The sequence below is a fragment of the Centroberyx gerrardi genome, chromosome 3 (assembly GCF_048128805.1).
Source record: "Centroberyx gerrardi isolate f3 chromosome 3, fCenGer3.hap1.cur.20231027, whole genome shotgun sequence".
Lineage (NCBI taxonomy): Eukaryota > Metazoa > Chordata > Actinopteri > Beryciformes > Berycidae > Centroberyx > Centroberyx gerrardi.
In genome coordinates, this window is record NC_135999.1 from 12,556,212 (window position 1) to 12,627,664 (window position 71,453).

General features: G+C 41.9%; 4 protein-coding genes across 5 annotated transcripts in view; 1 reads left to right on the forward strand and 3 right to left on the reverse strand.

Annotated features, from left to right (window-relative positions):
• Positions 1-7,538, reverse strand: part of dnajb14 (DnaJ heat shock protein family (Hsp40) member B14) — an 11,563-nt gene extending 4,025 nt beyond the window's left edge. Inside the window, exons 1-3 of the mRNA XM_071911907.2 lie at positions 7,308-7,538; positions 2,742-2,913; positions 284-429 (exon numbers count right to left, since the gene is read on the reverse strand). Coding sequence (XP_071768008.1) covers positions 284-429; positions 2,742-2,913; positions 7,308-7,440 — 451 coding nt within the window. The 5' untranslated portion in view covers positions 7,441-7,538. The remainder of the gene's footprint in view (positions 1-283; positions 430-2,741; positions 2,914-7,307) is intronic.
• Positions 7,539-9,565: 2,027 nt separating this feature from the next.
• On the reverse strand, positions 9,566-16,855 carry LOC139921793 (tetratricopeptide repeat protein 39B). The gene is made up of 16 exons (XM_071912142.2): positions 16,755-16,855; positions 16,502-16,633; positions 15,730-15,806; positions 15,087-15,216; positions 14,870-14,975; positions 14,560-14,625; positions 14,306-14,414; positions 14,095-14,162; positions 12,293-12,352; positions 12,022-12,183; positions 11,829-11,920; positions 11,625-11,745; positions 11,387-11,498; positions 10,356-10,473; positions 9,821-9,937; positions 9,566-9,680 (listed from the first exon to the last, which is right to left on the reverse strand). Exons 1-16 carry the CDS (start codon positions 16,847-16,849, stop codon positions 9,566-9,568), a joined length of 1,680 nt encoding a protein of 559 aa, XP_071768243.2. The 5' UTR covers positions 16,850-16,855.
• A 3,208-nt stretch (positions 16,856-20,063) lies between these two features.
• Positions 20,064-26,822, forward strand: snapc3 (small nuclear RNA activating complex, polypeptide 3). Its single transcript, XM_071912450.1, has 9 exons — positions 20,064-20,297; positions 20,969-21,052; positions 21,155-21,236; positions 21,459-21,563; positions 21,681-21,830; positions 22,021-22,103; positions 23,703-23,861; positions 26,264-26,371; positions 26,469-26,822. Exons 1-9 carry the CDS (start codon positions 20,065-20,067, stop codon positions 26,614-26,616), a joined length of 1,152 nt encoding a protein of 383 aa, XP_071768551.1. The 5' UTR covers position 20,064; the 3' UTR covers positions 26,617-26,822.
• Positions 26,823-27,365: 543 nt separating this feature from the next.
• psip1a (PC4 and SFRS1 interacting protein 1a) lies at positions 27,366-43,131 on the reverse strand. 2 transcript variants are annotated; one of them, XM_071912162.2, is made up of 17 exons: positions 42,837-43,131; positions 42,264-42,353; positions 42,105-42,181; positions 41,189-41,327; positions 40,357-40,446; positions 39,856-39,966; positions 38,340-38,399; positions 37,926-37,986; positions 37,336-37,429; positions 36,897-37,080; positions 35,723-35,805; positions 35,262-35,317; positions 33,695-33,765; positions 33,227-33,328; positions 31,650-31,851; positions 29,567-29,666; positions 27,366-28,559 (listed from the first exon to the last, which is right to left on the reverse strand). In XM_071912162.2, exons 2-17 carry the CDS (start codon positions 42,333-42,335, stop codon positions 28,529-28,531), a joined length of 1,533 nt encoding a protein of 510 aa, XP_071768263.2. In that variant the 5' UTR covers positions 42,336-42,353; positions 42,837-43,131; the 3' UTR covers positions 27,366-28,528. The 2 variants fall into 2 exon arrangements, with proteins under 2 accessions (XP_071768263.2, XP_071768271.2); XM_071912170.2 differs by lacking the exon at positions 39,856-39,966.
• Between the last annotated feature and the right edge of the window lie 28,322 nt (positions 43,132-71,453).

Consider the following 71,453-nt stretch of genomic DNA (forward strand, 5'->3'; position numbering starts at 1 on the left):
TAGAGTGTTTTGGATCCAGTCTTTTGTGACAGTATTCAAGAAAAAAAAATTTACTTCACAAATACAAGACTTTTCCAGGAGTGTGGGAGCCCTGATTAACGTTCACAATAGCAGGCACATCAACAATGTAGGCTTCTTTTTATGGCATCAACATCTGTGAGTCAGGGGTTAGATCTACATGTCAAGTCACACAAAGTCAATGAGTCGACATATTTTACATCAATATCACATTTAGCATTGCTTCGCAACAGGTCAATTACATATTGTAAATGAGCATATTTACTTTTAAAGGCCTCTGTTGCTCCAGGCGCATGGTTTTTGTCCGGATGGAACTTGAGCGCTAGTTTCCTGTAGGCTTTCTTCAGTTCATCCTCATTGGCTTCTTTACTGATACCCAGCACTTCATAGTAGTCCTTACACCGCTTTATTCTGAAAAAAATATTGTGATAAATATTGTGCTCATGTGTAATAGGTCTATTTTGTAACTATCCACAAGTTAGCAGTTCTCTTTCATGGGCTCTCCCACTCTGGCCAGGGAGCAGCAGAAAGGCAGGTCACAAACTCTCTATATCAAAACTGCGGCCTTCTTCCTGGAATTTGCCCATTGTGCTGCATGCCCTTTGGCTGCCACCTTTTGAACCCCCAGAACAGGTGGATTTAAATACGGTCATTGAAAATGACAATGTTGGCAGTTCTGGCCTTTGCAAAACAGCTTTGAGTGAAATTTAAGCTGTCTGCATGGTTCATGCAAAATTGACTAAATGAAACAATTTTCCAGCCTAATACCCAGCCTTTCATCCCGCAGTGGCTAGCTCCTGGTCACCACTTATGCTGATGGCTTTCCATCCCTTGTTGTTTACCCGCCCGAAGCAACAGCTGTTACACTTTTTTGTGCGCGCCAATTTTCCCTTCACAAGACATAAGACAAAAACAATAGTGGTGTACAGAAAAAAAAACAGCAGCAAAAGACACACACAGAGAGAAAAAACAAACAGTTGTTACACATGATGTTAGATGCAAGTTTATATATTCACATGGATGAAACTAAGTATTAGGAAAAGTAATTAGCCATGTCGGGGGCATAACCTCATACAGGTAAGCCTGTGATATAACTAGTCAAAAACTTGCATTGCAAGTTTTGCACACTTGTCTCCTGTCTGGCAGTACAGGAGTCAGTATATTCTAATATAAAATGAGTAGCATGAAAGATAAACAAAAGGTAACTAGGAAAGTTGCATTGAATTGATGCAGATTAAATGTTTATGTGTGGCTGTATTGAATTAAATGTTACTATGTGTGGGACTAGGTGTGTTTCTATAGCCCCAATTCCAAGTGTTTCACGAGACCACCACTGCTTGTGCAACGTCAGGGAGAAGTGGGCTTAATTTGAATGACTTGTAATGTTATGTAAGCCTGTCAGGGAATTATGGCGGGCATAAGAGTTTCTGATGAGGTCACATGGGATGCTTTTTCAGTGTGAGACTTGTTACTAAGAGAACACAGTATACAAGTAATCTTGATCTTTATTAAGACATGTTGCTATATATTTTTAACCCACTGGAGCTTCCCCAAAGGATTTGGTATCTAAACCACCAGGGGGCAAACTAACTCCCTTAGTTCAACTGCAATACACTGTGTGGGTTGCATGAAGTGCAGCAGCAGTCTTTTCTTAAGGATGAACTCTATTCCCCACCTGCGGTTTTCTACCTTTTCTACGATAAAGAAACTTCTGATTGAGGGTATAGGCTAGGTAACAAGCACCATCTGACTGACTTTCTATCTTTAGGCATATGTTGTAGTCTAAAATTGGAGGTTGTATTATTTATCTCTCCTTTCCAATTCACACACCCCATGTCTGTCTCTCTCTCCCTCCCCTCATGAGCAAGAAGCCTAGCCTGAGAGGTTCCCATAGCGATAGCAGTGTGTGCAGAACACTGCAGAGACTGCAGTGTCCTCATTGAGCCACAGATGAAAGGCTTAAACATGAACGACAGAAACAGTTCTGCTATCACAGGAAATTCAGTTGTTTCAAGTGGCTACTAAAGTCTGACTGAGTTGCTTGTATGAGTTTGTCAGTGACTCTGATAGGGCGCCAGAGAGAGTCTGAAAACCTGAAATCCCCATATCCCAGGCCATGTTGGCCACCCGGACATAGGTCTTTGTTCCATAGTAATCCATCGGAAAAATTGAGGGGAGCAGTGAAGACAAGGCTATCAGTACAAAGGCAGAAATGGGATCTTTAGGTCAAAGACTGAAGCAGATTTAGGGATAACAAGTGAAGTTAGAATCATGGAATCAAAAAGTGAGTGACTGTTTTGACTGAAAAACAGTAGGCTCATTGTGTATTTATGGTTGTGACACCAGACAAAAACCTAGATGGTAATATCCTACATGATTTCAAGAAGGTTTAATGGCGAAACTCATCATGTAATTAATTTGCACAGGTACAACAGGAAAAGCTTTCATGTAATTTGGCAAAATATGTGTCCACCACCCACATGCAATTTCTTTGAAATGCACTGAGGTAGCATGAAACTCACCAGCTAAACTGGGGGTTGAAACTGGCCCTAATCTCCATTGTAGGAGAGCACCAGAATGACCAGCTGAAGTGGGACAGAGGACAGTACCAACTGCCAGACGGGGAAGGGGGAGGCCAATAGAGTGAAAGACCTTCTAAAGTACAAATATCAGACAGAAGTGAAGAAAAACAAGAGCATGGAAGGAGGGACTGCAATTCTCACCTCTGCACACCTTCAACCTGCTCTTTGTTGAAGCCCTTAGACTCCCCTCCTCCAGAGTCTTGACTTTCCCTTTCTGGCTGGGCACCGGTCCTTTCTGAGCCGTCTGTCGGTCTCCTGCAATACGCACCATTCCCTGCTGAGCTCCCATTCTTTGTCAACGCATCCAACAAGACTGGAAGAGGGAGGAAAAGAGAATCAATGTGGCATGATGAGGAATGTTCAAGACTAGGCTGATGTGTATAAGTTTTTAATGTGCTTTGTAATAAGACAAATGGGAGACGCAATGACAAATCATTACTTTTGTGTCTTGCAAGTGTCCAGGCTGTAATGGACCTCCAAAGTGAACGTAGGAATGGCTGCAGTGTGAGCCGTATAGATAAACAAGAGCTTATCCATAAACACTCCATTGTTAACATGAGTGCAATATGTAAGCCGACTAATAACCTGCCACTGGGTACTCAACTTAGCCTAATACTACCTTGAACTACACACAGAATATACATTGGTGTCTTGACCAGGGTGGGAAGATAACACCTGTCTCCTGCCAAATATAGGCACAAATTTACAGTGGCAAGTGCCCTTTGATGCTACCAGCCACTTTGGTGGGGGATCTTTTTATAGAGACCAATTTCTTTCAAGCCTTTATTTATGCAAAGAAGGCTGACTCAGCATACATGCTCTTTTCCAGCAAAGCCCTGCTTCATATTCATAAAGTTACATATATTAACACCTAGGAGCTGCCCAGAACAAACACAGTTTTAAGCAGCTCTACTGGAACAGTTGGGTGTTAAGGGCATTTTGTCCAGGGCTCAGCGATTCAACCCAGTCCCCTTCCTGTCACAAACCTGCATCTCTAACCACTAGACTACGATGTGAACTTTCCCATGCCTTTAAGATTAAAGCTGCACTAGGCAACTTTGAATATTGGTGGTTCCAGATAGCAGCGAGAGGTAACCGTTTGAAAAATTTGAACTTCAATACCAGAAATCATGTGATGCGGTGTCAGTAAACGACACACAGCATGCTCATGTTTACCAACCTGGCTGGTTGGTAAACATGGCAGGATACCAAAGGATACCAGAGGGACAAGAGAGGCAAAAGATTGAACATTGGTGACTCTTGGTGACTTTGGACTGCTCACTCACTGCTGTTTAAGAGCGAGTTTAATATTTTGCGTGTAAGTGTAAATTCCTCACTTCCTATGGGCAGAGAGGTGTCCATACCTGACAATCGAATTTCATTTGGACAAACAGGCCAAATCTTTTACAAGAAAATCTTACCTAGTGTAACTTCACGTGCATTGACCAATTTTGCATTACTGTATAGATTTTTTCCTCCCTTTGAACAATATTGATGGCAATTGTTTCCTTCTTGTAATCCACATTAGTTGCCCATTTCTGCAGGCTCTTGCGACTCAGTGTGGCCAATCAACAATGCACCGAGTACTGATGTAGACCACAGTAGCAAAGGTCTCCCGCTTTTTGAGATTATTTTTTGCTGTGTTATTGGCTAGTCAACAGAAACAGGAAAGATGGATAGAGAGGGGAAGATGACATTCAAAAAACAGTCCTAGGCTGGATTCTAACCCAGGATGTTGTGGTTACATGCCACCAGGACGCCCCAAAGGTCTCAATTTTTTCCCCATATTTTCTTGTTATTTACTCAGCTGTCAGTTGTATGTCTGCCACCATTTTCCAACTTAACTTTGCAATGGGTTGCATGTTTGAAAGTAGTGGTAGGCTTATACAATATCAAGAGGGGAAAATGTTAAGAGCAAGTAATGCTCTGCAAATGATCTACCTGATTCTTAGACATAACACCCAGCTGCTGCGGAAATTCAGTTATTTTCAAAAAGTGAGAGAGCTGTGTTTCTGTGTAGGCCAAGTCTACAGTAGTGGTTCATTTTAGGCTTCATCCAATGACACTGGAGCCAGGAATTCTTAAAAAGGATACCAGTAACAAATTCACCTGAATGACTGTGCAAGTAAAAATACACTGCTGTTTTTATTTTTTCCCCCAGTATAGAATCGAATCTGCCAATCCTGAAATTGGTACTTGTAACCCCTGTTGTTTTACAGAGGAACAGTTTTGTACTGCTTTCAGGTCTTCTATGGGCTACCCAATTATATAGCCAACCTCTAAGCAAGACCTGGGAGTAACATTTTGTTAAAAAAAAAATAATAATAAAATTAAAGTCACTGGACTGAGGATAAAAAAGATCTCTAAAAATGTGGGAGAGTGATTCAAAATGTACTTTGCAGTTCTAGGTTACATTTCCATTTTTGAGAACAGTGACAAGATGGATCTTGAGTTCGTTTTGATCCAAGTTTTGTAAGTTATGGTGGAATCTTATATGCGTGATTGTTTTGCATCTGCAAATCCCACAGTGGATTTAACTGGCCGTAAAAACACATTCTGGGTACCTGGATATAGTCGTGATCAAGTTCCCCACCTCTGGAATCACATGTGCCCTCACTGGCCTAGAAATGAACCCAGCAAGTGCTTTCTCCCCCTTGTCTACCTTACTCTGTCTCCTTAACTTCTTTGTCATTGTCTACTAAAGTACAAAACTACTAAAAAGTGAATGGACTGCCCACTGACCTGCTTTTGGTTATGTCTAGCACTGTTCCATGTCATGTAGACACAAAAGCATACAATGAAATATCACATAGTTTTACTATACCTGCAGAGCATTGACAGATAAGGACAATGACCTTTTCAATACAATAATAGAGATTATTTATCTAAACCTCAGGTTCTGGTCTACCAAAGCAGTATACTGTGTGATAGGATTTTTTTTCTACTGTTGGAATGTGCTTGTTGATACATGCAACTAAAAGCACAGTGCACAACATTAAGACAGTATGTCCTTTGCACACCTGAGTATTGCTGATGTCAAGTGCATACTGCAGGAGAAGACCGGGTAGTCTACAATATGTGGGAAAACAATATCTACTTACTTGCAATTAAACATTTAATAAGGAGATATACTGTACAATGTTACAGTCTTTTGACCTTCCACAGGTATGACACTCTAAACAATGGGAGACCATCTCATTTTCTCAAGCTGCTCACAGGTCATCAGACACACTGACAGTTAGTCCATTAGGTTATATACAATGAGGTATAAACAGGAATACACAAGAGGGTCAACAATGAACAAACTCACATCAACCATCAATCAATCAATTGTCAGTCTACCACCTAAGGGTGGTGGTTGTGAGGTTGTGGATTTACACCCTACAAGTGTTACCTCCTAAGGGTCTGAAAGGGGAACTTCTATTAAACGTTATATGCTTTTATTAATACTGATGTGTCTAACATATTTCTGTTACAGCAATTTGTCTTTTCCTCTCTTGTCACTAGCTAACCCCATGTTTACTTGTCAAGCTCCAACCATGCTTTGATAACCTACTGGAATCACTGTCAATATGTCTGATAGCATAAGTGATCTATTAGTGATCTATCCAAAGACCTGGCTGAACTTTTCAGTACATTCTGTTTCAAGTCATTTCCATTCCAGAGGAGGTAAGGAGTTACAAATTTACAACCGAGTAGCTACAACCGGTCATCTGTACAGTGCACACGTTTGTCTTTACCACTAATCCATTACTAGAAAAAATATTATTGCAAAGCCCTTTATGCACTACAATTCAAAACATTACAAACCATATGAAAGTAACAGTCCCAGTCAATCCTATCCTCACTACACCCGTCTACGCTCTTCTCTCAAACAGTAGTGGGCCCTGGATTAGCCTACACTAATGCTATACTTCAACCTGTAGGCTCTAGGTCAATCATTCAATTAAGGGATTGTCGGTGGGCTGTGGCCTGGCAAGCCTGTTTACCTCGCCGTACATCCCTTCCCATGCTCCACTTACCTCCTCTGCCCTAGCTGAAATCCCTACTCACCCGTTCCCCACAAATCCCCTTATGCAGCCAAACTACACAATAGGCGAAATGAACGCCTACGTTATATTTCCTCAAGAGTGAATGTATAACTTAGTTAAATACTCGTTAGGACCTGGGCCTTCGGCTAACATTAGGTTTGACGTTACAGAGAGTGAGATACTGACTGATGGCTTGATGGTGGCCTAGTGAGAGTGGGCTGGATATAAAACGATATAGTTAGTTGCATAGATAACGTTAGCTGGCTCCCCTTGATGACATGAGCGCTACAGAGCTTCCCAGATAGCTAGCAGTTAGCATTACAGGCTAACATTGATTCGCACAGGTCCTCTGCGCCAGAGCCCGTAGCTAACACTGGCTAGCTAACGTAGGCCTATTATTTGAACGTGATTGTGTTGTTATAAACGCTACTATTTACTTTATGTTATGGTTAATTATATACTAACGTACCAGCATGTGTTACTGTTACTTGTTACTGTTATGTATGCAAGGTATATACAGTTGACAGCTAGGTTGCGTTAAACCGCGACAACCGTTAACTATTTAACATTAGCTACTTGCTAGCAACTGGTAATTTACAGTACGGGGCTATTCTTCGCCAGTCTCAAGTTAGCCCTGACTGGTCGGACAGCCAAGTCAACTAAAAAATATCGTTACCTTTGGCTCTGTCAGTTGGATAGAGCTTCTCGGCTTTATTGAGAAACTTCACCGCCTTCTCTTTATCTCCAGCTTCGAGGGCTTTGGATGCTATATTTATACATTTTTCTGCTTCGTCTCTGTTCCCTTCCATCTTTCTTCCTCTTCCTCCCCCGGCTCAGTCAGCTGACCATTCGTAACACACCACGTGGTCAGGAGTGCTTTCAGAGATGCATTTTAGAGGAATAAAGATGTTTAGCCTCGCGACAGCAGGGGCTCTATGGATGGTATTGTCGGTCGGTCCGTCGGTCTGTTGGGCTGTTCACCACTTTATGGGTCACATGGCCCGCAGGTAGTTAGACTGCAGACTCTCAAGCGGGAGACGAGAGTTCGATTCCCGGCAGAGACGCTTCCACAAAATCCAACGTCGCGTTGTCTTAAGTAGTTATACTGTAGGCTACTATGCAACTGACACGACTGAGGAAGCTCGAGAGTACTTGTTTTTAGAATTAATATTGTAAGCATTAGTATTAACAATTGTCAGTCATCTGGACGGTAAAATAATTTAGTGGTTTTAATTGGATAAAAACATGGTAAGTGCTTCATGAGTTTGATTTCTATAATCAACTTCAATAAATTCCATCATTCCATACAAATTCAGAAAAGAGAATTTAGTCATTTACACAAACACAGAGCTCTTTTGTTAAGACTTTAGAAACCTTTTCAAGTCATCAAAGTATGAGTCAAAATCAAGTCCCAAGTCACCAGAATCCAAGTCAAGTCTCAAGTATTCTCTTCATGCATCAAGTCGTCTCAAGCAATAAATTGTGACTTGAGTCTGACGCCAGTCCAAGTCATGTGATTCGAGTTCCCATCTCTGCCCACGGAAATCATCACTTCAGATTTCAGGTGTGCAATCATGTCGATTGGGCCGGTTCTATTATTTACAGACAGAACGTTATTCATTTGGAACAAAGTCTGTCCACTTAATAAAACACTGTGTGATAGATGGGTTAAAAAAAAAAATGTAACAATTATTTTAAATGACTATTGACTAACAGAATTTCTAAGAAAGTATGGAATTAATTTGACTGGTAAAGAACATGCATCATCTTGGATGAAATACCTCCAGGCCTTTTGAGATGGTGTTTGACCCAGGTTTAACCCAAGTAATGAGTTCAATTTTAATGGCATGGATGGAATGTGCCTCAAAAACAAAAATGTAGCCTACTTTCACGACCTTAGCAAATGCCGTTCTGTGTCACCAATAACCTATGAATAAATAATGGAATGACAGGTTGTAATTTCATTCATTTTATTTATTCAGTATGCCTTTGGATTTGAAACAGACATTGATGCACCATGTGTTTTGTGAAAAACAAAACAAAAAAAAGTAACGGCTATTTACAAAAAGGTTTTAGTCAGCTTTGGAACATGACTTATGTCTGACTGGTTCAATTCTACTTGGACAAAGACAAACTTCTATTTTACAAGATTTATTCATAAAACAGGTGTTGAATCGTATGTTTTGTGAGTCCTTGAATGTAAACAAAGTAAAAAAAACAAACAACCGTTAACTATTTCTTTTTGACCCATTTGCACTTCGGTTTTGTATAAAAACATTTCAACATTAATAGACTTTGTATAAAGACAACATTAATAAACATTTAATTCACAAGATTCTCTCCTGTGGTTTACATCGCCCTGGTTCTGACCAAAGCAGTACTGTATAGAAATGAATAACCTAGTAATCTTTGGGCTGTTCAGGCTAGGTTGCTCTAGGTCTTGCCCTAGAGTCAATTTTGGATTTAAACACCAATTTAGTTGGTTGTCAAACAATTGTTTTCATAAAGAAAATCAAATTAGTAATAACTACTACAAAATTGCTTATAGGGATACTATTAAAAAGAGACATGCTCTAATATGGCAAGTGTGCTCCCCATCACCTACAGGCTCATACTGATAACCTGCTCATACTGATAACCTGTTTAAAACACCTGTTGTTGTGCTGCCTATCACCACGTGAGCAGAACCTATACTACACCCTTGTGGTCAGAGTGAGCTATATACAAACACATATAATACTCAAAATTCAAATGGCTCCTACAGCAAGAAACGTCAGACATGAGTCTGGATGCATCTTGTTGTCAAGGAGCTGTAGAGACACCAAGAAGCTCATTTCCAGTTTGCATGTATATATGAAGGCAGTGCACAGGGATAAGCGGGGATTTGTATCCATTTCTTCCACATTTCAGTTGAGGCTCCTGGCACGTGGTCTTTTAAGCTGGTGTACGTGAAGGGTGCATTTTGGCAGAATAAGTGCCCATTGTGTTGAGTGCTGCATGTATGCGGAAGTGTAGCCTTGACTCCATGTTGTAATCTTTGTAGTTCAACCTATAAAATAAGTCAGAAGTTAGCCCCTCCTATAGTATGGCAGCATACTTGCAAATAGAACACAAAGGTAGCCGTTGTTTTGTATGTTCAAGACTCTCTGAATGGGCTGTGAAACATGGAAGGCCAGAAAGAACACTTACTTGGCATTTTCAATCAGGGTGATGGCCTTGTTGATGTCACCTTTCTGCTTGTGAAGCAGGCCCAGCTCATATGTGGTAAATGGCGCCAGATAGTTGTCATACTTGATGTCGTTTTCACTGCAAAAAGATAACATTGAGTCACTGCCATAGGTCTCTTGCACTCTCTACAGTTCGTAGACCCTGGAATAGCCTGCCCGAATACATAAGGCTGGCACACTGATCAAACGCACATGTTTTATATGTTTTTGTTTTATAGTGTAAAGGAATCAATAGTAAACTTTGTTTTATTTGAAATGGACTTCTTGACTTGTGATAGTTGTAGTAGCAGAAGTAATAATGATTATCGTCATCACAAATTGTAATAAAAGCTATGTACTGATGACAGAATAATATCTCATTATTGTTTTAAGTAACATTTTCTGATGCCAGTTGAGTGCTTTGATCCGATCAGTGCAGTAGACTCCCACTCTAGTAATGTGCTAAGTGTTGCAATGAAAACTGAGCAGTGCCATGACATTGGTCTTTGTATTCTTACCTGGAAATGACATGAGTGAAGCAGAGCTCAGCCTGGACAAGACGCCCCAGCTGTCTCAGACACAGACCCTTCAGCAGCTGGACAAGACACTGGTCATCCACGTGATACTCCGATGGGTCTGCACGAGAAACACAATGCCATTACCTTCATTTTAACGATTAGAAGTACTCAAACTCAGTATTTACATGAAGAGCGGAACATCGTCTCTGCCACGGAACTTAAGGTCCAGTGCAATGAGAAACGCATTTCTCAAATTTCATGGTATAATTGGTATGGTATAATAAAAGGGCCTGTTAATATAACCCAAATTATTATAACTGTCAGTACTGTGAAAGTTTGACTAATGCCCTTTGAAAAACTCTCCCTCTGGTCTCTTGCTTTCAACAGAATCAAATAGATTTTGTATTCCAATCTACTTCCTGGTATAAATGATGTGTAAATGATGTCACCTACACCCAGGTTTTAATGAATGCTCTGATTGGTCCTGCTAATGTTGTTTTATATTTTCTTATTCAATCAATGTTTTTATCTCTTAAATTGTATAGAGATATTGTACAATGTACTTTTTAACCCTTATGTAAATGCAAAGTTTTTCAGATGGTTTACTCCTTCTGCAATTTGTGCATAACAATAAACAAACAACAAAGTATGCATAGTTAACCCTTGTATTATGTTGAAAAAAAAAAAAATGAGATCCATAATGTTACAGGTCAAATTGACCCGCACAGTTTAATCAGGTGTTCCATACTCTGTCAGACAATAGCCAGCCAGCTACTCAGCAAAAATCTCAGCACCTCCGTTGTTGCTGGGTGCCTAAGTTCCAATACTAGATATTTGTTCCCCACAGATAAAAATATTGTCATGCAGTGGATGGCACAATCATAGGGAAGGTCAGGCTCTCACTTACTCCTACAAGCTTTGTACCATCTACCCATCAAAAACTGTAACAAATGATGTTCATTGTGTTAGAAACCAACATCAAACTTTTGAGTGTTGAAATCATTGCACTCGATCTGTAACAGTTAACTCACTCGGATCATCTCTGAGCTGCTCTTCTGCTTTCTCTAAGGTGCTCAAGATGTTCTGCGTCAGCTCTGGTCTTTTGCCAACGACTGTGAAGCCATTCCACACATACATCATTTCCTGTGAGAGAGGAAGAATGTTCTCATGTAAAATAGAATAGGGAGAATCTTGAGAGCATCAACTGGCTTGATACCCATTGTGTTGTAAATTCATTGTAAAAAGGTGGGTGTGCGCATGTGTCCTCACCAAAGCAGGGACGACTAGTTTCACAGGGTTATGGGAAGAGTATCGCTGCGCCTTCTTTGCTGCAAACTTCTCCGTTGGAATAGACTTCCCGGCAATCCTCAGTCGGAGGCCATCCACCTGCCTACAAACCACACAATTCACACTTATCGTACAATAGTTATACAAGAGAAATGTACCCACATAATAGTGCTCCACCTAGCGTACCTGAACAACTCTTCCACATTTTCGCCCATTTTATTCACTTCTTCCTCAGGGAGCATGCTCAAAATGGCAGCTTTCTGGAATACGTAGATGGCCTATGAGAAGAGGGGAAACATCTTGTCATAAGAGATAAACAGGTAGCTAACTTAAAGCACTCTTACTACATGGTAAAAGGAGAGGAGTTTATATTAGTTACCTGGGACCACTTGCTCTCTTTGCAGAGCAGGTCAGCATAACGGTATGCCTCCCCCCACTCTTGCTCAAAGGAGTAGGCCCACATCAGCTCCCAGTAGCACAGGTGGTGAATCTGACGCCACTCTTGCTGTGCCGCGATGCATGCCAGGAACTTCTCCTGGGCCTGGGGAGAAATACTGATTTTTACAATACTGACAGAAATATATGTTCTGACATTGTATTTTAAACAAAGTTGAGCTGACGAAGACGCTGTTCACCAACATATTACTCACAAATGTGAAGTTTCCTTTGAGCAAAGCAATTCTTGCAGTGTAGAAAACAATGAGGGCTCCCTGTGGATCAAATGCAAAAGCAAACAAATTAGGAGTGTCGTGCGGGCGGTAGATTACCCAATATGCAAATTAGATCAAATCACCAAACTGGAGAAAGTTAGTACCCACTACTAGTTGCTCTCTGGTTCCAATGGCATAATTATTTTTGAAAGCAACATTCAATATGTATGGCCGTTAACATGTACCTAACCTGTCAAACCCAGCCTAACACTAACATTATACTGAGCCATTACAAGTATAATTCACACTGTCACAGCTGTCTAGACCGACCCTTAATCTAGACACTGCGGGTAAGGTTTTGAACTGTGGCCAACAATTCAGGGAGGAATTGAATTATTACTAGTTTGAGTTTAGGTCTAGTCAAGGCAGAAGCAAACAAACAAACGCCTAGCCCAAGAACAATCTTATTCGTGCACCCAATTAATGACAAATTCATGGCAAGGAGTATTCAAGAAAAAAACCAATATAATGCACTCTGACCGATCTCTCCCCCCTTTTTCTTGTGTACCTAACTCCATCAGTTTTACAACTTTTAATGACCCTTTTGTTCATCCATCCATTCTCTATACCCGCTTATTGCTATTCAGGGTCATGGGGGGGCTGGAACCAATCCCAGCATGCATTGGGCGTAAGTCAGGGAAACATGCTGGACAGGTCGCCTGTCCATCACAGGAGGTCCACCCTTTTGACACCATGTCTAAACAACAAATGACTACAAAGCACTCTGACTGAGCTCACCTTCTCACCACCTTCTTTTTTACATACCTAACTCCATCAGGTTTTTCAACTCTAAAATTACCCTTCCATCCATCTTCCCATCCACTTTCTATTGCCGCTTACTCCTATCGGAGTCATGGGGGGCTGGAGCCTATCCCAGCATGCATTGGGCAGAAAAAAGGGAAACACCCGGGACAGGTCGCCAGTCCATCACAGGGGGTTCACCCTTTTGAAACCATGTCTAAACAACAAAGAAAATACCTAAAGGCAACACCAGTTGTCAGAGTACATCTGCTGTTTACATTCTGAGCAAGCTACAAGCTGGGTTTATGATGATCCCAATCACCATGACCCCAGGGCTGTGATTACTTAAGAACTTCTGAGGGATTTGACACACCAGTCCTGGGTCACACCCCACCCAAATGTTGATGGGGCAATTTAGTGTTCATTTTAAAAAGGAATGCGCTCAGAGTCTTATCCCCGTCTTTAACATGCTCCTCTGCTCCACCCGTATTCCTCCAGGACAGGTCGCGATCCATAATGTCATCTCAACGTTATCTCACTTTCCCCCTCCCATGGTGGGGTGAGGTCACTTAAGGGTCAAATCTAGGTTCTGAGGGCTTTCTAATTCCATCTGACATTGCAGGAGTCACGACAAGAGGAAAAACACTATACTATTCCACTAAGGGACACTAGGGAAAGTGTGAGGTCTGCCTCCGTCAAAAGCTGCAAAACACCAACACCCCAAAGTCACACTTACATAATCTATGTGCACTAAGGATTTCAGCTCATTTTTGAATGTTGCTTAATTTGCTTGCAGCAGTCCTGTAGCTATGGAGGTCTGCTGTACCTCAAACAATATACATCACTGCTGGACATATTGTTTTATTATATGAAGCCTACCACACATCTTCAGACAGGTCAAGTGTTAAATAAACTCCATAACTGCATTTCAATTGTGTAAGTGGTAGAGAAAGGCTTCCCCAACTGCCCAACCATCTTATTGTGTAAAATGCATAGCTTACATTAGGGAACTTTTCCATGTAGGGCTCCAGCAGAGCTTCAGCCTCAGTAAGGTTTCCTTCACCAGTACCTTAAGGAAGGAAAAGAATGACGGATAGAAAGAAACAATTTTCTAATCATTAAAAATCCTAAAATCACAAGAGAGACAAAGTTGCTTTAAACTACAAAGAAGTGAATGAAGGCTTTGAACCCCCTCCCTCATGTTGTTCTCACCCAGGATCACAGTGATGTAGAGGTGGAACATCAGCAGAGTCAGGGTGCTGAGGATGGAGCGCAGGCCGTTGCTGGCTGCCCCGGCTCTCAGCTCCGACAGACCCATCTCCTGTAAGATCATTAGCAGATGGATCTTTGTGAGCAGCGAGTAGCAGCTCAGCGTTTCTTATGTCAAATCAAACACTATCAGTACTTTTGTTGTATACAAAGGCAGCGCTCATTTCTTTATTGTCTTATAGACTGGTAGCACCTACCCTGTCTCCAGAGAAGCCCAAAAACTCCATCAGTCTGAGGACTCTGGATGGGAGCAGAGACAGCATCTGACAAAATAACAAAAAAAAAGGTAGGTACCCAGGTGGTTAGGTTAGCTATATTATGAGACAACCTCAGCAACAGTATTTTGTCCTTTAATACCCCTCAATAGTGTTAATCGTTCACTATCTATAGTCACTGATCTGTGAATCAACAGTGCTTAACCAGATTACATTATACTGCAGGACCACATTATGCCTGTTAGAGCTCTCAAACATCATATGACAGAAAAATGCGAGGTGTAGCTCTCACCAGATTGAATGATCCAATGCCCATGTTGACACCGCCCTTGAAATGAATGTGTGTGCTCTTATGGTTGTCCATGTTGTTTGTGATGCTTGCCATGGCTTGGCAATCCCTAGTTGAAGAGGAAATACATTTTATAATAAACTTAAGTATTGTCATAATTTTGCTCACTGTCTGCTTAATACATCATTTCCCCAGCAGAAGTGGCTTCCAAGCGTCTTACTTGTAAATCTGATAGCTGTTTCTGATTTTCATCCCTCCTTTGATGAAACCGATTATACTCTCATCCAGGAAAGTGAGAGCTGCCTTCTGCAGCAGAACCTCAGCATAGCACAGCTCTGCATGCATCTCTTCTGTTAACAAGGATTGAAATGGATGAAGTTATAAAAATAAAAATTGATTAAATTGATATTTAATGAGGCCACACCAATTTGCATTGTGCTTTTTTGTAGCATTTGCACCCTTGAACCTCTTGTACAAGCCCATTAATAAAAAAAAAAAAAAAAACTTGTATAGTGCGTTGCTTTTGTTGCCTATATTTCAGCAGGTTCACAGTTCCAATTTATGGTCTGTGTTCATTTGCAAGCCCCATCTTTTCAATCTAGCGCGTATGCAGGACTAGTTGCACTCACTTGTGTTAACACTGCACCCATGTCATAGATCCAGACCTCAGTCTACTATTTTGCTGTTGGCAAAGAGATTTCTGGCTAAATGAGTGCAAGGAGGCCATTGTCCAATTCACTGTCCAATACCTCTGGGGCTCACTGTGTGTCAACATGGCGATCAAGCAGAATGTACAATCTGTAAGGTGACGGCAGATAAAGATAGACTGTATAGTCAGTGGATAGTGTAAGGTTTTCACTCACCTTCTGTCAGGTTGTCTGCTGGTTGCTGATACCACAAGTTGGATATGGTCTCCATAATTCCAGTCTTTTTCCGAAAACTATGTTAAGGAACAGTATATTGTCACCATTTTTAACAACAATTTCAGCAGTAGCAGGATTGTGTCTCCAACTCTCTTAGAAGGGGTGATTTTTTAAATTCAGCTATGTATATGATTGTAATTTTGATACAGGACATTTGTAACTCGGGAATGTACCATATACAGTTGTACTGAAGAAATCACCAATCTTTTTGTTTGACTTCCTTCACTCCTCACTTCACTCTCGTTTGCACCCTATTTAGTGCACTTAGTATTTCCTTAGCACTCCTTAGAAGCACCTTGGTCTCCGCCACCTATCGTTAACCTGATTGTGCTCACCTGTTCAGCACCATTTAAGCTGCTGCAGCCCTGCGCTCTCCCTCTCATTCCTTTTGTCATGGGGCGGCAGTCAATTCACCTTTTCTGTGCATGAGTACTGATAACTACCACTCCAAATCATCTGTGTTCATCAGCCCATGTGTGTCTGTTTGTTTTTTTCCTACATCTGTGTGTTAAATAAATCACCATTCACTAGACTTCATTGAGCCTCCTCATACATACTGGCACTCTAACCGATGCCGCATGATGATAGTCACCAGCCAATCCTAACTCTTATTTAATAACAGTAGTACTCATTATATTGTGGATTTAAGGAAGACATCCTAACTTGAGACTTTGTAATGAAATTGTTGCTGAAACAGAATCTTAAGTCGTACCTCTGGCATGTCTGTAGAGATTCTCTCAATGATTCCATGGCAACATCCATGTCTCTTGGGTCAAAAGTCATGCCTGCCTGCATCACCAAGATGCTGCTGTAGCCCACTGCATGGTACATACTCTGGTCCTTCCTGAAGGTAAAAGCAATAAACTCTTTGTTAACAAAGCAGTACATCTGTCCAGTGTTTAAAAAAAAAGTTCCACGTCATTCAAAGTCAAAGAGAGATCCTGTTGTCAATGTGAGTGACATACCAGGGTTTTAAGAGAGCCAATGCGTCAGAGAACCTGTTGTTGAGAAACAGACCGAGGGCAGAGGAGCACTCCTTCAACGCAGTCTCCAAATCCATTTTAGGTGACCTGCATGACAGAGTGGCAAAGTAAAGTTAGGGTTCTAGGGATCTCCATGGGGTGATTGGCTCGGTGCAGTGGCAATGATTCAGCAGGTTAAAGGAGGTACAATATAAGCACATAACTAGAATAGAAAAAGAAGAATACATTAGTAGAAAATAATCAAACAATAAAAGCAAGAGACTATAATAATTGTGGGGTTATGTAAACATATGCTGCTGACAATTAACACATTAAATAGACTGTACAAGTAAGAAATGGATTACATTTAATACAAAACATTACAAAACGCTGTAACAGTGAAAAGTAACAGTGTTGCTGCTGCCAAGGCTAGAGAGGATTACTGGAGGTAAATTGCAGATAATGCGAATGCATAAATAAAACTGCTTATCACTGCCCCGTCATTAAGGCACAGTGCTCATACTTTTTATACAGTATTGTTCCGCCACACCGAGGCTGTGAAAAGATTTTCTATTCACAAAGTCGGCCTCATGTTCCTCATGGCTGCGGTGATGGGGGATAAAGATAAATTAATGCAATATACTGCATCAGTCTCGGGAATCATAGGGGGGGAAAAAAATAATTGCACAACATGCAACAGTAAATCACAGGTTATTTATTTCCCCTTTTTTAACCTGGAGTAGCTGCCAGGTAATTTGAACGTTTTGCTGCGATACATGCACATATCCCTCTAAAAAGGGTTAAACATTACATTTCCAGCGCGCTTTTGTGTCCTGAATATGCTATATGAATTGCCAAGGTCCACCTGGAAAAATAAATCAATACATTCGAGTGTTCATTTTGAAACTGAAGACGATTTCTTCGTTAATCTTTAAATCTTTAAATTTACAACCGAGTCGGTTTGGTCAATTTGCCAAACTTGCCCAAATGCTTTTTGTGCTTGATGTCTTTAGTTAGGCCTACAGAATATATTAAATTATAGGCTATAGAAATGTAATGTAATCATGAAAATAAAAAATTTAAAAACAGTAGCCGAGGCCTATCAAATAAACATCTGCAATCTTGTCAAAATGGTGATATGCTACCAACTTTTATTTTTCACAACTTGCCTAATTTTTTCTTACAGTTTTAAAGACAGAAAACATTAGACAACCAACTTGTAAGAAAATGTATCTTATTCTACGGTTGCACTCAACAAACCGCTCCGGACCTACCTGTTTGAGTGAATTATCTTCACCTCCGTTTGATACTGGAATCGGTGTTGGATAACAAAATGTAAATTGAAAATACGCTGCCGAATAAAATATGTCTTTCCTCAGTAGCCTACTGCTCAAGTGCTAGTTAAAAAAGATATTAGAACAAACTTTGTCTAGGCTGTAGAATGAAGCAAGCCCTGCTCGCACGCAGACAAAACGGTAAAACTTGCCTCCTGTGATATTTATGGAGCAAAGAGTCCGGGAGTGGCCAGAAAACAATGTGGTGATTAACTCGTGCGCATGGCATAGCGTGTACACGCCGCTTGCAAAACGCACGCACGTAAGGAGTTAATAGGCTACACTGAGCAGCTCGACCACACACCCCCTTTTCTGAGAGGTGGTGTTGCAGCGCTCCAAGCACTGACTGATTAATCCAAATTCCTGCAACTGATCGAACAAGTCTGTAACATCCCTCGTCTACATACTGATAGGTAGCCCATTAGCTCTCAATATCCTTGTCAATTGACAGCTGTTACTCAATAAAATATCAGGCTAATTAAACAAATTCTGCAATCAGATAAATTCACCTAAAGTACATTTTTATTTTATTGCCAAACTTTCTGAATAAGCTAAATAGCACACAACTACGCGCATGGCATTGTGGGCATGTGTTAATTAATTTGTTTACAAGAATAATGAAATTGTCAAACAAAATAATGAAAATTAATATAAGAATGAACCAAACGAGGGAACGATATGTATCTTTTATAGGCTAATTACCCAAGACTGGGCCGAGGTCTATCTACATTATCTAATCTAGATGACTGTGGAAAATAGGTTTATCGCATGCGCACTCGGAAGCATCTCGTGCAAAGGGTTTAAAACTTGCTCCCCCAAACCATAGAAAGATGAGCGCACCTGCACCGTGTCCTTAGATAAGGCTGCTGAAGAAATGCACACAGTTGGTATAATTAAGTCTTTGACAGTAACTTGTTAAGTAAAGTAAATGTGTTATATTGATACCACATGTAGCCTAATATATTAAGCCTATCAAAACCTGAACATGAATAGCTGCAACCTAACCTGTCTGAAGGCCAAGCATAATGTTTACAGTTTCACCTGGATCGTATTCATGACCCAAACACCTGTCATCAGTCTCAGGCATCTGATGTCAGTGTTCTCTTCTCTATAATGTAAAACAGGTAAACAGAGAACATTATGTGACATGAAGCCCCTGGGGCCAAAGGCAGGTATTTGGTGAAAAAGAGAATTAATATGAATCACTGAGAGTTGTTTCATTACTGATTGTGGTCAGTAACTCAGCCTGATTAACTTGTTCAGGAAGACAGGCTAATTACATCAGGAAATAGCCAACTAGGCTACCTGTTACTACCAAAATAGTTATGCCATAGGGGCTTTCTGGAAGACAAAGGTGATTGAGATTAATAGGCTGCTAGTTATGGAGCTGGAGTTTCAACTAATGTTGCCTTCAAGTGCAAGACCAGAAGTCACAAATATGACATATAAATAGAAAAATAACAAAATGGACCCCATATCAAAAGTATTTTTTTGGTGGCTCATGTTTTAGGCTACTTGAGGAATCAATTGGCACAGTGCTACTTTGTACTGCTGTGGCAGAATGAAGAGGAGAAAATCCATATCAGGCTCTATTAAAAACAGAAATGCATGACAACAAGTTAAGCAAAGAGTGAAAGCAGAAACATACAACAATACTAGCTATGCATGGGATGCCAAACAATAGCCTATTTTATATCATTGTTACCATTGTTACCATCAGTTATTGACATAGGAGCTCTCCGTCCCTTATCACATCTTGGCAACTCGGGTCTTATTGAAAATTCTGACTTCATACAACTATATTTCTGTGTATTTCCCTGCCGCCATCTCCATAATAACGTTAACATGTTATCGTGTTTTTTTTTTGTAGTCCACACCTACCCTGTTCATCATGACCCCCATCACACAAGCGCCACCACGCTTAAAAAAATACATTTCCCATAACGCTCAATCTACGTCACGTGGTTCTGAAGGGAAAAATGGCGGCGTCCAGCTCGTCCACAGATCGCAACCCAAACATCCCAGATTATGAATATATTGATGTTAACACCAAACCATTTCATATCGGGTCGTTCAGAAACGCATGGCTGGAGAAACTGAAGCCTTCCACCTACTCGTATGAGGAAGAGGACGAGGATACATTTGATAGCAACTTTGCAAAGGAAATGGGGATCACTGCGGAGACCATGAGTGAAGTGAAAGCCATCTGCAGGTAGTTAACGTTAACGTCTCTAGATCCTGATACCTCAGCTAGTTAGCTCGTTCATGGCTTTGCAGACGTTTTAACAATCGGGGTCCCTGGCCCCCATTCGGAAACCATTTTTGTTGTAAGAATATCTAGGGCAGAACTGCTTGTTTGTGTACTGCAAGGATGTAGTGGTAAAGAAAAAGATGGGTGAACTGACCTCCAGTCAGTCACCATCATAAGGCAAACCACCAATAGAAATTATATTTTCAGAAAAAAACATTACTTTCTGCTTTTTCCTTGGAAGACAATATCTTCATGTAACATAATAAACATAATAAAAAAGTGGGTAAATTCAGTTTAGGTGGTTTACCCTCTACTACATCCCTGGTCTACAGGCCTACAGTCTGGTGTGGAGATAACAGTAGAGAGAATCTATGATCAGATCTCTGTCATTATGATGATACTGAAACATTACTGATATTAAACCAGCCTGCGTTTTGCTGGGGACCCGTTTGGATTCCCTCAAGATCCCGTGGTGGTCCTCACACCTCACTGTGGGAACCACAGGTTACCACTGCTTACCAAGAAATTCTGTCTATTTTGTCTATTACTCTATTAAATCTTTATTTTTTAGATGTTTTCTCTGTTTCAAAATACTCAACTAACCACTTTTGTTTTTGTTTCTTTCTTTCAAGTCTGGATTCACTTCGCTGTCATCCTGTGGATCAGCCCCCTGACACAGAAGTTGTGCCTCCGGACTCCACTCTGAGAACGCTGGTGTACGACAGTTTCTCAATTTGTACCAGTAACACCATGTCTCAAATGAAGCTACGGCATGAAAACTAATCACATTACAATGCACTGTGATTCTCTTTCAACAGACAAAGGAAAAGGAGGCAAGATTACAAAGAAAATCTGAAAATCAATAAGCGCGGTAGACACGAGCTCTACGCTGATGAGATGGTGAGTCCGCCTGAGGGACTGCAGGTGGAAATGCTGCCAGTCTGCATTCTGTATGGTTACTGTTATCCCTTTCTGCAAGGCATTTATCTTTTTTCCCTTACACATGCAGCCCATTTCCGACAACTGCTCATAAGTAAATACTGTTGTTCCCTTTGACAGACAAAGCAACATGAGCTTTAATGCATCTTTAACGTCAGCCTTGGTTCTTTGTTTGGTTTCCAGGAGCGATTAACCGTTGGAAGAAAAGCAGAAGACGAAGGCCACATGGTCCCTGAAGGGGAGCTCATTCTAACCATCAACATCTACTATCCCTCCATATTTAAGAGAGTGAGTGGGCGTTTTGGTGTTTACCTTTCTATTTCAAAACCCTCCAAATCGGACCATCTTATACAGTTCAATATGGTGGTTCAGTACGGTGACAATACGGTGTCCTTTTTCCCTCAGTTTAAGTATGTCAGACCCCACATGACTCTGATGATGACGGGCTCCCACAGCTTGGCAGACCTGAGGGACGGCATTTGCTGCGTCAGCGACTTGCAAGTGTGTGGCGAGTTCAGCAACACGCCTGACATGGCTCCAGACTTCATCAGCAAAGTGAGCGCACATAACCATCCACAATAACTGAAAATATTCACTATGAGTTTCCTGTGGCTGTACCGCTCAATTTAAGAATTTCATACAAGTATAAATGTGTATATTGTATGGTGTCAATATCCAATCAATATGTGTGAACATGAACAACTCCCAGGACTTAGAGGTAATAATTTCATGTATTCTGTTTCAGGATCATTACAAGTCAGCCTTCTTCTTCTTTGAGGGAGTTTTCTATAACGACATGCGATTCCCAGAGTGTCAGGACATCAGCATGTAAGTTTCACCTCCTGATTGATTAATTGATTGACTGATTTGAGTTAATCTCCTCTTCACATACTCATTTACACTCATGGTTTATAATCCTTTGCTCTAATTGTCTGATCAGAGTGAATTCCCCCTCTGCTTAATCAATGATGAGCAGAGGGGTGATTAGGAAGATGATTAAGAAGCCTTAAATCATTATCAAATGTAAATGACTGATGACGAGTCACTATGCACTATGACCCAAAGCGAGAGGAACGGGGTAGTAGAGGGCTTCCTAGCACACTAGTGCAGATGTGTCAGACCTGTTCCATCAGGCTGTACAAAGCACCGCATTTCACCAGAAAAAATGAATCAGCATGATATGATTTTCTACAAGAATAGCAAATTTTAACCAGGATTTCTATCTGTCATTAATATACTATTATAAGTAATTTTGAAATTGAAAGTAATTTTAGCAAATTGGTTACCTGTGACATACATCACATTGCAAGCCTTCCAACCTCAACTGCATTTGTGGGCAAGAAGCTTTTGACAGTGGCCACAGTTCAGGACTTAACACAACAATTTATGAACTTGCACCAAAAAACGGTGTGTCCATAAAATATCATGCAGCACATTTAGGCCTGTGAGGCAGGCCATATGCAAGAGAAATGTATTTAATTTCAAGATTCATTGTTTTCCTTGTGTAAGTATCACACACACACACACACACACACACACACACACACACATTGAAGTGCCACTTTTATGCCTGTGATGCCAGCTGTCTTATCAGTCGGGAGTATGTACTTGTAGAAAGTGAAACATAACCAAACTTCATTTCTTTTGCTTGACTAAAAGCCACGTAGTCTACACTGCCATTGATTTGTGGCGTTCAGCAGCCTCATGTTAATCGTGGATTTGAATTTCTCAGTGCGTTGCTTACGGTTGACACAGCTGCTCTCTGTATTATCTGGTAACTCTGATGACGTTTACAAGGACCTTTGTAGTCTGGATGGATGCTGTCGACACCCTGTGACTCAAATCAGTTTCAAAGTTCAAATCAGCATGTCTTTGTACCCCACCACCTTCTCATGAGTTGGGTCCACGCTTACTAAAATAATCCTGTTTAAATGCAGACCGGAGCCAGCGATTAGGAGTATTTGGGGCAGAACATTGCACTTGAACTGCTTTGATTTTCACACATTTATCTCTACCACTGAAATACCCTAAAAGCTTGTCTTGGGGATAGAATTGGCAAAATGTTGGGGAGGTGTGCTTTATGCATATTAGTTAGCAATCCATTCATTCATTCATTAAAGGTCAAAACCGAATTATATGGCCACAGTTATTCATACCCTCAAGTTTTACGTCCAATTAAGATTATAAAAAGCTGTTCTTTGGATCACAAGGCTGCTATGTTATTGGAAGTATCCAAATTCAGTCTGTTACATAGAAATCTGTTGCGCATTTCTAAACAGAGGAACCTCAGGTAACCTGGAACCCAGATGGATTGAGCTCAGTTTAATGTGAATTGTAGTTCTGACATTTTGAACTGATAAACCAACACACAGCAGTGTCAGCAGATGTGCACTGTGCTGATGTATTTTCTCTGTGTCTGTTGTGCAGGACCACCATAGAATGGGCAAAGAGCCGCAACTTCCCCTCCTACCAGCAAGCCAAGATGGAGGACACGCGGTTTGCAGATCTGAAAGTGAAAGTGGGCTTCCCCTACCTCTACTGTCATCAGGGAGACTGCGAACACCTCGTCATCATCACAGACGTCAGGTTATTGCTGTGTTTTTGGTTATCGTTGTGTCACTCGTACAAATTTTTTATGACCCTGTCTCGTTTCAATACCTAGCTCTAACAGCAGTGTGACATCTGTGTAGGTTTGATAGGTATAGGTATCAATACCAGCGTCTCAATGATTACTTCAACAGGTGCTGAGATTTCTGGCTTTCAAAACTCACTTTGCAGCCTGTACACTGTTTTGGAACAAAAACTCCCTGTGATTACAGAACCAAATGGGATATACTTTGAGCCCAAGACCATGAAGCTCCGCCCCCTGCAAAATCACCAGGGACCGTATCCACAAAGCTTCCTAGTACTAAGAGTTGGTCCTAGTGGTGAAATTCTAAGAAAACTCTTAGAGTGATGACGTTTTCTAGGAATTTCCCCTTAAAAGTAAGACTAAATCCTAGTAAAGAGAAAAGCTATTCACAAAGCATCTTAGCCCTTAAGAGAGCTCCTAAGGTGGAAAACTGTTAAGAGTAGAGAAGAGGACTTTTAGGAGCTTAGGAGTTTCTTAAGGAGACGAGAAAATGGCTGAAAGACGCAGAAAAGACGCATTAATGCTATTATTATTGTGAAAGTTATCACAATGTTAAGATATTTAGCAACAGGCAAACAGTGCAGCAGTGATGATTTAGGTTTATGCAACCACATAGAACAATCACACAAACAATCACCGCTCCTTCACAGACTCATGTTGTGATGCAACCTGTTTAATTCCCACTGGACGTGCGCACCGTGCACCAACAGAACAGCAGCTATGGATATAGCGAGTTTTCTCTGTATTGTCTGGTCACTGATGGGACACACGTCCGCATCATCAGCAATATACTCTTGTTCAAAAATCCTATTCATATAGGCTTGCCAATATAGTCTATAAATTATACTAATACTACTGAGTCTTGAGCCATTTTCACCAAATCTTAACATCAAATTAGTAAAGTATAATAACATTATTGCATTCACCCAAATAAAGGCATAATGCGTCAACCTGTGAGGACCGTACAAGTATTAAAAAGTACCGTTCGTATGGTTTTCATAGATTTTGTCCAATCAGCTCTATTTTTTATTTTTTTTTGATAGTATAAGCAAACCACGCGTTAATATCGAGTAAATTGTGTTTTATCTTGTGTGATTCCTTGTGTGCATTCTGGATGACAAAAAGAGGCGTGTTGATTTTTCTTGATCAACCAATGACAGCGTCCAAAAGAGAGCATCACACCTAGCAACGGGGTCAACCACACCTCCTCACTAAGATAAAAGTTCTTGTCCATTCCTTGCTCAGAGTTGCTCTGAGAACTTTCCTAAATCACTCCTAAGCTAGGACTCCTTGCTAAGGAATTTTAGGCTAAGATAAGACTCTCTGAGAGGACTCTCAGAATGTTTGTGGCTACGGCCCCAGATTGCTGGCCTACTAAGGATTTAAGTTCATACTGCATTGTGTTGTAACATAGTATATATCTTATAGGGATGGGACCATTCATCAAAAGTAATATATTGCAATACGAAAATGTGATAATCATGGGGCAGAAAAATGAATCGCGATATTAGCTACATTTTATTCTGCTGTAGTAATCACAATTTCACAAGCTCTCCATCCAAATTATATTATTTGCACTTTGTAATGACATTTTTAAATTGTTTACATTCTAGCAAGCCAATGCCATTGCTGCAAAGATTTATGGTTCAGAAATAGACATAATTCTGCACAGTCATACTTTGTTGTCATTGAACTTTCATTTATTACATCGTATCGTGGTTGTATCGAATCGTGTCATGAGATAAGCATATCGTCCCATCCCTACTCGCTTAATGACCCTGCCTTTCTATTTTTAATACTAACCACAATGCTAAACTAATCATACCCTTTACTTAAATAAACCGTACCACTATATTACGATTATATGGTGGTTCAGTTGGCCACAAGGTGTAATTTAGTCAGCACTTTGCTTCTGGACCAGAAGGTTTCATGAATCTCTGTATTAATACTAGAATAGGCCTTTTAGACAAAGCACCTCATTGTCAGACAATTACTGGAAGTGGGTTTATCAGGATTTGACTGCTGTTGCTCATGAGATAAAGAGCTAAATAAGGTATCCTTGAGGTTTCATGGATAAGTCATCGTACTTCAACTGTGTGCTATGTTAACTTTAAAAACTCCACGTGTTAACACCACGAAGCGCTGTGGTTGCAGTTTTGCACAAACACACACACACAGCCCGGCTCTTATGGGGGCGCTCCTCCCAAGCACCTAATAATACTGCACAAATGTTGTATGTAAGCAGGGTAACCGTAACCAAACGTGAAAGCAGCTTTTAGTAGCATAAATGTGAAACAAATTTGTGTGATCTTCAATGGCTGATGCTTTTCTCCCCTCTCTTCGCTGCATACTGCAGACTGTCCCATAAGAACGACTGCCTCGACAGGAAACTGTACCCGCTCCTCACCCACAAGCACCGGGTCGCCACCAGGAGGTGCTACGTCTGCCACGTCTTCATTGGCAGGTGTGTAAAATGTTACATCCATAACGTTATGACAGCTTTGGTCTGTCACCTGAATCAAAATTGTGAACCTACATTTCACATTGTTTCAACTCTCCAGATGGCTGACTACCAACGACCGGTTTGCTCCGAGTGACCCGTGTCTGTTTTGTGACAAGTGCTTCCAGATGCTGCACTACGACGCTCACGGCAACAAGCTGGGAGACTTCCTGGCCTATCCCTATGTGGACCCTGGTGCATTCAACTGACGCTTTTCTCTATTGAACTGCTGATGTCAATGATTTAATGCTGTATAATACAGACACATTTAAATTACTTTATATTTCATTTGAAATAGAAATGTATTGCCAATTTAGGAGATGTATACTTGTTTAAGAGAGGAAAATATGTTTCTACATTTGTTTGCACAATAACAGCTTTCATTTTAAACTGACTTTTGTTTTGTGTTTCAAAAGTTGTTTGAAATCAATATTAAAAGTATTTACTGGTACATTACCATATTTACTGCAGTGCACATTTCTTCCATTTAAAAGCTTACTTGCATGGTTTAAGTTGGAAATTATTCAAAATTGGGAGGCAACAGTGCAATGAACAGTCTCAGTAGTTGGAACCAAGCCTGCTTCGGGTGTTGTAAAACACATTTTCAGTGCTCATTACTAGGCTGTGGATTTATGATTTTATTCTTGCCTTCTCTCGCTCATATTTTGTATGTGAAGATTGTCCAAAATTTCCATCTTCAATTTTTGAGCTCCACCTCCTTCAACTGATGCTGTAAGCTGCCTGTTGTGGCAAGAATTCTACCAGGATTCTGAGTAGCTGATGGGCAAAATCTAGATCTTGGGTATGTTGTTCCCTTAGGCCTACACAAACAGGACCTATACTCAATTCATGAAAGCTTTTATGTTTGCTGGTCTAAACATCCAGTGTCAGGTGGGCCTTTCATCGCAAAAAAAAAAAAATCTTCTGGCACATGGAAAGTGATATGTTTTATGTTGCTGGCAGCAGGTACAACTGTTTATTTGGAATAAATAGAAGAACTGGGTAGTTAGCATGACCAGCAATAGCCACTACAGCTGAACAGGCAAAGAAAGGACCTACAGACACTCAAACCTCATCAACAGAAATCCAAGGAAAAAGACACTGATTGTGAAGTGATCTCTGATAAGTGCAGTGCAGAAACACCACAGCAATGAGCGCTTATCACCAAGATGCTGCTAAAATCTAAAAGAAAGAAAACCTGGATCTGGATCTCACATGGATTTGCTATGCAAGCTATGTAAACAATGCTGCCATAAAAAAAAGAATGACCTACAAACTATTGCTTTATTAACAGATGCTGAAACAGGTCTTCAGACAGGCACAAAAATACTCTTATTTACATCTATGTTAGAAAAAAAAAAAAAGTTTAAAACAGACACTTTAACATGGTTGAATAAAGCATTTTCTTGGCAAAAGAAACTTTGGCAAACTTAAGTAGAATTTCTTTTCTGTGCACCTGAAATGAATCTACAGAATGTATTTTAGAGGGAGTAAATGTTCCCACTATCAGAAATAATAATGGTACTCTGAACTACAACTAATCCTCCCTACCTCAGGTAATCTGTAATTTGAATTTAGATTTGACTGGACTACAGATTATTCAAATGTCAAAAACCTAATGTTCAAATACGGTACATAGTTGACAGAGTACAATCAAATACAATCTGCTCCAAATGAGAACTGGGACTGAATGATACTTCGCAGATACATTTCTGTGCTTTACGTGATGTGACTGAGTTGGCATGGTCCAATACAACAAAATGAACAGCCTAATTGAAAATACAAAACTCACTCTAGTCTGTCACTGTGAGCATGCTCAAACGGAGATATTTTAAGTACATATTGTCAGTAAGGCAAAGAAGACACTTGAAGTTAAAAAAATAAAAATAAAATGGAAGTCTTCATCATGGGGCTTGACGTGTTTGATGTATTGCAACCTTTGAGTGCGAACAGACCGCACTGTGACAAACTGGCAAAACTGGTGACCTGTAGGCATCACCAGGCCTCTAATGAGCCTAACAGAGTGGAACTGGACAGGAGACGCCAGTTGGTGAGCCCAGTTTGGACAAGATCCTCTGAGCACAGCAGCAAATCACTTCTGTTCAGGTGTGCGTGGCGGACTCAGGTGGACTCTTCCTGAGCTTTTGGGGCACTGCAGTAAAAAAAAAAGAAAAGAAACATCAGTTTGCACGGTTAAATCATTTTAATAGAGCACTGTAAAAATTATATTTTCCAGTCTGATCAAATTTAGTTAAAATGCTTTTAATAAACAGAAAGTGCTTGCAGAGAACAGACAAAGCTATGGATAACAAGATCATCTATTTTGATTAAAAAAAATATATATATATATATTTTATTTTCGAACTTCACTATGGGAAAGCTGTGTTCCTCAAACGTGCTACAGGCAGTGTCCGAAATTAACTTTTTGGCTAAACTAAAAAAAAGTTACCTGTCAAGAATATTTTTTAGCGGCCAAAATAGTGAATATACATTTTTCATTCAATACAATTTCCAAATCGCAGAGGCTGCAATTAATTGCTTAAGAAAGGCGGGGTCCAAAATGGATTTCTGAACAAGGTATTTTTAGTGCTTTGGTCCATCTTTGGTCCATGAATCAAGTAAAATATTGGTGAAAACCTTTCATCATACGCAAACTCAGTAAATCCTGCACACTGACATCCATTTTTTTTTTTTTTTTTTTTACAAAATTAATTTTCTTTAAACAATTTTAAAGTTCTAAAAAATGTATGACAAGGAAAACGCGATTCAATTTTTTGTTAATCAGGAGCCAATCGGAAGCCTGTTTGTTACAGAGCCATTATTTTGCTTTCATTTGATTGGATCACGTTTATAAATGTATGGCGGTCAGCACGGACAGGGAGTTGTAGATCAGACAAAGACCAAAGACTGTATATAACCAAGGCATTCAAATGTTACAATCTCAAAAAGGTACCGGCCCGTGTGGTGGGTGACCCTTACTGATTGCCAAAGAAACTGTACCATCATTTGGCACTTGGCGGGTGATAATTTTCAACCCCGGTTACAGTCTGTACCAGTAGTTCAGAATGTAGGACAGGCTTCCCGCTGGATTTCATGTTCATCTGTTAATCCCTGTTGAGGCTCTCCAGAGAGAATCCTCTGCATGTACGAGTCCATTACCTGCGATTCTCTCCTGCCGAGGCCTCCTCAAGAAGCTTCTCTCTTTCTATCTCCTGCTTCTTATCGTCAGGGTTGAAATCACCATTTGTCATCTTGTTGTCTTTCAGCGGCGCACAGAGAAACATACAGACACAGACAGGATGTTAGCAGGCGACGTAAGCCACCTCAAAGCGGAGAATTCACAGGGGCATGTGATGACACATGCCTAGCTCCAGACCTTACGCAGATAAATGTGATTTTCCATCTATTTGACATGCCTTGCTCTACAATGGGACCTTTCACAGAGACGGCCATCTTGGTGGAAATACAGTAGGTCAATGACGAAAAGTGTGAGTCAGTAAATGAAGGATGTGGTCCAAGACTCCTGATTATGCTAACTATGCGTCTACTGACGATGCCAACCACAGAGATCCTATGATATTCTGGAAAGTAGTGGAGAAAGGGTCTTAAGGACAATGCCTCAGTGTATCCTTTCAAGTAGGTTTCTGTATGTGACTCAACTGATCAAAATTGATTAAAATTAATCAGAAGACGTGCATCCTGGCATGATTTTACAGCTTGACCTATCCATCTCTCACACTGTTGTAACCCTGCCACTTACTGTAATACTACCAGTTGTTTCAAAATTGTGCACATCAAAGGAAAGGTTTTTTAGTTTTGCCACTTCCTCTACATGTTTTGAATATTTACACTTCTTATACAAAATCAACATCTAGTAGATTGTATTGTAATTTAAATTATTTCAACAACCAGGAACTCAGACAACCTAAATCTGTTGTATGAGTATACAACAGGGCCCATTCTTATTCAGATTTCTAATAATTCATAGTGCAAAAAAATGCAGATCCATCCTGCCGATGGATCTGCTCAACAATCGCACTTTCCCCCCTGACAGAGTTGCCTTACTCCACAAAGGTTGCCAAATTCCTTCTTCCTAAGCCTCTTTGCCCCATAATATCCCTATGTCTGAGTGCTGACTGTGCATACTGATATATCAAGCACTTCCATTATGTGTGACCAATCACAACCTTTGAATGCGCACTGCGCACCCATGTGACTAAAACAACAGTTCTCTCTTTCCCAGCTTCGGTGGGAAAGAGAGAGAAACCGTGAATAGACAATCTTTGGTAAAACGTGGCAACGAGCAAAGTGGAAAAGAATGGATAGGCCCAATGTTAGAGAGGAAAATCCCTCTCCTAGCTGCTGCTACTTTGAGAAATACTGCACTGAAAAAAGTGGACAAGTGAAAATATGTGTTATTGTGCATTATTATTATTATATTTGCCATTATTGTGCAGCCCTAATATGAATGTTAATATGAGTGATTGTCTGTGTTATCCCTGTGATAGACTGGCGACCTGTCCAGGATGTGTCCCTGTGTCATGCCAAAAGTATGCTGGGATTGAACTGGTAGTCTTGACCCCTCTATACCCTCAATGCCTTTAGCTCCTGAATTTGCTCCTTGACATTAAGTTGCATCATACCACATTCCTTAGCTTTTGGCAGACTTTTCTAGTACTGTTGCTTCCTCATCTATGTAGAACCTTGTGTTTGCCTGTTTCTGCATATAGATGCTCCTCAATTTACTTGGCTTAACCTTTATCATAGCCCCAATTTACATGTACTTACATGCACAACTTATCCAAGTGCCTAACACTGTATATCACCTGAGATTTTGCAAGGAGATAAGCATTAAGTAAAAAACAATGTAGTTTGCGGCATCAAGAGCAAGGTAGACATTGCAGCTGAGTGAGAGACACATGCCCATAGCTTACTGAACAATTCATATTTGTACACACTAAATGTTTGCCTGCATGTGTGTGGTCCAGCCCAAGGCAGCACGGACATACTGAATTTATCAACTTTGCCTATATGTTCTCACTTGCATATTTTTTCCTGTTCAGTGAATTTGTAGTGGCCATTTAGGCATTATTCTTTGATTTGGTCCATGATCAATTATACATCATCCATCTAAAACAAACATTTCACAGCAAATACATTTATGAACTATTTCACTTTTATGTGTACTGAGAAAAAATTTAAAGTCAGGAAAAAAACAGTCAAATGAATCGTTGTCCGGTACCTGAGTTGTGTTCCCTGGCTTGTTCAGCTCTCTTCAGTGCACCTTTCTTGGCCTCCTCATGCTGCCTTTGTTCAGCGATAGACTTGTTGAGCACTTGGCTGAGCACCGAGTCACCCTCCCCCACCAGGAACATACTCTTAAACTTGTTATACAACATGGTGGCCTTGTCCATGATGTCCTGGCTGGCCTTGAATCTGCGGATCTAGAACGCACAGGCATAAAATCATGCATCAGCGCACAACAAGCTCATGCAGACACAGAAGCATGGCTACATACACACATAGCCAGGAATACTTGGGATGTAACAATTTATCTGGTTTATCATATGGCAAACACCAAGGGACACCTTATTTGAGAGTGTGTACCATCCATTTAGTCCAGCAGTTACTTTCCTCTCTGTGCCCAATGAAGGATTGCATGTCAACTCTTGCTGTCAAGTCAGTACGATCAAGGATTTTTCATCTTATGCCTAGTTGAACAATGAGTCATTTTTCATTTGCACTATTGTTATAACTTCAAGATGGAAGCCACCGCCAAATCTGTGTTAAACAAAATTTTGAATTAAGAGTCAAAACTAAGCATACTGTAAACAAAAAAAAAAAGTTAAAACACTGAAATGTTTTCAGTGTTGAAACTAGGATAAATTATTATGTACCTAAATATAATAGTAATATTATGCATCATGCCACATCGAATTGCACATAAAACTGATTCCCAGTTTTGACAGGCTGAATCAAATTCTATATAAATGCTTGAGTGTATCTCTTACAGGGCATTATTCATAAAATACAACAGTGGCTGCATTCCGTTACACATAAAATGCAGGTTAATTAGAACCAAATCATCAATTTACAGTGTTAGTGATTGCTGTGACGATCAGATTACAGAAAGACAAAGTTGTTGCCTGCCGGATAACATCGTTTAGAGGTGGGAAATTTATGTGTTCTTCAAGAAACTGATAACGACCAAAGGCCCTTTGACACGCATGTAACAATAACTGTAGAAACATTTAAACAGTTCTATTCCAAAACATACAAACATATATATGTATATATATAAATCTTTTTGAAAATAATCATTGCCAGAAGTATATCTTTCAGTATCTTTGAAATATAGAGGATTCAGTTTGTAAAATTAATCATTTTGTTAGCCAAAGACTAAAGTAACCTTCAAAAAAGGACCACCAGGAGTCACTTTTCCCCCTAATTTTGGAACAAAAATTTTAATTTCTAAAATGAAACATTTTCATATTTAACATTCCAGAAATAGCAGTCACATTCTGTATTCTGTCTGACTAAAACGTCAGAGAGGTTTTTTCATAAATTCAAAGCACAGTGTGCTTTTATAAATTGCATGTGACAGAGCAAGTAGGGTGGTTGCACTGGAAGAAAAAAAAAAAAACCCTCTAAATGGTGAAACTGTCTCTGTAATCGATGTTAATGAATTAGAAAACATTCCTCTGTGACGTCTCTCTCCCTTAACACCACACTAACCCTGCCAGTGAGTCTTAGGAACCACCCCTAGTGCATTTCAGTGTTCTTCACTTTGAAACATAATCTTATGTTTAGTGAGTCTACCTTTTTGAGCGTGGCAATGAGTTCGCTGTGTTTCTGCAGGTGCTGGGTAGTGACCTGAAGGGTCCCGATCTCATCCAAAGCCTCCAAGCACTTCTTCACATCCTAGTGAGGTGAGATGAAGAAGGGACAATTGACAATTGAGCAACGCTGGAGAAATGTAACTGTTTCCTGAAACATTATATTTTTGTTTGTTGTCCTTTTTCTAAGTAACTTCAGTGAACAAAACTAAATTTCTCTTTAGGGTAGCTTCACTGTTCAACTTTTCCAATGTGAAGTAACTGGTAGCTTGTAAAATTATTCTTTCAAAGTAACTTCCCAACACTGACAACGCCCCTATTCTTTGATTTATTATAACCAGAGGGGTTCACAATGCTAGACATTGTTAGCTGTCATTTAAGTGATGTAAGAGTTGCTCTGCAAATATTGGATTAGTATATCCGTCTCTAAATTAAACATACTGACTCTTACAGGGTTGTCAATTTTCAGTGAAATTTTGATTTCACTGTGCAGCCTCTGGAGTTTCAAGTCGGCTGAGATTTCTGTGGAAAAGAAAGAGAAAAGTCAAAATTTTGATGGAAAACAATTTAGTTGCCATTAATATGGAAAACATACTGTAGCTACCATTTTCAATAGACATTTACCGAATAAACGTGTTTAGGATAATTTGATCATTCACCAGAACTTGGACATGCAACACATTTTTACACTTGTGTTGTAGATTTCTTTTTAATTGGCAGCAGCAGCATGTTACCATTTGTTGGCAAAGCTAGTTCAAACCATTGAGGAACTAAATTCAAGACACTCCAAATAATATTCTATTGCTAACACTTAACCGTTATTACAATGTAAAAATGGAGGAATAAATTGAAGGGTTGATTATGAAAATGTTGAAGCTTAACAAAGAGTCAAATGGGCTTCATGTATAGTCTTGATACCATAATTTAAAGAATTGATATATGCCACATCTGTCTTGGACAGTTCAATGTTTGTAAGAGTGGACTCAACTCAACCAAAAGACAGAAACCACAGAAGCAGGACTCTAATGTGTGACACCACCAACACACACAGCCTGTAGCTGCTCCGCTGAGTGCGTAGGCTCATAATTTTTAGTTGGAAGTCACACCAACATGATGTCACTACCGTAATAACTAGGGTTGGAACCAGTGGTCGGACAAAACAACTATGTGTTTTGGATCCGTAATGGAAAATCTCTGACGATCATCTGATCATTTTGAGGTATTGCGCTGTATTTGGAAAACTATGGCTGTTTTCACTGGAAAGGCCTTATGATCAAAGTGCCTTACATAACACACAGGCATACATTCACAAACAAAACCCACAAGGAGCGGCCCACATCTTCTTAAGTGTGCGGCCGTCACAGTGCAGATTTTTGAAATGTCAACAATTTCAAAAAGTTTTTGTTGCCAGTCAACAGACTGCCTTATAGCGCAATATGTTGAAAATAACTTTAGTCACAGTGAATGCTGCCGTTTTGCTTCCCCAAACAAATGACACAGGCTTAATAATGTAAGTTAACTGTAACAGAGGACAAAACACACAAGTGGACCCAGTCAAAAAATAAAACAAAAAAAAACCTCCATGTCTGCTGCATTGGGCTACTCTGTAGTTATTTGTAGGTTCTCATTAACATTGATGGCATGGCCTGCATAATGTGACGTTGGAAGCTTACAGCATGGAGAGATAATTAGTATGTGACTTGTTGATTGTTTTCTAGACAACATAATGTGTTCGATAGTCCCCGTATCTGACAGCTGTCTTTTAATTAAGTTCTGTTTTTACTTTTTTCGTATTCAGTTCAACTGAACTGTACAGCTGAAGTTTATCTTAGCATCATTTTTAGATGTAAATGTCTATAACAGGCAGAGGAGGCTTTTAAGAATTTCTGTTTGAACTTGTCATTTGCTTCAGAATGGTACCATGTAAACGTGCGAGCCTTGAAAATTCAGGTATTTTTCATGGTTTCGAGACTCTGTACAAACCCTTTTCATTCTAAAATGTGAGATCTTGTGCTCACCTTTTTTCTTGTCTCCTTTCCTCTCTTCACCTTTCTTCCCATCATCTTTGTTTTGTCTGCAAGAAACAAAAAAAAAACCCTATCTATCTTTGTCCTGACGGGTTGGATACATCTCAGTGTCATAACATGCCAGACAGTGTTCATATTGAATGCCTTCCATAGCTGCTTGACTGTTACTCTTGACAAACAGAAACCAGGGGAACTTGGAGCCTAGGTTTGGGTAACAGCTTCCATACCAAAAAGCACTTTAATATTTAGAAATGGCAGAATAAAATTATGTCTTGTAAGCTTTCAGAAGGCACTGACATTGGCTGGCATGTTCCTGATGTTTCTATGCAAGTATAAAAGTAAATCTCAAAGTACTTTTATACTATGCAAGTAAATCCCAAATGGTGATAAATGGTTTTCAATGTTGAATGGGCAGTGTGTGTGTGTGTGTGTGCGTGTGTGTGTATACTTACTCTCTCAATTCATCTACTTTCCGCCGCCGCACATCTTTCTCAGTTTCCATTGAGTTGTTCTGTCTCTTTCGGCCCTTGTTTTTCTGCTCATTGCAAAAGATTAAAGAAAATCGAAAACATGTACATGAAAGCATACTGCACATGAATCAATAATGAAATCATTCAACATGAATTCAGCTCTACATACAGACTCTACAGAAATTTTGTTATCCCACTCTTCACACAAAATATACAGCATTTCAACATACTTTGACATCATTACCTGGTGAAATATAAAAGGCAAACTGTTCAGACAGGCTGTACCAAGAATGGCATCTCAGATTATCCATCTACCCACGAGGCAAAAAAAGTAACTCTTGCCATATGGCAACGCCATGTTGTAAATGCAGGGTATCTGTAGCTTTCAGACAGCAAATTTAAGACTTTTTAAGGCTACCTGGAACTGAACTTCAGACGAACAGGACAACCAAAATATAGAAACTAAAAGCTGGCTAAAACAGAATATTTCTGATTGAACAAAGCTATAGAAATTTCTGAAACTATAAATGGGCAGTTTGACACTAGGGAACTAATTGATTAGGGGCACACTGTTCAATTGTGTCTGTTAAAGAAAATGTGCTAAAACAAAACATATTCTGCCTCCCCATATTAGCCCCGTTCTGCCTTGCAACAATAAATATCAGAAATTGTAAACCCTCCCCAAAAAATGTCAATACCACCATCTGATTAAATTACATTATTCTTAATTTAAATGATTGTGTCATCTGAATCTGTCATTCTTGGTCAAAAAAATAAGACCTCTGAGAACTGCATTCAATACTTTTTAAGGGCTTAAAGGATAAGGCTGGGTTTTTTTTAATACATTTCTTACCATCAACAAATCCTATGAAAATAACAAAATCAACAATGCGTTTGCTCTACTCCCGTTACTTTCTGACTTCCCACGTACCGTTTTTAGCCGTCAACCCGGAAGTCATTGGCTCCAATCGTAAGCTAAAAACCTTGAAAGTTTAAATTTTAAAAATTGCTAACTGTTACCACGAAAAGTCAGACTGTTGTAGTTATTACCAAATCAAATTCAAATGGGAACAAATTCGCTGACCTGGTTAAGCTTGGTGTGCCACCTCCAATGACTTACTACTGAGAAGTTCAAATTTTGAGAAGTGACACTTGCCTCCTCATCCTCAGAGCCAGAGGAGCTGTCGTCCTTGGCTTGTCTCTTTCTCTTGGCTTCAGGCTCCTTCCCGTCTGCATCCTTTCCTTTGCTGTCCTCCTTCTTCTTCCTCTTCTCCTCCTCTCCACTCTTGGACTTGTCCTCTGCTGCCCTCTTTCTCTTTTTGTCCGACTCAGCAGAGTCCCTGAATAGGAAGGATAAAGAGGGTTGGGAGGCCAACAGAAGCAAAGAGTAAACACTCCTCTAATATTCTGAAAGTATAAATAATAGTAATAATGCTATTTCAATAAAGTGGCCAAAGATGGTAGCTTAAGTGTTTCTTAACATGTTAGCGACATGCAGAAGAGTCAACATAGCAAAATTGCAGAATTAGAATATAATTTAGGTGTTATTCCATTTGCATGTGTTTGTGAAAGTGCATAGATAGTCATGCGTTTACATTTCACTCCCCGAGCCTTGGGCATCCTGCTGCTGAAGTAAAAGCATCTTCTCACTTTTGGGCTTCCTGCCTCGGCGTTTAGGACCCTCTCCACCTTGTCACACGCACACACACACACACACACACACACACACACACACAAAACTGCATAAATCCAGCATGTACATATGGAGAGCTGAATGCTCGATGTTCTACCCACATTTGAAACTGCAGTAAAAACAGACGAATTTACCACTGCGGCAAACATCTTACATTTATCACTGCTGTATTGCAACATAGTTCCAATTTCCTTTAATTCTATAATGGCACTGTGTTGCAATACAGCAGTGATAAATGCAAGATGTTTGCTTGATGCTTTGATAAATAAATGTATTCTCTCATCATCAGCTCTCACCATATTAAAACATATATCCTTATCTCATATTTTCTCATCTGTCCCTCTCTCCCATTCAAACTGCACATATAGCATGTGGACACAGCATGAACTTTCTAAGAGTCGATTATTACAGTCTACTATGCCACATACTGTCCATCATGCCATGAACAACATAATAGGGATCAGCCACAGTGTCACTGGGAATATGGCCTACCTGGAGGACTAGTAGGACTGGAAGGAGCATCCTCTTTATCAGTGTCCTGGTCAGCCTCACTCTGGGAAAAAAAAGACAAAAGAAAACTTAGCTCCTTTTCATACACTTCCAATGCCATCTGTTGTTATAGCATGTCCTAAATCTTTGGGGAGCTTGTAAATAGTTTTATCTGAACACCTGAACAAAACTGACAATATATTACATTATACAATATATTTTCTGTCTTTTCGGTATCTGAATGCACCCCAGTAGTCGCTTTTATTTGCTTTGGGTTCCTGAATGGGTTCCAATTACTTTATGGTTGTTCCTTAAAGCTGATGTGCCTTTTTGTGACGTTTTCAATCAACCATTTCCACAAGTACATTTACCATCTAAGTCTCACAGAAAGTATAGTCATTAGTAAATAGGACCAACCTTTTTCTTTCTCCCTCTTTTAGGTTTAGGAACGTCTGTGGATTCCTTCTGTGCAGAGTCCTAAAATGTGACACCTTTCATGAATTTCATTACAGTCTACAACCGCCACCTTTTACTGTCTATGCAGTTCTCTTGCCGTATTTACAGTATATCGGTAAAAGGTGCAAAGTTAAGAACACAACAAATGGATCCAATAATAAGACAATACAACATATTAATTCAACATGATTCTAAGAGAAAGCAAGGTTTAAATGTCAACAAGCAGACAAACCTACACTACCAGTCAAAAGTTTGGACACAGGCATTTTTCTTTATTTTTACTATTTTTCACATTTTAGAATAATAGTAAAGACATCAAAACTACAAAATAACACAAATGGAACTATGCAGTGACCAAAAAAGTGTTAAACAAATCAAAACAATCTTATATTTTAGATCCTTTAAAATAGTCGCCCTCTGCCTTGATGGAAAGGCAAAGGCTTTGGAAAGAAATTCATACACAGGCATCAACTTCACTATTTATATTTATTTAAAAAACAAATTTCAGGCTTTTAAGCATAAGCCTTTAGATCAAAATGGCTTTAAGATAATGAAAAACATAGTACATTCAATCAGGTGTGTCCAAACTTTTGATTGGTAGTGTATGCTTTGTCCATTGATAAAAAACAATGCCCCAGGTTTTTGGATCATTAGCCCCATCTAGTGTATTATTGATGTATTACGCCCAGGACACTGTACAGTATTAAATGTACCAGCGTTTTGGTGTCTATGACTTGTTGAAATACTGCAGAGGGTGGGGGATTGTAAAAAGAAAAATATTAACCCTTCTCATCTTGAGCAAAGGTTTACATTAACATAAAGACATTAACAGAAACACAACTTACCTTTCTCCAAAGCACATAGAAAGCCATGCAAAAATAAAATAACATCAACCGATTGTATCGTGTAGTAAACAGATATTCTGCAGTTTATAGCCAACTTGGCTAGTTCAACAATAGACAGTGGCTATGCAGTGTGACCAAAATGAAAGGTAGGCAATGTAAAGCAATAACACGTGAAGTGGTCAGGGTGGCAGAATGGAAAGGAAGGACATTTGCTTTCCAATCACTCTTGTTACAAGCACACACAGGCTTCATTTGCCGAGCCTAGATAAACATTATCTAGTGCCATTTTCTGTGGGCTAGCACTAACTGAAAGTGATAAATGCTTGCCTGATATCACTTACTCTGAATTATTGTTATTATTAGCAATACAGGGACTGAACTGCTTTCTTATTCTCCTAAAAGATAAACCAAAAACATGACCCTGTTTGTAAATCACCCAGTGCCATTAACACAGTGAACCCAGACCAGGCACTCAAAGAGAGAATATCAAGCACCAACATAACGTTGTGGCCCCGCTTAGAGCCGGGTCAACCAAAAACAAACCACCAATTGAAAACCACCAAGTGCCACATGCTTTCCCCTGTTGAGAAGACCTACACCTCCTATGATATCCCATCATGCAAAGTACGTACATCCTGTTTCTGAGGACCCTGTTCAGAGACCAGAGACCCTTCCTCCTCCTCCTCCTCCTCCTCCTCCTCCTCCTCATTCTCATTCTCTTGTCCAGCCTCACTTCCTGGCACCTGAATGCACCCAAGACACAGCATAGGACGCAGTGGGGTGGGAGTTAAACGAATTATGAAAGGGAGAAAAGTTAGGGTGCATCCTTCTGTTCCATACTCTGAGCATACAGGCCTTAAAGTATGTCTATTAACAAACTCCCATCTTCTAGAAGACACTGAGAGGGACAAATATTAATTTCGTAAACTATTTCCTGCTCCGATATGCAATTCAGTGTGAAAAAGAGACATCGAGCACATTAGACAAAGATAGCAAAAGAAGAAACGAGCAGACAACACGGGTACAGACCAGTAGCATCTCAATGTAGCGGAGGCAAAATATCAAAGCGACTGAATGTTAGTTAATATGTACTTCGGATTGAGAGAGGAATCAATTGAATGGCAGAGACTTACTTTGGATTTTATCCTCTTCTCATCCACATCCTCTTCACCCTCTGGACTGCTGTCCGAATCCTTTTCAGTGAAAGATTCTGGGGGGATCGGCTTCAAACCAAAAGAACAAAATCAATGAGCAATAAGACAATAATCAGAGGTCGTTGAACCATAGTACACACTCATGATAATATCTGAGGATTGGACAGCTGTTAGGAATAGCATTAAGAATTATAGCTCACTTTATTTACATAAAATTTGGACATTTGGAATGTACAGTGAGTGTGTACTGTAGCGTTTACAGACACACATTTTCAGTTGCCGTGAGCTCAACCTTTAAACCCTATGGTAGAAGTGTTTGTCTATGTCTAATAATGGCGTATTACGATTTTGGTTTACTTTGATCCAAAGCTGTGAGAGGAACTTAACATAATTTCCACTAGGTGGCAGTGTACAAAAGATTCCTCCCTACATCCTCAGGAAATTGCATACCCGTTGCACACATGGCTGATTTTTGATGAATTTTTGAAGTTTTAAACTTTGGACGGTTGCTATATCGCCACCATCAGGAAGATTGGCCCAATATTAAAGAATGCATTGTTTTGGACAGGATTTAACTACAGTGCAAAGTAAGGCTATAGGATACAGAGCTGTTGATCAAGGATTACAAACTGGAGATGAAAGCAAGCAGAAGTCCACTGTCTACTTTATCAGCTCCCCCAACTCCCAATAAAGTTCTCAGTCTCAGCGGGGTATAACAACTTCTGAGACAAGGGCGACCCAAGCCTAAGGCCAACTGCTGGGGGATAAATATCATAAATTTACTTTGTTGGAGAGAAAGATGAGGCAGTACCTTGGGTGCAGTTAGCTCAACCTTTGGGTTGTTCTCAATCTCCCACAGCCCTTCGTTGAAGCCTTTCCTCTTGTTGGGCTTGGCGTACCTCTCTTTGTTAGGCTGGTAGGGAAATATATCTTTTGGACCAAGAAATGCACTGTTGGAAAGAAGGGTATTTTAAGGCATTTTTTTGGGGGGGGAAGCTTGTCAATTTAATACTTTCAACACCATTAAAATTACCAAAGTTTTAAATTATTCCATATACTGTGTGTTAACTGTTCACTCTATTCATCCACTACTATTTGCTGATGTCTAGTCAAGTTGTTTTAGATGGCCATCTGGCAATGTTATCGTCTTGTGAAATCATGTTGCATGTTGCATGGCAATGTAGCAAGAATAAAAGAAATGCAAGTCTGTTTTGTATGTTTTGCTTGAAAAACATTGCATGCAACTGCACACACATCTTTGCATTCAAGGCTGTGCAGTGAGCTAAATAGTTCAGTCCTCCTCTATCCTTAGTTGGTTATGACAATGTGTCTTTGCGCATGAGAGCTTGGGGCACGGTGCAGAGCTGACTGTTGCAATACTGATGGCTCCAAGTGCTAAGACTTTATATAGTAAAATATAAAATGTGAATGCAAAATATTATCAGTAACGGCAAGCTCAGAATAAAGTACCAGTTGCCCCATCTTCATGTTCAGTTTTGTTTGGCGGTATAATCATCTGTGGCTGTTTTACTTGACAATTTCACCATGGGTTAAATGTCCATGGGTATTAAGTTTGACCCACACTACTTTCTATTTGTGCTGGCCAATCAGACAACCCTAATGTTAAAACCTGTTGGTCCTATCAACTGGTTAACAGATTAGCTCATTACACTAGAGGAGGTGTTAGTCTACTGAAGGTTATGTGAGTGCAGTTAGCAGCTACTAACGTTTCATGGGTGCCAAAGAAGAAGATGGGGAACTTGATGTTGGATGGCTTCACAGCACCGTCAGGGACTTCATCAATCTGGCAGAGAGGAGGGGAAAAGGGTGTTTACTTGCAGCCAAAAACAACAACAATACATCATATTATTATGTCCAAGACTTACTCTTGCAGGCCAGTGGGGATAGCCCTTCATCTTGGCAAAGATCAGATCACCAGGTTTGAAATCTCGCGTCATGTTGAACGTTTTGGCACACTGAAAAATAAAGATAAATAGGGATATCCGTTGACATCATTGTTGTTAATGATTCACCAAACAGCATCCATCCATGCATGCATGAAAAAGGGTTCACACATTCACTGGGTGCATGTGTCCCTCCCCCTAACAATTACCAAAATCATTCAGAGTCAACAGTTCATTCAAACGTGACAGTCATGTTCAGTATGGCAGAAGTAAAATGTATTCAGTTATACACATTCACACGATGTATACAAGGTAACCTCTTTGACGCCTGCCACTTAACTAAAAGTTAGTTAACGAACAAGAGCAAGGTGCAAGCAAGGCAGCGTCAACATCTTATCAACATTAGTGGAACACACAGCACACATGCTAACTAGCTGGTAGCTGCCCTATGCTATCTAAATGAAAACAGTTCCTTTCATTGACGTCCAGTTGCAAGTGTGTGCAGACTTACAACACGCCCGACTAATTTTTATTTTATATCGAGAATACGTTTACCTGAAAAAGACAGCGCTCTCTTCCCGTGGAGTCCGCACGTTTTCCGCTCCCGCGCAGCACGGCGACAGACTATACCATAACACGACAGGCCGGGGGGGGCGTCTGTTTTCGTTACATTTCTTGCAAAACAAACTCTTAATATTAACTATCTCTGTTGTTTTTGGTTGAGCGATTCCAAAGGTCGGACTGTACCGTGTAGGGAACACGGAGTGCTTGTTAAACGATAGCCTGATCGATTCCAGGGACTCTATGAGGAAACTACCCCGAGTTGGATTTTATAGGCGTAACATATCTGCGCAAGTAACGGAGTTGAGGGTCTCGCATGGTACCAAAGCTCGTCTATTCAGAATATAAAACCACAATGCCGAACTTCCGCTCTGCAAAAGTGGGCGTCGCCTTTCACGCATGCGCTCTCACTCTCAGATTTGCTTCATAGTGACGTTACCATGGCGACGGATCAGGTACAGACTTAAATTATTTCTCAAAAACACTCATCGCAAGATTTTAGCTCTGTATGCCAACAGCACTATGTTTGTGTGTGATGTGGTCCAAATAAACTTTAGCTGTTTTAGCGGGAGATAACAGTAAACCATATCTGGTAACTTTTCCATTAACGCCAACACATTATTGAAAGCACGTTGGTGGTACCCGGAAATAGGAGCAGAGTGGGAGCTCTGTTATTCTTCCTCTCTCCTTCCTGGCACTGATGCTGAAGCAGCAGTGCGGGCAGACCATGGGACAGACAGCAGTCACTCTGATGTAGGGCCCACCGATCAATTGTAATCGCACTATCTAGGTCTAGATTTATTTGGTTTGTTGTGATTTTTGAGTGCCAGGCCAACCCACATGCCTCACATCCCTTTGTCTTGCTTGTTCAATGAGTTTTCACACATGGATCTCTGACCATGGTCCAAAATTTGAATTAGCCTAACTATGTTTGTGAATGGCAACAATTAGGCTAATAGCCTGCGATATACCTGCTCTGAGAGTAAACGTTTTCTTGTCTCTCGGCTAATGAGTGCAAGGTTTCTTCATCACTTACAAAATGTGGACATCTGTCGGAAAAGTCTTGCACTTCCTTGACGCCTCAGGGTGCTATCTCTGTATTTGGTTGGCATTTAGTGTCCTCTGGTGGTTATATCGTACCTAACAGGCTACAGTCACTTGAATCTAATAACACTAGCGATGGATTGCTCTCCTGCCATGTTTGCTTCATATAGTCAGCAGCAGAGGTATTTTTTTTTTTTTGCTGTTCATCATTTTAATAGGCTTTCACATGGAGTCTATTATAAACACCCATTCAAAATCTCACACTGGTATTTTAGCTCATATTCATTTTAACTTTGATTTCATAACAACATGCATGTGTAATCAATGAGCTAACAACAAAAAATAAAACTCTCTCACTGTCTGTGTACTTATGCAATTAACTGTATCTGTAATAACTCTTTTCACTGTAGACTAAGCACATTGCCATTGAGAGCAAAAATTACTTCTGACATCCTGTAAGTCAACTACCAATACTACAGATGATGGAAGTATATGAAGGTGACCTTAAGGTGTTTGGCCACACGCATAAGGCAAGCTTGCACTTGTTCTCTTTCTCTTTGTCTCTCTCTCTCTCTCTCTCTCTCTCACACACACACACACACACGCACGCACCATTGCATAAATCCAGTATGTACAAGTCTCTGCCTCTCTATCTGTGTGTGTGTGTGTGTGTGTGTGTGTGTTAAAGACAATAGGAGAAGATGCTGATATGTGAAGGACAGGCCCGTCAGCCACAGGGTCCCAGAGAGGGGGATTAGGGAAAAGAGGAGGCCAGGCTGGGCAAGAGGAGAGCGGACGAGACAAAAGGAGAAGAGAGAGGTGCAGCCCAGGTCCATGCCCAGGAATAACTCACAGGAGCTACCAGGCCCCCTGCCCAGCCTGTGAGGTGAGAGACCTTGGTGTTGGACCCCAGCCAGCTTAGTGGGGTTCTTGCTCAGACACGAGGCTGGTGGAGGCCAGGGATGGAGCTGTAGAGAGATGGCAGTTTGTGTGTGTGTGTGTGTGTGCATGTGTGTGTGTGGGTATGAATGTGGGTGTGTATCCTTCACCCTGGCAGACGAGGTGTTGGCAGAACATCCCAACCCACTCTGTCTCTGAGGGCCGCGAAGTCCTGCTATCCTTCCTCACTCATTTGTTAACCTGCCTCTCTTCTTTGCAGTGTTCTAGCTCACATGCTGAGAGAGGCTATTTTATATATGACCAGTGCCATTCAAAATCACCTCTTTACTTTAGTGATGCCCTCTGCTCATCATGGCAATGAGAGAACGCGAGGAAGGTAATAGCCAGATTTTAGGAAGGAGGGAGTTAGCCAGAATTCAGGAAGGTAATAGTTTGCCATACCAGTTGGTGCAACATTTAGTGTAGGCCTGCAGAACTCCACTATAATATTATAAATCACCTTATGAGGAAGGTTCAGCTTGGTCCAGCCTGCTGATTGATGCAAAAGGTAATGAATGTCACTATGAAACTTGAATGAAATGTGTTGCATAGACAAACCTAGATGCCACCAGTTATATTTAGCAATTAATAAGTAGCTCAACACAAATCTGCTATTTTAAATATAAGCGGATGATTTTGCCTTCCAGACTGTCATCCGATTGGAATGACAATATACGCAAGGATAGGTTGCTAAGAAACAACCCAAGTTATTTTATATGCAATCTATCAATCTAAATAATAATAATTATAATGATGAAAATAAAATAAAAAAATCCTGCCACTTCAAACTTTGTGCATAATCATTGATTCTGGGTTTTCATACTCCTGTGTGGCATTGTCTGAAGGGCACCTTCCCAGAGTTGAATGAGCGATGGTGTCCTTGAGCTTGTGTGTGTTTTGCGTGTGTGTGTGTGTGTGTGTGTGTGTGTGTGCGTGTGTGTGTGTCATACACATGGATTGGCATCTTTCCCCTAGCTGCTGGCAACCCTTCAGCTTGTTGGGGGAATGGACGGGGGTGCTATTGGAGAATGATAAAGTAGTCACAAGACAGGTCAGTACATTCATTAACACCATAGCAATATTTGTTTATAAAATACCACTTCATGTGCCAAGGACTTGGCAAAGTATGACCTCATGTTCCTCTTTATAGACGTCGTTCAGAAATTATCCTCATGCCACACTGTTTTTGTTTGATATATGCTGCAAAGTTACCATATGAAAAGGAAACATATATTCTGACCTTTTGTGTTACTTTGTGAGTTAAAAGAAATCTTGGCATCATTTAGGTCTGCATGACACATATTTTTTCATATGATAGACATGATATCTGCAGTGTTCAGCAACTTTGTCTCATTAAGCCAGGGGTGGGAGAGGGTACAGTGTAACGGATTTCTAAAGGAGGCGTACAAGAGCTTCGCATGATGGCTGAGAAAGCTGAGAGAGAGGGAGGGGGGGAGGAGAGAAAGTGGGAGGGAGGAAGATAGAAAGAGTCAGGCCCTCGGACAGCAGGTGAGTGTGTGAAGGCAGGGGATGACAGATGCTTCTGTCAGCGTTCCAACAGTCGCCGCTTTGTGGGAGCAGCGCAGATGCCTCCTCCCCCTCTCCCTCCACGCCTCCCCCTTCCTCGCCCCCCTTGCCCCCCCGCCCCATCCCTCCCTTCCTCTCGACAGGCTGTGATGTGGGGATAACAAGACAGGAGCAGTCCTCTCAGCAGTAAAGTGACCACACTGGCATACGGGTGGACAGGGGAGGGGTAAGGTGATGGAGAGGGCCAGGCCCGGGCCCGGGGCTTGAGGGGTCTGGGGGGGGGGGGGAGGCAGGCGGAGAGGCATGGGGGGGGGGGGGGGGGGTGTGCTGGTAGGGTTATAAATGCGGGGGTCAGCGTGCGAGGACAGGGGAAGGGCTCTCTCGCTGGGCTGTGGGAACCAGCTGAGACATGGGGTCCGTGGCGGTCCTGCCTGCGAGGGAAGCAGATGTTTTCACTCGGGGGTGAGCCAAGTTTGCAGAGCAACCTTCAGCTGCTTGGAGGTCAGGTCTTTAATAAGGGGGCTGGGCGCGGGACATTTCGGAGGCAAATGCTTCAACTTTGATACAACAACATATTAATTATGAAGGTAGACCATAGGGCAGAGGGTTGTAGTGTAACATCCCACCCCACTGGTTTGGAGCCTCCGTCAGGCTGACATTAGCCAAGGTGGCTGGCAGATCTACTGCTGTCCCAGCACTAGCCCTCTTTTTTTATCCACAAGCACCAGACCTCAGTGATGCAGAGACAGCACTTTGGATGAGCCGAGCCACAACAGACTGACTGTGGTATGTTTACACAATATCCAAAACAGATGTTTTTAATTGCACTAAAAACTGAGCTTCAGTAAATAAAAACAATAACTTTTTTTAGGACTACCATCACTGTACCAAAAACTTACTAAATTGCTAATGAGCCTACTGTTTTGTGTCAGTGTGCTGGTAAAGGACATATTGAACAGATGCAAAGTTGCATGAAATAGGACAATTAGTTTCATCATGGAGCCACAATGATAAAAAAGTGATCCTAAGACTTTATCACTTCCCAGCCCGATGAGTTAAGAAGGGAGTTTCACCTCCTCTCAACCTTTGCATTGATTTTTGAGAGAGTGGGAGAGCTGGGGATTACTTTCGAGAGCAGCAATGAAGACCTAGCTTATTGGGTCTTTTTTGTATTTGGCAAATGGGCTTGACAACGATGGAGGAGACAAAATCTAGGGCTTACAGCTGCGGCACCCAATCGGGGGAACTTGAAAGCAGCGCTGGGATGGGAAGCTGGGAGAGAAGGTTCCTCATTTAGGAGTGGTGAATTTGGACAGGGGGCATGGGGAAATGCTTAAAGTAAACCACAGAGGCCCCAACAATCGTCAGGAATTGAGACGTTTTAAACCTTTAACGGGGGACTGTGATCAAAGCGGCAGCGGATCCTCACTTGAGTGTGAAAGCAGAACCGGAGGGAACAGAGGGGATTGTGGGGGATCATGGCAGGTTGAAAACGTAAAATCAGCACATTAGCTTTATAAGGGCGTCAGAATATAAGATGATCAGGGGATCATTGGACCCATGGGGAACTGGAGAGAATCCAGTATGTACTGAGCTGAGTAGAGGAAAAACGAGGCCACTGCTGACAGAAAAGCCTCCCTTATCAAAGTTGCAGTTAGAGTGGGAATAAATGTTGCTCAATTCCCATAGAACATAACTTCATACACAAGTTTGGCCTGAACATTTTTATTTAGATGCATGTCACTATATCCTGGTAAATCTATGTGTATGACTTGTCTTTATGGGTAGAGTCACATTAGAGATTGGCAGCTTTCATCATATCAAGCTTCTCTGTCTGCACTTCAGTTGCAAAGTCATTTACTGCTCTACCCATCATCTTGTCTAATCAGTTTATATGAGAGGAAGAGAGAGAGAGAGAGAGAGAGAGAGAGAGAGAGACCTCATATCGCAGTTCCCCTCTGACCCTCCCTATGCCATGCTCTCCCCCTTATGATCTAATGCCTGGCAGGCTGCAAGCCAGGTCCAGGTATGGACCTCACGTCTTCCTCCCTCTTTAAACCCACCTCAAACAGAGCACAAATTAGTCAGGTTGCCCCCCCCCACACCCCCCCTCTTGCTCCAGCCTCTCCCAGTCGCAAGGCTAATTCAGAGGAGCACTAGCCTTGGGTAGCAGGGGTGCTCGCTATGCTGAATTATAAATCAAAGAGCACTTACATGAAACCACTTGCTAATTACATGTTCGGTTCACTCCTTTTTCTCCTCATCGTGTCACTTTAAACTGGGGAGGTATGAGAACTGGAAGGTACAAAAACCTGAAACTGGCTTTGGGATAATTTTATCTAAATGACCTAGTGAAGATGATAGCAATTATTTTCCTGTCATTACGGTGTTCTACATTGATGTTAATGCCCACCACTTGCTCATACTTTGGGCTCTGTCCTTGATGTGTGGTCCCTAGCTGATGCACACGGAATAGAGGCCAAACTGCACAGCTACAAATGGACCTGGTGTGTCCCATCTCTACTGTACCTTCAGCTTAAGATATTTTTATCTGCGAAACCCCTCCTCTCCTGCACTGTATTTGTGACTTCCTCATCCCCTTCATGTCCTCTGAGTGTCATTCTCCACCCCTAGTCTGTGAAGCAAACCAATTTATCACTGGCCAAAGGAGGGCCTTCACTTTGTCCGCTCGTGAGGCTCTTCCTCCGTAAGCTCCTCTCCTAATGAAAGGGGGGTGCTGCGTCCCGGCCAGTCCAGGGAGACTTGAGGGGGCAAGGAGTCCAGTTCCAAGTCCAACCTGGGGAAGTAATTACCCCTCTGGTGGGCCGCTGAGAGGAGCCCCGCCAGCCGGCCGGAGCAACTTACACACTCTGGACTTTCACTTATAGGCCCACGGCCCGGCCCCCATCGTTAGGGAGGCCCCCGAAGCTGGGCGTCATATGACCCGGACGGGGGTGGTGCGAAGGGGTCGACTCAGCAGGCCTTGGCCTGGGTAGCTGGTATTGGCGCAAGGATTGGAGGACCGGTGCCAAACTCAGTGGAGGAGAGGAGAAAATGGGGGGATGAAAGAGGAGGGGCCTTGACAGGAAGAGGAATGGACTGTCAGGGAGAGATAAATAACGAGGGGGAGAGTGGGCAGCGGGTGACCCGCGGCAGGGCTGCCTCGTCGGGACAGTGACCGGCTGACCTCCGGGCTGGCTCTCACAGGGGCCACCCACTGGTCACCTACATCCACACTGTCACATCACTGGAGAGTTGGGGGCAGATTTGTCCCATGTGATGGAGTATAGAGAACCGGAGATGATGATCAACAGCAGACAGATTTTAAAAGGGAGTGCAGTTGTTGATGAGCTCTGGCCAGAGGAGGAGCTTTAGGTCAAGGAATTAGAGCACACTCTGCTCTAGATTTTTTTTTTTTTTTTTTTTTGGCCCATATTCCACAAACCACGCTGACAGACTTGAGAGGACTTGATTCAGGTTGAGTAATTCTAAGCCACTTCTTGGAATTTTTTTCTTGTAAAATGCACCATCCAAGCTTCGAGTCTTGACTTTGTTGGCATTGCAAAGAATACTGAGCCGTGTTCAGCATCCTGCTGAAGGGAATATGAAATCTTGTTATGTATTCAATCATAATCAATTACTTGAGTCAGTGAACTTTCAATCTGTCACCCCAGACAACTAATGCAATGAACTGTGTATTAGAAGTTAAGATAACGGATTCAGTTGGATTTCAGTTAGATTCAGTACAAGCGTCACATCCTTTTACCCTACATTTAAATCAGAGAAACAACAACATCATTTCCCAAATTCTTCACTCCCAAAGAACCCCTCCAAAAAATGAATGATCCTTTATTGAGAACCTAAACAGAATTTATAGATGAATGATAGCCTGATGTTTCTGGAGCTGTGGGCCCATAAATTTAGAGCTGAGTTATCTTGAAAATAACTCCCGCTGGCTGTTTTTTTTCTCTTCTACTTTTTTCATCATGAATCAGTGTCTGAGTTCCTAATGTAATTTACTTCAGTGAGATGCCTGGAATGCCCATCATTCTCTCTATCTGTTCCTGGTGGTATTGATCCTCCTCGCTGACCCATTTGAGATCTGCCTCCACAGGAGCTGTTGCATCCGCATCTGCACCACTTGACCGAACCCAGCTTCCCTCCAGCCACAACAACACTCCTTCACTTATTGTATCAAATGAATTGGATATTAGACAACCATGACTCTACACACTCACAAAAATGTACTCCACTGCTGATTGAATTGAACACACAGTTATGTTAAGTCCTCTCCCTCGACTATTAATTCATTGGTAAGAAATGCGTTGTAAATAATAGTAATATTTTCAAATTTTTAGATGTTTTTTCCACATTGTTTTAGCCCTAGAATGTAGTGTGACTGGACCTCAAGACTAAGACAGTTCACATTGTAACGGCTCTACATTTCACCGCAGAATCAGTCACTGGTTACTGCCACTTCTAATTCGGGTTGCATCCTACCTTTTAAATACTTCTAGTAAATATTTTATCGCTTTGGAAGGTCTCTGACATTTCTCTACTATAAAAGGGGTCTGCAATTAAGCAATATCGGGGGACAGACTAATTATGTTTGATTGGCCAGAGTGAGTAATCTGATTTCCTGTTGGGTCAATGCGCGAGGACACTGGGGAAATGTCGCATTAGTCTGACTCAGATTCATAGTCCGTCCATATCCTGATTAGATAGTCATTTTATGGTCTGTGTGGGCCCCTGGGAGCCTACTGTGTCCCTACTGTAAGACGAGAGGGCCCGATCGACAAAGTTTATGTGTGTGTTTGTGTGACAGAGTGAGAGAGAGAGCATGTGAATAGGGCTCTGTGTACTGCTCCAAACACATCTTTGCCCAAGGCTGTCAAACGAACCCTATCCCATAATAATCAGGGTTATGCCCTGAAGAAAGGTGACAGCGGGCCAGGCTGGAGTCGTCATGGCGATGGCCCATGCAGAAAGTCGATACTTGGTGAGGAGGGGGATTGAGGGGAAGGAGCAGAGGAAGGGCTGAGAGAAGAGCAGATCAATTTTGCTGTTTGATCTTGCACAGGCTCTGAATAAATGTATATTTTAACATGACTTTTTTTTCTTTCTGCACAAACATTGACATTCTTCATGTTGATTCTTGATTTTTGTGGATAGAGACTTGATTTTTTCTTCTGTACGATATTTCTCCAACATCTTGGACTTGTTATTCCTGCAGTGGTTTTCCTGTGCTTGTGCTGATGGGCTAGGTGGCTAGGCAGGGCACTGAAGGTTGTGGCTACGATGCAGACACGCTCCTCTTGGCCCACTGCTGCACAAACACAGACGGCAGCTATTCTGGCCACCATCCACCGCACACACACACACACACATACACAGACACACACACCTCATGCCATCCACACCCAGCCAAAGTCATCTGGACCCATGCTAGACTGCCTATCAAATAACAGTTTTCTCTCCATCAATGACTCCTTCACCCCTGACCACAGAATCACAGATATTATTGTGTATGGCCAGAACACACACTTACTCACCTACGAGCTTACACTTCAAGCTCAAACACATGTAGGAGAGGAGACAAACTATTTTTTTATTCATAGCTCACTGATGCAAGAGTGACGTAAAACACTCCAATGCTTAGACAGTGCCAAATACCAATGCACACATGGAAAACAGTGTTGCGTAGGGTTGCATTCGGCTCCAGCGCTGCTATCAGACAAATTGCGTGGATGTTTATGTTAAGTAGCCTACAAAAGGCATCTTGGGCTGAGAGAATGAACGGTCTAACAAAGCTTTTCATTGGCCAAGCTGTCACAAGTCAATGACAAATATCAGTACTGTCATTGATAATATCACAGCCAGTAGATCAGATCATTACAACATTATTTATTTCAGGAAAAGACATGGTTATCTGTTACAGCTCACCTAAAATTACCACTAATCTTTTTATTCAAGTGGTTCTATATTGCCTTAAAAGCTGTTTATTTTTAATATTTTTGCTACCAGTGTGGGTCATTTAGAAGGCTAGATTTGTTTTTATACTTTTTTTCTGTCTGGGAATTAAATGGTTAGTTTTTGTTAGTTCATAAAGACATTGGTCATTATTCGTGCCTCTGTTTTAAAATTTACCCTCAGCAAGGTGCGAAGGGTCTAGGAGGATTTGGCCCATTTACAGCGCTCTCCAGCCGCTCGCTCCTACCACATGGCCGTCCATAGTGCATCCCTCCATCCCCGAGGTCCCTCTTGTCCTTGATCTGGTTTAAATAACAGCCGCTACTGCTATAATTATGATTTCATCTCATTTAACATCACTGGATTAAAGTGATTCAAGGTTGGACAGATTGGAAATAAAGAGGAATTTGGGCAGGGATTAATGAATTATGCCGACTGGACATTTGTCTAAATTATTTATTGTCTGTATGATATTAAAGCTATGTGTTGATTAGCAATTTAAATGTCTTAGGGGGAAGTTTTATTACGTTCTGTATATGTAAAAGGAAAAAAAAAAACCTGCTGCTTGTCAGGCCAAGCCTCTGTAATGTGAGCGTGTTAAAAAGGCATATTTATTCCCTTGTTGCTTCAGATGCATAAATTATGTATTTAGCTGAGTGTGAAACTGTTTTATTTTCTGAAATGCATCACGAGTGCTGCAACAGTCTGTGCAAGATCAAATGAACTTACGTAAGTTAAAAAGAACTTGAGAACCCTGCGATGGTGACCGCTGCTCTCCTGCTCATGCTGTCCACAGATTTTTAAAGGTTTTTTTAAAACAAGATTTTGGAAAAAAAATTGTTTTTCTTTTCACAGACTGGCAGAGTAGAAATTTGACTGGATTCAATTTCTAAATACATGCACCAAAATGCACAGGTGGTCATTTTAATGTGACATTAATCCGTATTTCACTTGGTCAATAATAATACCACCAGAGAATGTGTGTGTGTGTGTGTGTATGTGCGTGTGTGTGTGTGTGTTTCATTCTGCCAAAAGACTTGAATCCCTTGTGCGATTGCATTTTAAAACAAGGCAATAAAACTGAACGGACCGCACAAGAAGAATATTTGACATACAGAGAGATCTGGGGCGCTTATGGGATTCTACACGGTCAATATGGATCTTAATACCACTCAGCCTTTCCATTTTATGTAGGTTGTGTTTGTGTGTGTGCGTGTGTGTGCGTGTGTGTGCGCACGTGTGTGTGTGTGTGTGTGTTTTCCCCCATTCCGGGAAGTACTCTGTATGAGTGCAATCTTTTTTGTATTCAACTGTATCTGTATATGTGTGTCCTCAGCTATGTGCGTATGCGTGTGTGTGTGTGTGTGTGTGTAGCATCCTCGTAGGAGCCGCAGTGGACCATAGTGTGCGACCTGCAGCAGCCCTTGGCAGCAGACTGTGTGCTAATAACTGGGCAGCGGGGCCTGCTGGCCTGCCTGTGTGTCGGCCCCTGTGCACCGCGGTGCCGGCGTGCCGCAGCTCTCCCCTGCCTGACCCCTGACCTCGGCCCGAGCTAATGAGCAGGCAGGTACGGCCGAGCTGGGGCCCTAGCAGCTGAGCTTTACTCCGGTTCCAGACGATGACATTCGTCCTCATCAGTGAGAGAATGTGTGTGTGTGTGAGTGTGTGTGAGTGTGTGTGAAAGACGCTGTGTGAGAGTGAATATTTTACTGTGTGTCGAAATCACGGGAGGTGAGAGGTAAACATACAAAAACACAAGCGCTTGCACACACACGTACACACACCATCGCACGCAAACACATGTACATGCTGAGGACCGCCGCATTAATAATTCACTAACATTAACTATGACTTGCCTATATCTCGGTTTGGTGCCATAGCTGAGGGCATGTTAATGCGACTGATGTCTGTGAGGACCACCCCTTCCTTTTCTCTCTCTCTCCATCCTTTCCTCCCTTCATGGGACCAGCCACTGCTACTAGCCAGCCCTAGCCACAGGGACCTAATTAACACAACATAAATTATGGGATGCTGATAAAGCAGTCACTGGAGCCATCTCAGGGCAGAACGCCGCTGCGCTGGCTTTCACTGTCCACACAACAGAGCGGTGTGGCGGCTGTGTCTGTTTGGTAGTGTAGGTGTGTGTTTGTTTTCCTGGCTTGCAGGGATGTGGATGACGGAGGGGGTGGTGTGTGTGTGTGTGTGTGTGTGTGTGTGTGTGTGTTGAGTGGGGTGGGGTGGGGTGGGGGGGCAGCATGGGTGTTTGTCTTTATCTGGTCAGTGCCACCTCAGTGGGTGTGTAATTAGCTCTAGCCTGCCGGTGCAGTGAGCCTGTGCTAATTGCTGTTCCACACATTTTCATCATTATATTGCAAACTCTCTGTCTTTCCATCTTCAGTTTTTCATCATAGTTTGTGGTGTTTCATTTTCTATTTACTCAAAAAAGAGCAAATGCAGTAGAAAATGAATAGTCATTATAGAACCAGGATCAATTCATGTCTGATACAGAATGAGTCACAGCATCATGTGCAGTGTAGCATAAAAAGCTGAACGATAAAGGTTCATTCTTATAACCTCCTGGAGTTTTTCTTCATCCTGATGCTTTTTATAAATTAACACAAAAATACTGAATTTTCTTCCCACATTTCCTATCATTCTGCTTGCCTGTCTTAATTACCCCAGCAGCAGAAAAGAAACCTGTTTGCAGTTAAAAAGTAAACACAATGTAATATTCAACTTGCACAATCTCTTTTTCTTATTTGCCTCCACGGAGAACCACCAAGCTTGGCTGCTCACGGTTTATGAGAAGGAAATCGAGCCACTGACCCACTCTGAGTAAGGAAAACATCTTGCGGTGTGGTGTCTTATTCAAAATAGTATTATTACTCTCTCTCTTTTGCCCTGTCTTCGCCTCCCTCTCCTCTGATGAAGACGCCTGATTCATGAGGACAGATAAGAGAGGGATCAGTATTTTTAGGACAGATGGAAAGAGAGAGGTGGATTGTCAAGCGTCAGTGATGATATAGGTCCCTGCTCTCTACGGTACACATCACCAATACCTCTGTATTTATGTACACACAGACACACACACATGAGTGTATAGTCCTGGACAGTGGACACAGCATCATTCTCATACACTCAGCTTTACTCAGAAACTCCTCAGCCAGTCCCAGATGTTTGTTATAACATTAAACAAACACTCAGTCCACACTGGAAACATGGTGGCAATGTCCCTTTGTGGGTTTATTGCACACACACTGAAGCCATGGTATTGTTCGTGATTTCCTGTGTGGCTTTTATTAGTGGTGAACGCGAGGTAATATGAAAGAGAAAAATCCCCTGCGGTTCTCCAGCGTTACCGTCTTCACAGAGTCTTCTTGTCAAGTGTCCTTTTGGTGCTGCTTCATAGCTTAAGCTTAAAAACAAAAGGCCATTGCACCCACAAAAATATATTAATGTTGCATGGCCAAGCAAACAAGGAGGGGAATTGAAGTGAAACTCCCACTAAATCAGAGCGGGCCGGACAGCCTGTATGCCCTCCCCTGAAAATACTTCTAAATTGATGTTGAGGAATTCAGGTCCAAAGGAAACATGCTACATTTCTGCAGGTCAGAATCCCCCACTAAGGAAGAAATGGGATTCATTGACCGGTAAAACGATGTCTCAAGAAAGTGCTTTTTTTCTTTCCCAGGGCCGCTCCGCTCTTCACTTGAACACATCAGAAGGACTGTTAAACCTGTGCCATGCACATTTCATGTCTGTCAGGCCAGTGAAAATTCAGTTTAGAATACGAGCGCTGAGGGATTGGGCCAATGATGTATTGTCAGTAGCGCAGAGAAGTGTAGTCAGTAGTGTCCTGAGAACGAGTCGGCACACAGAGGAGTTCTGTCTCTTTCTGTCTCACAAGCTTACAGTACAAATACACTCAAGGAAGTACAAGGCATTGCTTACACAACTGCAAACGTCCGGGGGGAAATGAGAAAATATGGTGAATAAAGAATTTGAAAACACACCTGGGTAGCTTAGGCAGTAAAATATGTTTTATATCATTGACTTTTATTTGAGTAGATTATCCGTAGTTTGTTATCCCGACCATTTGAGTTGAGTATGATGTTTATTTTTAAGAGCCACTTATAGGGAGGTAAAGCGGAAGTCTTGCTAAAATCTACATCCGGCATAGAGCTGCTAGCTATGCTAGCGTGGCATTGATGCCATGAAGTACATCTTCATATCATCAAATGACGCTCCGCATCATAAACAAATAAACGATGTGTGATTTTTCACTGTCTTTTCCTGAAATACCATAATACAAACAAGGTCAAAAAATGTTGTTCCGTAGGACACAAATTACAGCTATGGCAGCCATCACAGAAGTTCTCTGTTGATACGAACTTGGACAAACTAAAACTTAATCTATCATCCAGGTTGCTAAGGTTAGATAGATAGATCTTTTTTGGGGGCAAAGTTGTCCAGCATTGCGATTAGCTGTCAACTGACCAATCAGAGCTCATATTCCCACTGCACGTCCAAAACAGAGAAATGACCGAGCCTACTTTCAAGATGTCCCGGTCTTCAGCGGTCCCGGTTTGAACACAGTTTATTTCCTTGTCATATTTTCCTTAACGTCCATCCAGTGAATGTAACTTTAGCAGCTGAGGCTATGTGGAGAGATTGGCTAATTGTTGCTTCAGCTTAGCCAGAGCCATCACAGGCTCTCCGCAGGGAGAGAAGCCAGACCAGGCCAAAAACTACTTGGTAGCTCCGGCTACTTGGCTAGTATTGATGATATTGACTGGAGCTTTTTCAGCTACAAGTGAGCGATTGCCTTCAGCTCATTGTAAGTGTATTGCGGCGAGAAATTACAGTTTGTTTATGTCTGTAAATTCAAGCGTAATCAGCACAATGTCACTCTAAAATCACATATCTTGCTCCCAGAACTTGTGTTTGCATTAGAGCTCCATAGTATTGTGTGCATCTACCTATTTTTAGGTGAGCTACTAATAAATGTGGAGAGACACTCAAGGGGAGCTGTGTGTGTGTGTGTGTGTGTGTGTGTGTGTGACAGAGAGAGAGGGAAAGTTTGGTGATGCTTGTTTGGGGGAGGGTGTGCAGTGTGGATATCATGCACTTCAAGATTCACCCCCTCTGAGACTAAAATCATTTATAAGCCTAAGCAGGTTGCCTTGGCTCTTATTGATTTTTGTCGTTTGTGTGATGTTGTCATCAGCTTAAAACTAGCACTAATTTAGTTTTCACTTGTTATTATAGAATTTGCTGCCAGAAAATTGGGTATGAGAAAGGAGATCTTTGTGGCAAAATGCTGCTCATGGACGCATGGGTCTACACACATACACACCAACACACACACACACACACACACACGGGTGGCAGTAATAAACTGCTGGCAATGTGGCCTCACAGTCCTCCCAAGGATGTGGGCAGCTGTCCCAGAATCCAGTGTGCCTGGGGCAGGCCTGGACTGACCCCTCAGTGCTCCCTGTCAGGGACAGCAGGGAGCCAATCAAAGAGGCCACTCAAAGGCTGACCCTTGGTTGGATGTGGCAGTGGATCAGGGCTTTGAGGGTGCTGGGGACAAGAGCGGGAGGACGTCACCTCACAGACACCGTGTTTTAATGTGAAGAGAATATTTGGCTTTACAACATGCATTAATTCTACTTTCCACTCTCGAGTATCTAAGGTATCAAATATTTACAGGGTTGTCAATATCATACATTTATTTTCTTATTTCCTGAGAGTATGATGAACAACTCATTAAACATGCTACTGTACATTAATGTAACCGTTAATAATGCTAGAAATGTGTCTTGGAAGATTTAATGGAAAGCGTGTAATTTTAGATGCCCCAAGTTGTTTGGAGCTCTGAACAATATGATAATAATACTCTAAAAAGTCTGGATTACTGTTGGGAACAGGCTGGGAGTGTATGGAGAGAAGAAATTGAGCAGAGAGCAAGGCAGTGGTCGATAAACATAGACCAGATGAGAATGGAAGTCTGGAGCCATGTGTTAACCTCCACCACTCGAAGAGACAAACCTCAGCTGTAGTTAATGTAGACATGTTGGGGACCAGCAAACAGAGGCAGAGGACTCAAACAACACTATGGGCATGATAGCTAGTCAGAGAAATGAAGTGGATGAAACAGTGGGCTAATGAGCCATGAAAAGATGGAACCCAGTGGCACCAATGTCTCTGCCAAAAAAAGAAGCAAATAAATAAAGTGGGGGAAAAAAACAACAGACAATTCCAGCAGCTCTTGGCTCTTGAGGAGAATCAGCCAGTGCTCAGGTAGCCTTGTTCTCTGTTTATCCGAAAACAACAGAGAAATGGGCCGAGGTGTGTTCCACCAGGTGCATTGTGGGCATTGCCCACGGATGCGCTGTTTGATTTGCGCTCGGCCTTGCTGTTGTGCTTGTCTGTGAGCTCCTGACATGTGCACTGCCGCATGAATAATTGAGGCCTCGCACGCAGTCAGGGTCCAGCAAGCACTGCTTGCTCTCTCTCTTTCTCTTTCCCTCAGTCCTCCTTTTTCTTTCTCCCCCTCTCTCAGCCCTCCCTAAATCTCTTTCTTTCTCACTTTCTCTCCAACTGGACTCAACAGCCAGTCCTTGACAATGTGTGTCTTGGAGATGTTGTGCCACACTAGTTTTAGTGAGATTATTATTGAGCTGATTCTGTTGCCCCTTCTCACCCTTCACTCCCGCCGGTTCTCCAGGTAATGCCCCTGTGCCAATAACCTGGCCTCTCCTCTGTTCTCATCCTGATGTCCTGGGATTGCTCCTTAACAAAATTCATGTGTGGTTGTATTGATAAAAATCTGTGACTCTTATTAAAAATAGATGTTTCAGACAGACAATAGATTGACATGTAGTCCAACCTTTCAAAATCAGATATACTGGACATCAGACATGCAGCTTTGGGGATGGACTTAAGTGAAAAAAGACAACTACCAATGTTTTTATCTGGGGTGAGTGATGTCACCACAAATTATGTCCTTGGCCTTGTTTAGTCGTAGTTAGGCTGCTTCGCCCGTCACTGGCTTGGCAGGTGCTCCCGTTGAATCCATACCAGAGGTCCAAGCTGGAGTCTGAGATAAAGAAAGCTGTACCTGGGTCAGATTGTTGATGAAGACATGCTAAATCAATGAGAAAAGACTGGAGGAGATGAGAATTTATGAGTGGTCTGTCTTTCTCACCGCCTCTCTATATCTCCCTCCCACTCTCTTCCTCCCTCCTCCCTCTTTCTGCTTCATACTCAGGCCAGTACAGTTATCAGCCCCAGCAGATAAACAAGTCTGGTTGCCAGATATAACTCCAATATGTGAAACTCAATCATAACTCCGGAAACCGGCTGGGAATAGGAGCGGAGGAAAGAGGAAAATGAAAGCTGCCATGCCCACAGGGCAAAACCCAAGGTCCCTTTTGGCAAAGTAAAGCTCCTTCTCTTCCCTCTTTTCTCTCGCTTATTTATCTTAGAAAGTCAAAAAAAAAAAAAAAAATCACCATGCAGCAGACCCTTTTTTCTAACCCCCCTTCCTTCAATTTTTTGTGAACAAGTACTCACTAGTTTTTATAGTATATAGAAAAGATGAAGTGCTTGGTGTCTTCATCCTTAAGTTCAGGACATTGATAGCTGTAGGGTACACATTTCTGAAGTCTTCTTCACTCTCCATCTTTTGCCAGTAGGATCTCTGTGATTTCCACTTGTCAGTGAGGGCCAGCCATGCAGAGGGGATGGGACCTGTGCATCAGAGGGAAAGAGAAAAAGAAAAAGGGAGAAAGAAAAAAAACAGGTGGAGGGAGGGGGGGGGGACTAGCTTTGACTGGACTCACTCACGCTTTGACATTGACGGGCCTGGGAGAGGAGAATAGGACCAGCTACCCCAAAGGACCATGGAGAGGGAGCGAGAGGAAGGGTGGGAGGGAGGGAGGGGTGGGGGAACTGCCAGAGGCTGCTCTTGGCTTTGAAGCGGGGACTAGAAAGGGCTGAGGGCACTGTTAGCCCCCTTGAAGTGGTTTCAGCACTTGTCACTCTTTCGGGCATCGCCTAGAGCTGTGGACAGCTCTACTCTTTCAGGATGAGGTCCCACAATGGACTCTGCAGCACTGATGCTCACCTTGATGTGGTGACTTGGATCAATAGTCAGACCAGGGAGCCAATGGCACCGGCACGTTGTGATGTTAAAACTAGCTGAAGTGCTTCTCGACGCTTGTGCACCGGGCAACCGAGAGGAAGCGGCTCCTGTCAAAATCCTCTCAGCAGCACACTGCAGGCTACAAAGTACTGGAAAGCCACAATGGATCAAGCCATACAAAGCTGCTCTGTAACAGGATGAAAATGATGGAGAAATGGAAACGAAGCACAAGAGAAAAACTTTCAGTCACATTTGTAAATTGCACAAAAAAGAAATGCTAAAAAAAAATGCTAAAAATAAAAAATGTCAACCTGATTTTACCTAATTAAATTACACTTTTTAAGACTCATAATTTACATGTAATTAATTGTGAAATATTTATTTTCAATAGAGTGCTGTGTGGTTCACATTTTAAAGGGTATTCTGTTATCTATTTAGCATGTATTTCCCTCTATAAGAGCGTGTATCTTTGCTGTAGTAGCCCAGCTCAATAAATAGCCTGAAATACTCCTGGTCCCAAAGTACCCACTAAGTACTATTAGTATTTACTGCCTGTGTTTCCTCTGGCCCCTCATTCGGCCTCTCCGCTCCCCAAAGATAGATTACATCCAAGACAGCCTATGACCGATGGATAGGGGGCACAATGCCGGAGCCTTTGGAGAAATATGCGCTTATGAAATCGTAAATTTTATCTCAAACACTAATTAGCATTAAGAGCACCGGTGATTTTATTTATCAACTTTAGCCACAATTAATAACCGCAGCCTTGAGAAGAGCACAGGCAGATAGGCAGGACATGTTTGCCGCGTCAAGGCCATAAACCCATTACACACATAGACTGATTGAGGCAGCCCCACTGGGGGAATAAGTAATTGTGCCTGAGAAATTTTAATTGCCCTGAAATGCATTCTAAATTACACTACCTTGTTTTCCGACATAAGTAGCATGGCTATAGGGCTGGTGGAGCGTGGTGGGTACAGAAATGGACTGCTAAACACAAGACCTCCTGCTTTTCATTGATGTCCCCCTGCACTCTCTCTGAAACCTAGATTGAGGGCTTGATTTTGAGGCCTGGAAATGAAACGCATACAATTATTGTCTGATACTGTGCATTGTCTTCTTGTACACCAAGAGCATGCAGCTTTACTATAACCAGTAAACCTTCCTACCAGCTAAAGACATGACAACTCTCTTTATCCCTTTCTTTACCGCTCTCTCTCTGTGTGTGAGACGGCTAACTGCTTGGCCTGACAGATACTGTACTGTACATGGTTGAATGGAGGAGAGGAGACGGAGGGGGTGAGTTAAGCGCAGTAGACGAGGAAGGGGGTGAGCTATCCAGGGGATGCAGGGGTGGTGGTGGGGCTACGGGCGGCTAGTGGTCTCATTGCTAATTATCTTTATTGTGCTTCCCTGGCAGTTTTTCTGTGCAGGGCCTGTCGCTGGCTCTTGTGTGGGAAGCTCTCCAGAGCCCTCCTCAGTGGCCCCTGGCTAATAACAACTGAAGGAATCACGATGGAGGTCACAGGGCTTGGCTCTGTCGCGTTTACTCCCCGTTGGTCTCACGACACAGCCCTCCGTAGCACTGCCTGAGTCCTTAAACAAGGACCCACTCTGCTCAGTGTTACTGCCCATAACAGTTATTCACACACACTGTTACCAAGGGCTCTGCTATCGTACTACATGCCTGAGCTGTATAGCAGTAAAACAGTAGCTCAGAGGCTCTTTGGGAGTGAGTTGAGGCTCGCCCTGAGACACGGACACCCAAAGTGCGCAGTCCAGATACGCCTAGGGCCAGTGGAGGTCCTGCCCCAGACCCGAGCACGATCTCTGGGGTAGGAGAAGCAGCCAGGCCCCCGGGGTGGGCCTCTGCCTCACCTGCTTTCACACACCAAACCCCGTACTCTCCCATTCTCGCCCTCTCTGTAGGGGGCCGAGACAAGCCCTCTGCCTTGAAGAGTGAAGTGACCACTGGGCAAAAACAAAAAGGCTTTGATAGCTCCTCTGCCGTGGGAGGCAATGGCTGGATGGTTGGATTGTTTTTCTTTTGGATCCATGACATGCACTGTGTTGAATTACCTTTCATTCAAATACTGACATGCACACTCTTTGTCTAGTACTCACAGTGGAGTATTCTGAGAGATTTTTGATGATTTATGTTTCTCTGAGATCTTACAACCCTGTTTTGACCCTGGTTGTTGCCAAGGTTTGCATCACCTCCAAATATTTTTGTGAAATTCAAGAGGGGAAACCTATCAGATGGATGAAGATTGGACTGATGTGTTTGCAGAAAATCAGTAAACAACATTAATTTCATATGAATTAATAAAAAAGTGGGAAGTGGCAATTCTCACATGGGCTTTTTCAAGTGATACTCTATCAAGCTGATAAACTTTTGAGGTAAAATTAGGATATTAATCAAAGTTTTCGAACTGATGACTCAAAGAAGTTATTTGACAGTAAGAGGTCTTTCATGTCTCATTTTTTTCATTAAGCGCATTTTATGAAGGGAAATGTACTTAATAATTTGTCATTCTCTAGTTTTTGAGAGGCCTTATTCAGGCTATGTGCAGAGCTGTAAAATGCTAATGGGAGCTAGCCTGCCAACTCTGTAGCGGAGACCTCGCTACTGTACACTTCTAAAGAATTAACACAAGAGCCAGTTGATCTTTGTCGCTTCAGGGGAAAAGAGACACCATAAGTAGAGCCAGATATAGTTTGAAAGCACTCTGAGATCATACACTGTCTGTAACATCAAAAAAGTGTCCACACGGATATTCTTAATGGGTTTAACTGGGATGAATTATTCAAATCTTCCCCTAATGCCTCTCTCTGGCCAAGTGAATCCAAAAACACACGAATGGTCATGGCTAAGTGTTCTAAATCTTTATTAGTCAATTTTTCAGTGCAATCTGTCTTCTGAAAGTTGATCCACATTTTCTATAACTAATTGGACTGTTGAGAGTCAATAGAAATTCAGAGCTCTGCACCCTATATTCTCACTGTACTGTGATATTAAATTGAAATGATGTCTTGAAATTAAAAGTGCTCTGCGCTTGATGGTAAGATGAGCCAGTGAGAATATTTCAGTCATCAAAGTCTCTGTCTCAGAACTTCCAATCACTGTAGGAATTTGAGTCCGTGTTGAGACAATCTCAGAAGTTTCTAGTTTATACTTATGACTTACACACACTTACAAGTCTGCATTGATATGAATGCATGTGTCTCTTCTGTTCACCGATTAGAGTCATATCTTATTCCCTTTATCACTTCAACATCACACATTTTGTAGCACATGCTAAGTTTTTGGGCCTACATTATTACATCATTAATATTTTCTTCTGGTTAGCAAATTCAATTTGAAGCAGAGAGCTTTGCAAAATGGTGGAGAATTGGTCTCAGAAACGAGAAACACACCCTCCCGCTGTGAGCTGTCAAATCATTCAGATTGCTTGACTTTTTGAAGATCCTGCCACATGCGGTCTGCTTTACGCGGCCCATAAAGAGGGAGCTTTACCAAAGCTCGGTGGGGCACCCACTTTGATACCTCGGTAACATGGCTTACTGTGACAACGCTTCACAGGGGGTCTCTGTGAAGCTAATCTCTAATAAGGGATGAAACGCTGCTTCTGATGAAGCTGCTGAATGCCAGGTTGATCTTTAGAGAACTCCTTTAAGATTGACTGTTAATGACGGTCTTTTAAGATGCTCAGAGTTGCAGCAGTAATGATGAACCCTCCACTCTTGGATCTACTCCTGTTCTCTGATCCGAGGGGATAGTGTTTGCAGTATAATGATGCCATTACCCTACTGATCAATCTGACTGCGTGAAAAGATACTGATGGGTTATTTTTACTGCGTACTGTTCCTGCTTAAAACTTATCAACTCCCTTTTTTCATGGATCAGATGTCCGGTTACAGGCAAATATTCCCTGTGCTTCTTGATCATAGTTGCCAGTGAAGTTGAAATTGTCCCATAGCACTCTGTTATCTCGTCTATGAGCAGTCAGTACTATCACTGAAACTCTTCCGTATTGACATTGACTGCAGATCAGCATACCTGCTGAGCAAAATACATGTAAAGTCGGAATCATTATTAACCTTTTTGCCAATACATGAGCAAAGTTTACTCCAGACTTAAGTGGTCAGATGTTCTACCCATTATAACCTCAAATGTGTGCAAGCACATTGCTAATTATACTTAATACTGGGCTTGTTTAACAAATCAGCTGGCAGTTCACATCCATTGTCCTGAGATTTTTCTGTATTCAAACTACAGCAAAAAAAAGCAAACAGTCTCTTTAGCATGATCGCTTCTTTTATGCTTGGCTGAAACAAGGACCAAATAGACAATAAACACCGCTGATGATCTCGCTGTCAAAGCCTGCCATTTCATATGTAACAGATCAAATTATGAGAGACCTTGCAGTGCAACGCGGGGGCTCAGCACGGGATTAGGGGGCAACTATCTCAAGGCTGTGCTTCTCAGATAACCGCACCTAAAGCAACCTTTTCTCAAACACACAATTACCCGTCCGCTCCCTCCCCCAATCCCCTTCACCACCTCCCTTTTGAATTTCATCAGGGGCTTAATTAGTATACAAATAAAACTTCCCTTATCTCCCTCTCGCCCTAATTGGCCTGTCTTTAGTTATGCCTGGCGAGTGTGTGTGAGTGTGTGAGAGAGCTGGGGCCCCTGTAATTAGGGTGACCGTGTTCACCTTTCCCTCTCAGACACACTGGTGCTCAGGGAGCCCATGGGGAAGGAGAGAGAGAGGGGGGGGGTTCTTCATTGTGGTGTGTACGCGCATGAACATGCATGTGTGTGTGTGTGTGTGAGCGAGTGTTTGGGGTGTGTGTGTGCTGGTGGGGGGTGGCTGTGCTCAGGATTATTGCTCTGCAATCATTCTTGGACCGTCCCAGCGGCGTTCTCATGAGCCAGGAGGGCTTTGGGTGTTGCTGGTTCCCACTGAATGGAAGGGGCATCTTACTCTTTTTCATTCTCTCACTCTCTTCTTCTCTCCCCCCCCCCCCCCCCCCCACAACTAAAGTGTTTATCGATTATCTTGGCCCGCTCTTCAACAACTTAATATTGGGTGACAGTGCACTGTGTTCTTGCCGTAATTAGAGTTCAGCTCTGAGGTGGAGGTGTGGGGTTGTGGGGGGCAATTAGAACCCTTTGTTATTAAACTTGATTCATCTTCTTCCCGCTCTGCCCTGCGCTGCTCTGCTCTGCTCTCAACTGCTCTCGGATGCTTACTGAGGGTATCGGGCCATCCTGCCTCTTGAAATTGGCTAACCCGCAAATTATCGTGTTTGCTGCTCGACTTCCCATCTGCCCCCCACCCCGCGCCCCTTCCTCCCAGATCTGCTCTCCTCCCCATGCCAATAACACACAGTAATAACTGTAAAGATCCCCAGTCAAATCCACTCACATGCCTGGCCCTACAATCACAACAGAAGTCCACTAGAGCCACAGAGAATAAAGCCCTTACTGTAGGTCTGGGAACTGCTTTGGATGAATACATTTTAGATTTGATGATGTTATTTACAGTATGTACATACAATTTTTTCAGTTTTAATCTCTCACTAAATCTAACCTAAGCCTAACTCTAATTTCAGGCACAGACAGAAATTTTGTCACATATCAAAGTAAGACAAACTCGAGGTCAGATTAGTTAGGGCTAGGGTCAAAGGTCATATCTGACGTGGTTTCTCCCAGTAACCAATTCGAAGGGCAATCAAAATCATGTTAACCATTTAATCATTTCAGTTAAAACACAATTGTAAATGCATTGTATTTCATGAGAATATATAACATTACATATCATTACATTGCCATTTAAAACAAACCCAGACAAGTAACTGCAGCAAAAGAATTGCATCCACAGCAATCAAAATGACGAAAATGAAAACATCAGAGTTGCCACTTTACCACGAGTGCAGAATCACAGCAAGAAGTCACCACTAATGAAAAAAACAGAAGTTAATTGATCAGTTTGGTCACTTTTTGTGAAAAAGAAAGAAGCAGTTCTTGGTCTGGCTGATGCACAGCCCCACTTGCCATTCAGTGCACACCTCAAGTATCAATTATATGGTGGTGAAACACTCATTTTTCATACAAAAAAGGAGCCCTCTAAACGGTGTTGTGCATGCACAGTGGTTACTGTGCAAAACCACCTGTTTTTCTCCTTATAATTTTGTTATTAAGCTTATGTGTTATAAATTTAGATTCTTGCACAGGTAGGTCTAGTATGTTATCTTTTTGAGAGATAGATCTGAATTTTAAGTGACTGAACTGCACTGATTCTGATACTGCATACAATACCTGACTAAAAGGAATTCTGCATGACATGACACTGCTAATTATGCCCTTCATATGGATTACAGCTCTGTCAAAGGTAACCAGGAAGACAGCTGTCACCATGATACACTATGTGGCCAAATACCTCTGACAAGCCAACTTCTCAGTCTGGGGTTACTTAGCAACATACAGGTTTTAGAGCAGCATGTTTTGCTTGTTTCTTTTGTTTTGGTTTTGGTTATTTTCCACTTACATGCGTTCTACATGAGCTGGGTAATGAGGAGACATATGTTGAAATTTACACACAGTGCAGGCATTCCAATGCCTGTAAGTGGAAAGCAACAAGAAGGCTTTTCAGTGCTGATGAAACTGAGCAATATATAAGTAAGACAACAGAAGACCAATAATTGCATTGCGCAGGAGATTGCTCTATCCCTTCCTCCAGTGGAGCCTGGTGACTCAGAAAGATGAGGACAGGGCTTGGTTATTTGTGTGGTAAAAGGATACGACCAAAAGATATGGATATTAAGTCTTTTGTACTCAAGACAAAACAATCTACTTTTAAATGAAAAAGTAAAAAAAAAAAATCAGGGGGATTATCTTCCCTATCCTCTATGAACCAGCCTCCCCTACTTTGTTCTGACCCCAAACACAGTATGATACAGTAAATAATTTGATTTCCGTCCCTTGTGTGAATATTTCTGTTCCATCAGAAACATTAAGGGTTGATATCAGTAGAAATCAATACAATAGAAGAATATAAAATAAACAGCATTCAAAGTAGAGATGTTTTATTATTTTTTTGTGCCAAAGGTCATAACTTTTATTGATTTGATTTGTGTCGTTATGTGTGGCCTCAAAAACATCTTGTGGGCACAGTAATCTCACAATTTGCCTCCCTCAGTCAGACATCTGGGCAGCACACACTGCTGAGGGCTCCGCTTACAAGAATGTGGTGTGGGAGTCCTGGCAAATCATTTAATTCAGTGTGGTCGGAGGTATATCCTTTACAGAATCATTTGACCCGTTTGTTTTAAATACCACATCTACTTCACTTCAGCAGATCATATGAGGAGCTAACTATTTGAATCTTGCTCATAGGAAAAATAGCTGATGTTGGTAGCATTAGGGAATCTGCTTGTGGGCGTGGTGGTGTGTCACTGTAAGCACTATTTTAGCAACTAGAATGAACTTCAGTCCACTCCCACGCATCAAATTGTCAACTTTCTGCGTTCTCCATTCCTTCCCTGCACCAAACATTGTTAGTTTGAAGAGGTGATGGGAGTTGACACTACCCTCTCCGCCACCCCCCTCCTCCTCCTCCCCTCCTCTCCCCCTCCACCCCCGGCCGCCTCCCCAACCCCCCCACCCTCCGCCCATTCTTTGTCTCCTCCAGAGTCTCCGGGAGCCTGATATGGAGCTTATGGGGAGAAGGAGGAAGATCAATCCTGGTGTCAGCAGCTCAGCGCACATCTCTCCCAGTAACGGCAGGACAAGTGTCAGCTGGAGGAGAGGCAGCCGCCATGCAGAGAGAGGGGTGAGCGAGCGAGTGAGGGGGGGGGCGGGGGGTGTGGTGGGGGGCGGCAGTAGGGGGGCGGGGGGGTAGAGAAAGAGAAAGAGAACCCCTCTGCATGGCAGCCAAGCGAGTGAGCAAGCGAGCGGCCCAGCCCAAGGGAGTGCACCTCCAGTAGACAAAAGATCAATTCTCTCCATCTCACTCCCAGCTCCTGATAACAAGCAAAAGTTCAGCAAGCCCAGGAGCTGTCTTGCCTTTGAAATGTGCAATCTGGTGTGCTACGCTCATGCAGTTACACTCTCATACCAGTGGTACACACACACACACAAGCACACTCACGCGTTCACATTGTGGCCCGTAATGGTTTTAAGAGTGATTATAGACAGCTATTATATATTTGTTTGCTAGGCCTGGGGGAAATTTAGTAGTACAGTGTATGATGCAACAATGATGACTAAAACAGTCAGCCACTGGGTTAAATGAGAACACATAGCACTGTTTTCTGTGAATCACTGAATTTCGTTGTTTGCATGAGGAGGGTATGTGTTGTCAAAGTATGTCATCTATCCAACAGTTTTAGCGTGTTACTAAATGTCCTTCCCACAGCAAAAACAGCATCCTTTAGTTTGCATTTGGTTCAAGATAACAAAACGGACAGTAAGAGAAAACAGCACCAGACAGGAAGCTGTTGCATTTGGTCAGAATCAAAACATAATTTGTGACAGTGTGCCGTGCCAAGGGTGTGCGGTTTGGATCGTGATTGCGGGTAACATTGTTATTGGCAAAGGGCTGCGGCAGTCAAACCAGAAACATGCATCTTGAAGAGCTTCATTTTGTTTTTCCTTCAGACACAAGTGTTATTGATAACATTCTCATTTGGGGGAGTTTATGGAATATATTGTTTCCTTCCTGTTTGTGCTCGCACTCAAGTCACAGCACTTGTTTTTGTTAAATCTTAAAATGTTCCCCCCAAAACCACATGTTTGAGGGTGAGCCTGGTGTGTTCCTCATTAGGTGTAATGACTTTTTCAAACTTCTTAAATTATTGAAATAAATATGAAATGAGATGTCACATTTATGTAGGCCACGCCTTGAACGTCAACACTGACGCGCTGTCCTGAAATACTTTATTTCAGAGTCTGAGCATTTAAACCCGTTGTATCTTGTCCAATTTCCATAAAACCCTCTCCTTGATCGAGGCAAAGTAAGACACATTTCAAACACATTGCCAAGGTTCTAGTATTTGAAAGTCAACAACCAAATTTCACGCGAACCGTGAAAGTGGCCAATGTTTATCTCATATCCCTGTTTGGTGTTACTTGATGATTCCTCATCGTCTATTTGGATCATTATTCTGTCTATGAAGGTCTAGCAATCTCTCCTGAATTCCAGAGAGGCTGATAGTGTGTGACAGGTCTGTGGCTGGTTCTGTTTAAGACAACCATGAGCAGAGAGCAATTCTGTGGAGGTTAAAACCTAGCCACTTCTCATCAGAGTGAAACCCAGAGAGAGGGTCACTCTGAGTAAGTATTCAGGACAGGCGCTGACCCGTGTACTCTTCACACAGAGGTTGTCGGCCCGCTATCCAGCAAATGTTGATCTAGTTTGGGATTGTTATCATTTCCATCCCCCTCACAGTCCTCCCTCATTTGAAGACCAAATGTCATAACAATGTCTCTGTAATGTACCCAATGATTAGGCCTCTCTCAGGGACCCGCAGCCATGGCCTCCAGCAGATGGGCCGCACCTATTTGTATATGCAGATTTATTCACTGCGAATGTTTACAGATATTGTCATTACATGGCCATACATATCTAAATAGGCAGTAATTGAGGCAAGAGCTGTCATCCAGTCAGTGTTGTTTTTGTCATGTTCTGGCTGAAAGGTACAACTTGCAGAGAGGGACAGCCAGTATCACACAATTGACCTTTTACATGATTTTCAATTACTGGAGAGAAGAGAGAAGCGGAGGGGTCCCTGTAGTGCAGCTGTCTCTGCTGTCTCCTCTCCAGAACATCTGCCCATCGAACGTGGCGGCGGCTCCTCTCTCTCCCCGTGAGGTCGCCTGCCCTGCCCAGGATGGGCAGGTGTGTGCTGGGCCAGGCCCCTCTGTCATTAAGCGGCCCAGCTGTGCTGTCACGTCTGGCAGAGAGGCGGGTGTCATCCATGACCCTGTCTCAGCCCCCTTGGAGGGGCATACACAGACCTTGACAGGGCAGCTGAGGGTAAAGCCACGCATAGAATATCTATGAAGGACGACCACGTCGTCCCCTCCTCGCGCCCTGGTGGGCGCCACCTCGGCACGCCTGCCTCCCCTCCTGCCAAAGTGCAGGATGGGCCCTCATCAGCCGTGTCAGTCAATAAAAAGAGAGAACATCACACCTCCCCTCCTGCTGTGTCCTGTGTGTCTTTTCAAAGGAGAGTTGAACACTTTGAAAGAAGGACAGAGTGGTGGTAGACACAAGCTATTTTCACTGATTCACTGAGGAAATAAAAATATATTTGTTAACAATCATATTGATTGTTTTATTTTGCAACAATAGGTTACACATTATGTGATTTAAACTCTTAATACATCTGGTGACAGTTACCAACTGTTATGAAATTAAGGGCGAAAAAACAATAAAAAATTATAATTCAATATCAGGGTTTTAAACAGGGTTTTTACAGTGCTCATTTTGGAAAAAAATATTTTTCTTAGTCTTTACACTTTGTTTATAGGTCCCATTTATCTATTTTAGTTTTGTTTAGCTTCAGTTATTGAAAACCCTTAACATTATAGTCACATGTTTGTCACATCCTGTGTTTTTTCCTTCTTGGTCTGTCCTGGCATTAAAGACCTCATGTAACAAAAAACAAAGCTCAGTTTGTGACATAGGTGGCAAATATCTCAGTTGAACAGAGGGTGCATTGTGTTGGTGAATGCTTGCCAATGCTAGCAAGTGATTACACAGAATTCAAGAAGGTGACAATAAAAAGCAAAGACGCAGTGCTGAAATCTGCTGGCATGCTGTGCTGGCATGATGAACTAAGAGCTTTGTTTTCATGTTACCTTGGAAATGAACCCCCAATGTTGCTCCTCAAGCTTGTTGACAGATTTCAGTCAAAGTGTTATGTCTCTGGGTGCAGGTTGAGTATTTTTCTTTCACAGACCATTC

What these genes read in the sequence shown, in the direction of transcription:
- LOC139921793 (XM_071912142.2), bottom strand. Translation starts at nt 16,849, where the DNA reads ATGGATTTGGAGACTGCGTTGAAGGAGTGCTCCTCTGCCCTCGGTCTG. An exon ending in CTACATCACTGTGATCCTGG is followed by an intron (nt 14,163 to 14,305) that starts GTGAGAACAACA and finishes TCCTTCCTTAAG; the next exon opens with GTACTGGTGAAGGAAACCTT. An exon ending in TCAAAGGAAACTTCACATTT is followed by an intron (nt 12,184 to 12,292) that starts GTGAGTAATATG and finishes ATTTCTCCCCAG; the next exon opens with GCCCAGGAGAAGTTCCTGGC.
- snapc3 (XM_071912450.1), top strand. Translation starts at nt 20,065, where the DNA reads ATGGCGGCGTCCAGCTCGTCCACAGATCGCAACCCAAACATCCCAGAT. An exon ending in CTCCAGACTTCATCAGCAAA is followed by an intron (nt 21,831 to 22,020) that starts GTGAGCGCACAT and finishes ATTCTGTTTCAG; the next exon opens with GATCATTACAAGTCAGCCTT. An exon ending in GTCATCATCACAGACGTCAG is followed by an intron (nt 23,862 to 26,263) that starts GTTATTGCTGTG and finishes TGCATACTGCAG; the next exon opens with ACTGTCCCATAAGAACGACT.
- psip1a (XM_071912162.2), bottom strand. Translation starts at nt 42,335, where the DNA reads ATGACGCGAGATTTCAAACCTGGTGATCTGATCTTTGCCAAGATGAAG. An exon ending in TTGAGCTAACTGCACCCAAG is followed by an intron (nt 40,447 to 41,188) that starts GTACTGCCTCAT and finishes TTTGGTTTGAAG; the next exon opens with CCGATCCCCCCAGAATCTTT. An exon ending in AAAGAGGGAGAAAGAAAAAG is followed by an intron (nt 37,987 to 38,339) that starts GTTGGTCCTATT and finishes TTTTTTTCCCAG; the next exon opens with AGTGAGGCTGACCAGGACAC.